The sequence below is a fragment of the Cibotium barometz genome, chromosome 25, assembly GCF_041138505.1.
Source record: "Cibotium barometz isolate CiBa-2024 chromosome 25, ASM4113850v1, whole genome shotgun sequence".
Classification (NCBI taxonomy): Eukaryota; Viridiplantae; Streptophyta; class Polypodiopsida; order Cyatheales; family Cibotiaceae; genus Cibotium; species Cibotium barometz.
This window is the reverse complement of record NC_141070.1, coordinates 36875721-36947809: the sequence shown is the minus strand read 5'-3', so window position 1 is coordinate 36947809 and position 72089 is coordinate 36875721.

The following is a 72089-nucleotide window of genomic DNA, read 5'->3' as shown; positions in this document are numbered from 1 at the left end:
CAATACTAGTCAACTCTTCATCTTATGTGAGAATTTACTCATTTTTGGGGGATTTTCTTTTATTCTCTGTATTTTCCTTATTCCAACACTTAATTTAATCCTATTGGCCATGTAGAGCACTCTTTGGACCTTAATCATAAATTATTTGAAATTATGTACCCGTAGGCCAAGATGTCCAATACACATATTCAATTAATTTCTAATGTACATTGAAAAACTCTTTTTAAGATTCTATTTGAGGGGATCTCTTCCTATTGACTGGGAGAAAATACCTATCCAAAAATATTTCAAAACTGTATAACCTCTCTCTAGACCAAAACAGGTTAAAACAATGTTTTCTTGCATTCTGAATTAGGGGATGATTTCAGAGACTGAAGGGGAGGTTCTTACACCTTTACATCTCAAAAGTTGGATGGAGGAATCTTAAATCCTACCCCACTTAAAAAATACAGCTTCTGAAAATGTTTTTGAACTTCTATTTCACGAGAATTTATTTTAATAAGATGAGATATTTTTCCATCCAAAAATATCTAAAATCTGAATAACCTCTCTCTAGAATATTTTCTCTCTCTAGGCCAAAACAGGTAGAAACAAGATCTTTTATATTTTTGAAAAGGGATTTGATTACAGGGGAAGATAGGGGACATCTTGAGAGGCTCAGGAGGAATCTTACAGTCAAACAAGATCTTTTTTCCATTATGAAAAGGGAAATGATTACAAGAGACTGAAGGGAAGGCTCTTACATCTTTACATCATAAAAAGTTGGAGGGAGGAATCTTACATCCTACCCCACAAAAAAAATGCAAGATGTCCTCATCTCGCAAAACTGGAGGTAATCTCGGTAAATATCATCTTCTATTCAAATCCAATCTTCAATTGCTACTCCCAAGTTTCCTCCTTCTCCTGAGAAAGGTTTGTGGAGAGCCTTGTGCACATCGTCATCAAGCTCTTCCTCATCGAGTCAGGGGTTAACATTTCTACCAAATGATGACCTCGATCCATGATCTTGTCAATATGAAAATTCTTTATCAAGTCCCTTTTTCCAACTTAACCAAGACGCTCAGGTGAAAAGACCACTTTATTTATAATTCGAATCCAATAGGAGTTAAACTTTAGATCCAACTCATTCTAGGGCTCCTTAAAGTTTGGTCAATCCTCTCAGAATCCTAGAATAAAGATCCCTTCTAGAGGAAGAACCATACAAAACTGATTATCAAAAAATAGATCATTCATATCCTTAACACAATAATGGTCCATTAGACCAGTAATTTCCCATTAACATCTGAACATTCCCGATTCGTCATTCCACAATTAGGTCTACTAGGCCAAAGGTCAAGCTGTGAACAATGTGTTAGCACGATTCACTAATGTTATAGCAATCTGCTGAAAGTCTTGATTGTCTACCACCAAGCTACTAACATCATTACTAGAATTCTCTCCATTCATCATTATCATAAATTATTCAGCTCATCTATTTTCAACTAGAATTCAAAAATCATCATCCTTCAATCAGAATCCAAATCAATTCATCAATTTTCAACCAAATTTTTGCTCATAACTTCAAGGTCTTAGATTCACTTGTATATATTATTAGTATAGAGCTGTAGTTATACCCACGGTATATACAGGTATTCACGGCCCTTGGTGTTATAAGGCAAATGCCATCATATCTAGGCCTCAAGCAAGTCAGAGATTCCACACAAATGCAATACTTTTATCTAAAAACCCAATTTCTAGTTTATGAATTTCCACAAGGGCCTAAGGTTATGGTCTTGTCACGTCACTCAACATCAATCAGAAATTTGGCTCTTATTTTTTAGGATTATTTATGCAGCGATACTTCTAGAGAAGGATATGAATTGTAAGATTCCTCCTTGTAGCTTTTGAGGTGTGTAGGTGTAATAACCTCCCCTTCTGATCTTATAATTATTGCCCTCTCTAAAATAAAAAAAGATCCTGTTTTACCCTATTTTGACCTAGAGAGAGAAATGTCTAGAGAGAGATAATTTAAAATTGAGATATTTTTGGATATAAAAATCCTCCTAGTGTCTAAAATGGTTTCTCCTAAAACACAAATTCAAAAGAACTTTCCAATGTGAAATTGGAATTAATTAAAAATAGGTATAAAGGACCTTAGCCTAAGGGTCCAGATTTTTAAAAAAATTTGAATTATGCTCCAGTCAAGGTTCTTATGGACCAATAAGATTAATCCAAATGTAGGGAGGAGATAAATTGAAGAATAAAAGAAAATATTTTAAAAATGAGTAAATACTCACATAAGATGAAGAGTTGACTAAGGACAAGGTTTATTAGTTAAAAAACAAGAGATATTTAGAGAAAATGATGCATTTTTGACACCTCAGTGTGGGGAATTCCCCTCATGAAGAAGGTACCTAGGAGGTACCTATTTCACATGTGTGGAGGAGTTTTAAACTCATCAATAATGAGATATTTTCATCTCTCCTCTCTCCTATTTCAACTAGATCCATGTGTGGAGGAGTTTTAAACTCATAAATAATGAGATATTTTCATCTCTCCTCTCTCCTGTTTCAACTAGATCCAAAAAGTAACCTAAACTGACCCAAAAATGATCAAAAATTGACAAAACTGATCTGGAAAATTCTAGAATCAATTTGCTTGGTTAGAGGCTTATTCTTTCCTATAAATTGAAGCCTCCCTCTTTGTAAAAGGTTAATAGTGTTTATGCTAATTAGAAATATTTTTATTATAAAAGTGTTATTTCCATTAGAATTAATTTCTATGCATAGAAAGATGCATATTGGAGAATTTTTTTTATTCTTAAAATGTTACTTTCATCAAAATTGATTTTTATGCATAAATAAATGCATAAAAGAATTTTTTAATTATAAAAGTGTTACTTTCATCAAAATTGATTTTTATGCATAAATAGATGCATAAAAGAATTTTTTTATTATAGAAGTGTTACTTTCATCAAACGTGATTTTTATATATAAATAGATGCATAAAAGAAAATTTTTATTATAAAAGTGTTACTTTCATCAAAATTGATTTTTATGCATAAATAGATGCATAAAAGAACTTTTTTATAATAAAAGTGTTACTTTCATCAAAATTGATTTTTATGCATAAAAGAATTTTATTTATTATAAAAGTGTTACTTTCATCAAAATTGTTTTTTATGCATAAATAGATGCATAAAAGAATTTTTTTATTATAAAAGTGTTACTTTCATCAAAATTAATTTTTATGCATAAAAGAAAATTTTTTATTATAAAAGTGTTACTTTCATCAAAACTGATTTTTATTCATGAATAGATGCATAAAATAATTTTTTTATTATAAAAGTGTTACTTTCATCAAAATTGATTTTATGCATAAATAGATGCATACATAATTTTTATATCAAAATAAGAGTTCTCTTGAATCCTATGCTTAAATCCCATGAACATTTGTAAAAAAATAAGTAAATACTCTATGAGAGAAAATTCTACTGTTTCATATTCTCTAGGATGGTAATGAGAAAATTCAAAAAAACTGTCAAAATTTTAGATAAATGATTAATTTATTCCTCATAGGAATTTGTGATTAGTTTTGAATTCAGTTAAGCAAATACTCAATTAATGAAATTCAGTAAAGTAGTAATTGAAATATTACCCTTTGAGAAAGATAGTTCAGGGAGAACCTTTCCAGACTCAAACCTTGAATCAGACTATGACCAAGACATAACTCCTTCGTCAGTTTCAAGAAAAGACGATGTGACCAGTTCCAAAAAATTCACTCAAATCACCCACCGAATCTGAAATTCAGTTAAGACCCTTTGATTCTAATTTGAGGATCAAGGTTACAGAATTCAAAAAATTCTCTTGGAATTCAGACTTGTGATCTAGAAGTATTGGGATACGGATTTAAGATATACTCATTATATTCAAAAGAAAATCAAAACTGAAAACTTGCATAGAAACCTTGTTTTCTTAAAGGACTGTCTTACGCCAGAATGCTAGAGGGAGCATTTGGTATATGTGTTTTTCTAAGGAAAGTTCGGTTGCAATAGCTAGCGGGGAGTGTTCAAAGGATGGCTCACGCGGCAAAAACCTACCCAGGTCTTGATGAGCCTTGGTATGGTGAAAAATGGTGTGCTTCCGGTACGATGGGCAAGAGCCGACAAAAAGTCCTCCCTGAGTGAAGTGCCAGGACACCTAAGGAGGATCCTGGAGGGTTCTGACCTAGCAATGCATGGGCTCGTGGTGCTTAAGACACCCATGCGTATGTCGTGGAAGATATATATATGTATGATGACCAGAAAATTATTATAATCTATTTCTGGATCTCGTTTGCTGACCTGCTGGTCTCTCAACGGAGAGTCTAGAGTGATATTATTTTGTGAGAAGTAAGGATTGAATGGAAATTTTGAGTTATGACATCTGTAACCAATAATTGTTTGTCAATGGATTGTTTTATAAGTTAAAGTTTAAAGAGGAGTGTGTGCGTATCTGTATTCTAAAGCAAAAGTTAAGAAAGGCATTCAATTATGGGTGGGTAAGTACTTGTCTGGTTCTACCAATTCCAGTTGGTTGGGCGGTGGCTAACCCATGGGCCGATGTAGAATCTGTAGAGTTTTAATAATAAAATTGATTAATAGGAATACGTTTAGAACTCGAGTAGTTAAATAAAAGGTTGAAGACTTCTCTAATTAATAGATCAACAATTGTGCCTGATTCAATTAGGAAAAAAGGGTTGATCCCTTCAAGTTAAGTCTGTAATAGTTTCCCTTCTATCTGGTATCATTGTTGTCAATTGGTGGAACCAGTTGTCTTGTAGTAGTAGAAGGTAATTCATCCCTTCAAGTTAAGTCTGTAACGGTTTCCCTTCTATCTGGTATCATTGTTGTCAATTGGTGGAACCAGTTGTCTTGTACTAGTAGAAGGTAATTCATCCATGTTGTCATCCTCTTCTAGCTCTAGAATGAGAGTTGTCGATGCATCATGATCATACTCATCTTGAATCTCTTCTTCTTCTAGATTATCTCTAGTGTCTGTTTTTAGTTCAAGATGTATTTGCTCAATGAGTATACCTTCATCCGATCCTAATCCCATGTGAGCCTCACCTACTTCCTCAACTAGTATGTCTTCTTCTTATTGTTCAATAGGTGCTAGTGGTGTTTGCTCAACCATCACATGATCTGGGGGGAGTTCCTCAGCATCTGGCAAACAGTCAACTGCTATTTTCACCTCTTCAAATATTTGTTTTCCACATGGATTCATTTGGATCACAAACAACCATTTATGATCTATTGAGTCTTTGACAAAGATGACTTGCTCATAGTGCTCTAGTAGAGCAAAAATGTGTCCCTTTCAAGGTCAGTCCATTAATGTTTATGTTTAAGCTTAGGTTTATGCATAAACTAATTTTTACGTTAAAAGTAATTTTAACCATTTTCAATTCATAGAAAATGTAAGATTCCTCCCTCGAGCTTTTGAGGTGTGCAGGTGTAAGAACCTCCCCTTATGATCTTATAATTATTCCCCTCTCTGAAATAAAAGAAAGATCCTGTTTTACCCTGTTTTAGCCTAGAGAGAGAAAATATCTAGAGGGAGGTAATTCAAAATTTAGATATTTTTGGATATAAAAATCCTCCTAGTGTCTAAATTGGTTCTTCTTGGAACAGAAATTCAAAAAGAACTTTCCAATGTGAAATTAGAATTAATAAAAAATAGGTATAAAGGACCTTAGCCTAAGGGTTCAGCATACCACCCCCCTTCTCTTCATTAAGAATTTTCCTTTCTTTATCCTAAAATGAGTAATAAATAAATTGATTTAAACTCTTCTTATTGTTTACTCTTTAGAAAGTGAAAATTGAGTAGATTAGAGTGCTAATTTAAAAGTGATATTAGAATGTAAAAATTGAGAAATAGTCAGCCATATAAAGGAGGTTATGGCAAAATTTTCTTAAATTTTGTGGAAATAAAGTTTATCTTTATGTTATTCTAAAAGAGTAATCCCCACCGTTTGTGCATTCTAAAAGAAATATTTTTATTTATTCCATGTACATATTCACCTATGAATATGCATGGATATCATTGATATTAATTATTGAAATTAATTTCTATGCATAGAAAGATGCACAATGGAAATTTTTATTATAAAAGTGTTATTTTCATTAAAATTGAATTTATGCATAGAAAGATGCATAAAGGATTTATTTTTATTTCAAAAGTGTTATTCTCATTAAAATTGAATTTATGCATAGAAAGATGCATAAAAGATTTATTTTTATTTCAAAAGTGTTATTTATACAAAAAGAGGAATTCCCATAATATTTGAGATCCAAGTAATTAAATGGTAAAAGATAAATTTTTGGCATATTTCAAATTAAATGTAGTTTATTTCAAAAAGTGTTATTCTCATTAAAATTGAATTTATGCATAGAAAGATGCATAAAAGATTTATTTTTATTTCAAAAGTGTTATTATGCATAAATAAATGCGTAAAGAATCATTATATCAAAAATTAGAATTCTCTTAAATTCTATGTTTAAATTCTATGAATAGATGTGATGAGATGTGATGTGAATCAGATAGATGTGAATGAATGGATAGATGGATGTGATGTGAATAGAGGTGATGAGAATGTGAGGTGAATAGATGTGATGAGATAAGATGTGAATCAGATAGATGGGAATGAATGGATGGATGGATGTGATGTGAATAGAAGTGATGAGAAAATGAGGTGAATAGATGTGATGCGATAAGATGTGAATTAGATAAATGTGAATGGATGGATGGATGAATGTGATGTGAATAGAGGTGATGAGAATGTGAGGTGAATAGATGTGATGAGATAAGATGTGAATCAGATAGATGGGAATGAATGGATGGATGGATGTGATGTGAATAGAGGTGATGAGAGTATGAGGTGAATATATGTGATGAGATAAGATGTGAATCAGATAAATGGGAACAAATGGATGGATGGATGTGATGTGAATAGAAGTGATGAGAATATGAGGTGAATAGATGTGATGATATAAGATGTGAATCAGATAGATGTGAATGAATGGGTGGATGGATGTGATGTGAATAGTGGTGATGAGAATGTGAGGTGCATAGATGTGATGAGATAAGATGTGAATCAGATAGATGGGAATGAATGGATGGATGGATGTGATGTGAATAGAGGTGATGGGATGTGAGGTGAATAGATGTGATGGGATGTGATGTGAATCAGATAAATGTGAATGAATGGATGAGATGTAATGTCATGTGAATCAGAATGTAAATGAATTATATGGGATGTGAGTGAATGTATGTGATGATAATGGATGTGAATGTGTATGTGAAGAATGGATGTGAATGTGTATGTGAAGAATGGATGTGAATGAGTATGGGAAAGAATGGATAAGGATGTGTATGTGAAGAATGGATGTGAATGTGTATGTGAAGAATGGATGTGAATGAGTATGTGAAAGAATGGATGTGGATATATGTGAAAGAATGTGATGTGATGTAAAGAGATGAGATGTGACATTAATATATGTGCATGTGAAGTGATAGATATGAATGTATGGATAGATACAAGTAGTCGTACATGTGAACGATTGAATGGATGTGGATGAATGAGATGAGATGTGTATGGATAGATGCGAGTAGTCGTACATGTGAACGATTGGATGGATGTGAATGAATGAGATGAGATGTGTATAGATAGATGCGAGTAGTCGTACATGTGAACGATTGGATAGATGTGAATGAATGAGATGAGATGTGTATAGATAGATGCGAGTAGTTGTACATGTGAACGATTGGATGGATGTGAATGAATGAGATGAGATGTGTATGAATGAGTTATGATGTGGATAGAAGTGATGTGATATAATGGTGATGAGAATGAATGTAATGGATATGAATGAATGTGAATGTGATGGGATGGGATGTGAATCGGGATAAATATGAATGAATGAGATATGAGGTAAAATGAATGAGATGTGAGGTAAAATGAATGAGATGTGATGTGAGTGAATGTGATGTGGTCTTAATAGATGAGATGTGGATATGGGTAGATGCGAGTGAATGAGATTTGATGAGGTTAAATAGAGGAAAGATGTGATCAGATGAAAATGATGTGACTCAATAAGAATAGGAATGCTTATGAAATGGTTGTGGAATTAAATAATGTGGATTGATGATGAAACAATGTGGAAAGACAAGAATTCGTTATAGAAACTATATTTATGACCTGTTTTTAAATGACTGTTTTATGTCAAGAATGCTGGAGAAGCATTTTGACCATCTTGTGAATGAGGTCGTGGAGACCTAATCTGATAAAGTTGCAACAGCTGACGGAGAGTCAATGGAGGACGTCTCGTGTAGCAAGGTCGGCTGAGGTCTTGACCATCTTGTGAATTAGGTCGTGGAGACCTAATCTGATAAAGTTGCAACAGCTGACGGAGAGTCAATGGAGGACGTCTCGTGTAGCAAGGTCGGCTGAGGTCTTGACCATCCCTGGTTTGATTAAAATGGCGAGCTTCCGGTACGGTGGATGAGGAACCAAGGAAGCGGCCTATGAGTGAAGTGCTAGGTCACCTGCAAAGGCTCCTCAAGGGTACTGATCATACGGTGCTCGGGCTCTGTGTTGCCAATGATACCCACATGTATGTTGGGGAAGATATTGGAAGCAGGAGTAAGAGTTGCTTTCTGAATTCGAGCATGGATCTGGTTTATTGACCTTGCTGGTCCTCAACGGATGAGTCCATGGCTCTTTTATAGGGATCCGTTGGTTGATCTTGCTGATCTCCAACGGATGAGTCCATGGCTCTTTTATAGGGATCCGTTGGTTGATCTTGCTGATCTTCAATGGAGATTCCATTTTGATATGTGAATATATTGCCAGTTACTATGAGCTAGGAACTATCGAAAAGGCCCCTAAGTGGACAGTTGGTGAGCATTCTCGTTACCAATGATGCCATAGGTACACCGATGAATGAATGAATGATTGGAAATAAGGATTCAATAGGAGATTTTGAGAATTATGATCAGTGACACAATGGTTTCATTAAATGATTATTTTTAAAGATCGCTGATTCTGTGAAAAAGATAATTTCATATTGGGTGTATAAGTGGTGTGACTAGTTTTAAGTTTGCATGAATATCTGGCTAGGGGGCTTGGGAACTCTTTTCCCTAATACCCACGATAAAACCTAACCAAACTCTTAATTGGATCCCATCACTACAGTGGTTGGTTTGGGCGGTTGGCTAACCCATGGGACTGGATGATGATGGGGTTAGGCTGTTGGACTGATGGATCCCTAAATTGAGACTCAATTCTATTATGGTGGTACGATAGATGAAGTAAATCCCGGACAAAAATTATTCTATGGAAAAGAATCAACGGCTGTGCCTGTCAATGAGGAAAAAAGCGTCGGTCTCAATGATCCAAGTGCAATCTTTTCCCTAATCTGACTATCCAAATGCGGATTCCGTGGAACCTGCATAAACTGACTCACCAACCCAATAGCATAGCTCAAATCTGGTCTAGTGATCGTCATATAGATCAAGCTTCCTACTATGCGCCTTTACATAGTAGGATCCTCCAAAATCTCTCCTGAATCTGCACTCAACTTGCCATTCTGATCCAATGGCATGGAAATAGGCTTACAACCTGTCATACCATACTTGGACAACATGTCCGAGCCATACTGTCTCTGCAGTAATCCAATAGCATGTGGTGACCTAATCACCTCAATGCCCAAGAAATATCTGAGCTCCCCCAGATCCTTCATCTCAAACTTCTGTCTAAGCAGGATCTTTACATCAAAGATCTCTGCATCATGGTCCCCCGTAATGATCAAGTCATCTACATAGATGACAACAAGCACAACCCCTCTATCACCATGTCTCGCATATAGCGAGAAATCTGCATTGGCTACATGAAAGCCAATAGTGACAAGATATTCAGAAATCTTGTCAGACCATGCTCTTGGTGCTTTTTTAAAGCCATACAGGGCTTTCTTCAACCTGCAAACATGCTCGGGGTGACCCACATCCTCATAACTAGGTGGCTGCAACATATACACCTCTTCTTGCAAATCCCCATGCAAGAATGCATTCTTCACATCCATCTGATGTAAAGACCATTGCTTTGACGCAGCCCCACTGCTATCACAACTCTCACTGTTGCCATCTTGGCAACTGGGCTGAAAGTTTCCTCATAATCAATGCCATATGTCTGCGCATATCCTTTGGCTACTAACCTAGTCTTATACCTGTTTATGCTTCCATCACTGTTATGTTTTACTTTGTACACGCACTTGCATCCAATGGCTTTCTTGCCTTTAGGCAATTGCACTAAATCCCAAGTCTCATTTCCATATAGTGCATCCATCTCCTCATCCATAGCTTTCTCCCAACACACATTTCCAACAGCCTCATCAATGCATGTGGGCTCTACAACCTGCACAACCTTTGCCATATATGCATAATGATGTGCCACATAACCATCATAGGTAAACCTCTGCATAGGGTTTTTTACCCTCCCAGATCTTCATAGCTTTTTATTTATGGCTTCCATAGCCTTATTTACACCAGGTGTTCTCCCAAGCTCCTCACATCAAGGCTCATCTCTGAGCCACTAGACTCTCCATCAACATGAGAATGCCTGCAGAAATGTCAGGCATACCAAGGGGCTCAACCACTTTCTCTTTTCCTTTACGTGATGTACTAATCACATTTGCAGGACTGGTATTATGACGCAGCCTACCACTCCATGGTCTATCAACAGACCTAGTAGATGAGGACTCTCCTGGTCCACTCAAAGACTGTGATTGCTGACCTGCATTCTGTGCAATCACACTTCCACTCACATCAGTCCCAACAGGTTCTTTTTCAGCAACATACCAGCAGCTGCTCATCTCATCAAAGACAACATCCCTGCTTATGGTCAACTCACGTGTAGCAGGGTTATAACACCTGTATCCCTTTTGCTCAAGGGAATATCCAATAAACACACATTTTTTAGCTTTTGGATCCAGCTTAGTTCTCAGCTCATCTGGCACATACACATATGCAATGCATCCAAAGACTTTCAGATGAGACAAATCAGGTTTTCTACCAGTAAACCTCTCCTCTGGAGTTACATCATGTATGGCTGTAGTTGGAGTCCTGTTCATGATGTATACTGCTGTAGAAACAGCCTCAGCCCAATAGCTATGCGGCATATTCTTCTCTTCCATCAATGCTCGCGAAATCTCAACAATGTGCCTGTTTTTTCGCTCAGCAACTCCATTTTGCTGCGGAGTGTATCTGCATGTAAACTGTCTCCGAATACCATTCTTCTTCAAAAATTCAGAGAACTCATTGGAGAAGTACTCTCCCCCTCCATCTGACCTTAGGCACTTTACATATTTCCCTATTTGCTTTTCAACCAAAACTCTGAAACTCTGAAAGTGAGTGAACACCTCACTCTTCTCCTTCATGAAATATACCCACACTTTCATTGTGATCATCAATGAATGTCACATAATACTTGCAGCCTCCCATAGACATGGTCTTCGTAGGACCCCATACATCTGAATGCACAACATCTAGTGCATTTCTGCTCACATATCTGTTACGTGGAAATACATGCTTTGTTTGCTTTCCAAATTGGCATGCTTCACATATTCTTTGCATACCTTCCACTTTAAACTTTGGCAGCCCTGTCACAGTTCCTTTAGTCTGCATAGACTTCATTCTCTGCACATTCACATGTCCAATTTTTTTATGCCAAATGTCTGTGTCTACAGCAATTCCTGAACCATTTGCAAACATCGCAGCACTCATTTCAGGCATGTCTACATTCAACGTAAACATTCTGCCCACTCTGTTGCCTCTTGCAACCAACCTACACTTGTCTTTAAAGTCTTCAACATAACAACTATCAGGGTTAAACCGAACCTGCAAACCCTACTCAATCATCTGGCCAACTGAAACCAGATTCTTTGTTATGTTTGGAACGTGAAGTACATCAGCAAGGTACTTCACTTTGCCATCCTGCATAGACAATGGCACATCTCCAACATGGGCAATTGGATGAGTAGTGTCATCCCCTGTTTCCACAAAATGTGGTCTTTCAAGGTTTTTCATCTCCTTGAACCACTCCCCATGACTTGTCATGTGGTTCGAAGCACCTGAATCCACATACCATACATCATCTTTTTGTGCTGCTTCAACATTTTCAGACATGGCATTCACGACATGCTGCATAACAAACAACCTTTCATTATCCTCATTGTTTCTGCTTAAGGATGCATAGTTGTTCTGCTCCACTTTCCCATTTTGCATGTGAGCCTGCTTCTTATAACATTCTGCCTACACATGTCCAGGCTTACCACAATAAAAGCATTCACGTGCATCATTATACTGCCTTTGCCAATTTCCACGGCCTCTTTGACTCCCCCTGCCTCTGAATTTGCCTCTTCCACCTGTGTGTTGTTGATGTTGTTGTTGTGTATTCTGGGACTGTTGTTGTTGCTACTGCTGGCCATAATTTTGATTACCTGTTCGGCCACCTCCTTGACCGTGTCCACGGCCTCCTCTACCTCGTCCTCTTCCTGAACTTGTGTAGAAGGCTTGTTGCTCTGAACTTTTTTTGTTTTGTGAAGACTGTTGGTCTTCACCCAAGCTCTTCTCTTCTATAATTAGCATAGACACCAAATCTGTAAAGAAAAAAAACCATTTAACGTCCACTCAACATCAAAACCATCAACAAAGCTTGTTCATTCTCCCGACACAAAGGTTGCCACCATCAAGAAGGGGGGATGTTAACCTAATTCTAGGGTTAACAAGAGCTATTGCCATTATCTTACATCAAGGAGTCACAATAGATACACCAAAGGGTCATACATTCAAGATATGAAGCAATAGTATCCAAAGCTACAACTTGGATGGGTGCCTATAATGGTGTGATAGAGTATTTATGGTGATTCTTGCTCCAAGAGCATGTGGTAGCAAGTCAGGATGAAGTACTAAGTGATGTACTTCATGGATATATTATGAGAGTAGTCATTGTAATAGCATTAGGCCTCTTATGAGCCTAAAAGTGCCCAGTCGACCACAGTTTAAGTGAGTGTGAACACTTATGGCCATGTATATAAATGAATTTCTCTCATAATACAACATACTCTTCCATTGTGCAACTAAGTCTTACTCTTGATAATCCTCTTGCGAATCTCTCTCCCTACTGCATGCTAGTGAGTGTTTGTGAGTGAAGTGAGGTGAGAGGAGGGACGAGTACCCATATTGCAAAGCGGCGGTGTGACAACGCTCGCAGGAGACACGGTGGAATTACTTCTCAAGGAGTTGTAGAGCTTGGATACCTCAAGGGTTACGAGCTCGGCCATCGGGAAGATCCTCATGATAGTTGCAGTTCACTAGGTAATCTCTTTTTAGATGTGTTTCAAAGAGGGTTAGGGTGAGCCTTAACATTGTGTATGCGTGAGAGAGAGAGAGAGAGAGAGAGAGAGAGAGAGAGAGAGAGAGAGAGTGACTGAGAGAGAAAATGTGTGTGATTGAAGGATTTAAGGTGGATCACAAAAGAGGAATAATCACAATGATAAATAAATAAGGGACTCTACAATATGAAGTGATAGGGAGCTGTGTGGCAGGTACCTAATGGTAAGATTCAACCATCAATTCTACCCAATGGTTGGGATCAGCACTAATTAATCATTGACTAGTAAAACTCTATCACTATTTTAGATGCAAAAATTAGAGTAATTTGGAGAATTCAATTGAAGACACTCTACTTGTTTAAATGCAAAATGCTTCTAGAAAAATGTATAGCAGTATGTCTAGTTATGATTCAAGCCAAGAAGCATGAGATTTGATGAGATAATCATGGATTAATAGCACTTTCACTAAATTACCTTTCTATGAAGCACAGAGGCTACGATTTCTATGTTGGAGGCTTATATGACACGTGTTTGTCATTTTTAGCATCGCACACATGATGCTGTGAGTAGTGACATGTGTAATAACATCTATAGAGCAATGGAAACAGGCATTGCTAAGGGGTTTTTTTTTGTAGTGTTTCCTTGACGTATACCACCACATCAGACTCAAACATTTTATAAAACTTACCTTGCACCCTCCCAAAGGGGTCCAAACAGATGAAATTCCTCGTTTTAGCAGGAATGGAACAAAACACCACATCAAACTAGAAAACCTTTCTAAGCTTATCTTACACACCCAAGAAGGGATTCAAAGAGATGTGATAAATTCAAAAAAGAAAAGAAAATAAAAATAAACACTTATAAGAACCATAACCTAAGCACTTCGCATTCAATGGTAATCATTCATAATGTAAAATGTGATGCTATAGTACTTCAAAATAATTAGGTTGTTGGTTTGATGATGAGGACTTTGTCAGTGTAAGGCTCGTGGGATTTTTCAAGAAACTAATAAAGGTAGATTTACATGAAAGAGGAGAGGGTGGCTAGGTAGGTGCGCACACACGGCTATTGGAGGGCAGGAGCATTACTATTCTGAATGGCATCAATGAGATAGACTCAAAAAGCATCATTGCCCTCCGTTTTTTGGGCAACACGATCGATGGCATCTTGGAAGGTGGCATTATACATGATGGAGGGTTGGTTGAAGTAATCACCGTTCTCAATATGGCAAGAGATGATGTCATTTCATAAGAAGATATAGTCCATGGCAGTGTTGTGGAACTTCTATGAGGGAGTTGGCATAGGTGTCCTCGTTCCAGTTTGATGCTGATTGCATACTCCACGAATGTGAATGTAGGGAGACTAAGGAGGCTTGGCAGAAGATGTCCATGTAGGCCTCCACGTTCGGCAACCAATGTGCAATACAGACATTAGGAGAAGGTTGAGGTCTATAGGGGCCCTTTAAGATGCCATGTGATTAAAAGGTTATTAAAGGAAAAGGGCCAATCATGTAATGCCATGTATACAAAAATTTTGGGTGGTTAAAGGTGGTCAAAAGATTCTCTAGAAGATGCCTTTTTGTACTTTTCATTCCCAAAAAGTGGGGGGGAAAGTGGGGGGGAAAGTCTTTGAAATTTTGGACATCCATAACTTCTACATATGAGCTCAAAATTTGTCAGAGATTAGAGATCCAGAATCTACTCGCTGAGCTCTTTCCATAGATATGCCACATGATATGGTTTTGCCCACTGAATTTTAAATTCAATTTTGGCGAGAAACTTTGAACTTCAAACTTCTAGCCATTTGAAGAATAAGAAGGTATCTAAAGTCAAAGAAACTTAACATTTTAACAAAAAGTCATTAAAATCATAATATGGCAGCTTAAAGGGCCCCTATAGACCTCAACCTTCCCCTAATGAGGCCATGTGTACCTTGATGGCATCAAAGTCACAAGATTATGCATAGGACTATGCATAGATTCTATGCATAAGACTCTTTGAAAAGTCTCATAGATAAGATTATGCAACATAGTCTTATGAAAAAGCCCAAATACACAACACTCACTAACTATAAAACAACCAAGTGAAGAGTACTCACCTTTTGCATGTTGTAGGGAACTCGGTACCTTACCCACCATATCATGGAAGAGGTAATCACACAAATGCAATCTAGCACTTGAGAAGACCCACCTCCCAATGTCACCGGCAATAATTTTCTATGTAGAGCTTGGTAGTCTTTGTTGTTTTGCAAGACAGTGCTCCATCACGCAAAGATAATAGCTCACTCTCAAACTCTCACTAGCAAGACATGGAAAGACCAAGAGGTCAAGAGGGCATAACTCTCTCACACACTTATTCTCACATAAGCACTACCAACAATAAGAGAACAAGAGAATAAGGTAGAGAGCTAGAGCACAAGGAGTAAGTGCACACTCTCAATCAACACAAGGAGTAAAAGACAACTCTTAATCAGCACTAAAGGGAATGTCCCTTTCTCATTAGTTAAAGTCACTTATATACATTCCACTATTAGCCATGGGCGCTCACATTTACTAAAGTTTGGTACCCAATACTTTAAAAGTGAACTAATGAGAAGTAACTAGAGATCTTTCATAAAGTTCATAGGATGATGGAATTTATACAATACATACCATACCTACAAAGTATAACATGAAGTGAAAATGCAAGATTAGGGCCTGCTACATGCATCAAAAGTCTTACATTGGGTGGACATTTCATGGTTTGGGTTCTTAATGTCTGTGGCCACCCCTTCTTGAGTGCAATGTCCAAGCCTTGTCTTATCACTTTCATAAGCTAGATGTGTCTTCTTATCTCATTTGTTGATGATGACTTCTCAAGTATCCACCAGTGTGTACAAGGTCTTTCAAGACAAGATTTTTTTGATGGTGCCCATTAACCTTGGGCTAACATTTCCCCCTCTCAGTTTTAGGTCCGTCCTAATACCTAGTCATGGTTTGTGGTCTTGCAGATATTGTGATGAGGGCATTGATTTATGGATAGGCAACATTGTAAATGGTTTGTCGAAGACAAGATTGGCTGTTGACTGATGAGGCTACTACTATAGATTCTTGAGTGGTCTATGAGACTAGTGTCGAATGGCTTGTTGTTGCTGATGATGATGAGCATGCAGTCACGTTGTGAAAATGCAAGTTCTAGGGAGAAAAGCATAAAGCATGTGTAATGCATGTTCTTGAAAAGTGCAAGTGCCTACCATTTTGTATGCATCACAAGATTTAATAAATAATGATGTGCAAAAAAGATATATAAATAGGGAATGGTCCTTGATGACAAACCACTCACTACAAGCCGACAAAGTGAAACTTTTTGTGCATGAGTGTAATAATATAGTGTGTGTGTGGTGTATTTAGAAAACATAAAATACTTCATGTATACATGGATCACTTGAATTTTAGAACAACTAGATGAAAAGATTGTTAGAGGTAAAGTCGAATGTCATAGTCGAGGGTACTGATTTTGTGCACATGCATGTGCATGTGCCTGGGTAGAAAGTAAAAATAGTGCCAAATGCATGTTCTCAAAAGATTCAAGAGCCTATTCGCTTATATGCTTGATGAAATATTCAAAACAATATGCAATGCAAGAGAAAAATGAGCAGGGATATGCCAGAGTCGAGATTCTAGCAACAACTGCACCATGCATTTGTGATTGTGTTATGTGTGGGATGTGAAAGTGCAAAAGGCGGCATGTGTGATGTAGACGGTGGCAATAAAGTTAATAAAATAGATCCTCCTTTATCCATACAGAGAATTTCTAGGGTTTTAGATTTACATGCTTTTCCCTCCAACATAAGCGACATGACTTGAACTCTTATGTGCACCTTGTCCACCATGTGCGATAAGAAAAAATTAGAACAGACTGAAAGATACAACAAAGAATACAATGAATAAGCTCTAAAGAAGATCCTGGACCTTTCAGGATCTCCACCACGTTTTGGGTGTAGAGTGACTCAAGTGATTTGTGAATGTATGACCCCCCCTTCCTATTCTTGATTTTGGCCATCGTTTGTTAATTGTAGGGGGTAGGGAGTAACCTATTCATTAAGCTTATTTTGGAGTAGTCATCATATTCAATCTCTCTTTAGAAAGGTGAGTTTGAGGTGGAGGGTAATTCTGCAATGAAGCTTTTAATGACCATCTCCTTGTCAAGTGATAGTTGACGGAGAATCTTTTCTTTGCCCTTGTCTAGATGAGTGGGATTTGCTTTTATTTTCCATTGTTGTTGCATCTGTTTTGAGAAAAATGATGGAAATGGTTGTGTTGGAAGATGTGTGTCATATTGAGTTACCTTGGCTATTTCTTGGATTTTGTGATGACTTGATTGTTCCCAATCTATTGTGATCTAGAAGAGTTGGATAGCTCATGCTACTAGAGTTCTCAGATCCTTTCATGCCAGACATGTTATCATCAAAGTTGAGAGCATCGATGCAACACTCATTAAAGGTTGTCCACCTTTGTAGATAAAGGTAATTGTGCAAGTTTTGATCTTTCAAGCCTTTAAGAAACAACAAAATCAATCTCGATTAACTTGATTTCTCATCAATCTAGCACCGGGAATGATAATATCAAATATGTCGAATGTATTCCCATACTGACTCATTCCCTTATTGCTTGACATTGTTCATCTAGTGTACATGATTCCATTTGGGTCCAATATTTGAGAGATCTACCCCAAAATAATTCTTTAAGGAAATGTGCATGGCCTTATTGGGAGGTTCTAGAGTTTGGAACCATCATTCCACTGCTCCGTTTAGATTCAATCCAAAGTAAGATGAAGAGTGGAGTAAGGGAAATACAAAAAATTTGAATTCTTGACACCTCAAGAGTGGGGATTCCCCCTCATGAAGGAGGCCCCTATTTCACATGTGTGGTGGAGTTTTAAATTCTCAAATATTGAGATATTTCATCTCTCCTCTCTCCTAATTCAAGTCTAGTTCCAAAAAGTAAGCTAAACTGACCCAAAAATGGTAAAAATTGACCAAACTGTTTTGGAAAATTCTAGAATCAGTTTGCTTGGTTAGAAGCTCACTTTTTCCTATAAATAGAAGTCTCCCCCTTTGTTGAAGCTTAATAGTGTTTTCTGCACTGTTACTCTACTCCTCCCTAGAGCCAAAAACTGTGAATTTCTTAATAATTCATTAGTTTTTGACCTTTCCCTCTTCTAAAGAACTAGTGGCCACTCTTGTTACAAAAAAGAGAAGATCCCTCAAACCATCAAGCTAAAGGAAAGCTCCCATAATTTCATGTAAGTTAGAAATCCTACTTTTTCTTATTCTTTTAATGGTTTTCTAATTTTTTGTTATCTTTAAAATGATAATGAGATGCTATGCCTTGCTGGAAAGGCTTTCCCCCTCTCTCATTCTTAAATTCAGCCCTTCTTTATCCTAGTTAAGTAATCAAATTGTTTGAATTAAACTTTTCATATTGTTTCTCTTTTAAAAGTGAAATTTGATTAGTTTAGAATGCTTTAAACAAATTGGGGATAATTTTTAAGTAAATTAAGAATAGGAAAATTTAAAAATGGTCAGCCATACAAAGAAGGTTATGGTAAAATTTTCTTAAATTTTGTGAAATAAGTATTACCTTTTATTACTCAAAAAGAGTAATCCCCATCGTTTGTGTATTCTAAAAGTGTTATTTTCATTCTATGCATAGGAAAATGCATAGTAGAAATAATTTTATTATAAAAGTGTTATTTCTATTAGATTTAAATTCTATGCATAGAAAGATGCATATTGAATTTTTTTATAAAAGAGTGATTTTCATTAATATTGATTTTTATGCATAAAAGAAATTTTTATTATAAAAGTGTTACTTTCATCAATATTGTTTTTTTGCATAAAAGAATTTTTTTAATTATAAAAGTGTTAATTTTATCAAAATGGAATTTTATGCATAAAATGATGCATAAAATAAATTTTTATTATAAAAGTGTTACTTTCATCAATATGAATTTTTATGCATAAAAGAATTTTTTTAATTATAAAAGTGTTACTTTCATCAATATTGATTATTATGCATAAAATGATGCATAAAAGAATTTTTTTGATTATAAAAGTGTTACTTTCATCAAAATGGGTTTTTATGTATAAAATGATGCATAAAAGAATTTTTTTTATTATAAAAATGTTACTTTCATCAAAATGGATTTTTATGCATAAAATAAAATTTTTTATTATAAAAGTGTTACTTTCATCAAAATGGATTTTTATGCATAAAATGATGCATAAAAGTTTTTTTTTCAATTATAAAAGTGTTACTTTCACCAATATTGATTTTTATGCATAAAATGATGCATAAAAGAATTTTTTTATATATAAAAGTGTTACTTTCATCAAAATTGATTTTTATGCATAAAATGATGCATAAAAGAATTTTTTTTATAAAAGTGTTAGTTTCATCAAAATTGATTTTTTTTGCATAACTAGATGCATAAAAGGATTTTCTTTTATATAAAAGTGTTATTTCCATAGAAGTTGGATTTTATGCATAAATAGATGCATACAAAAAAAAATTTATATCAAAGTAAGAGTTCTCTTTAATCCTACATTTAAATCTCATGAATATTGGTAAATGAATAAGTAAATACTCTGTGAGAGAAAATTCTACCATTTCATATTCTCTAAGATGGTAATGAGAAAATTCAGAAAAACTATCGAAGTCGGAATTTTAGATAAATGATTAATTTATTTCTCATAGGAATTCGTGATTAGTTTTGAATTCAGTTAAGCAAAATAATCAATGAATGAAATTCAATAAAGTAGTAATTGAAATATTACCCTTCGAGAAAGATAGTTCAGGGACAGTCTTTCCAGACTCGAATCTTGAATCAGACTATGACCAAGACTTATTCTCCTTCGTCAGTTTTTCAAGAAAAGACGATGTGACCAGTTCAGTAATCTACACTCAAATCACCCATCGAATTTGAAACTAAGTTGAGGCCTTTGATTTTGATCTGAGGATCAAGATTACAGAATTCGAGCAATTCTGCTTGGGAATCCAGACCTGTGATCTAGAAGTATTGGGATACGGATTTAAGATATACTCATTGTATTCAAAAGAAACTCAAAACTAAAAACTTGCATAGAAACCATGTTTTCTTAAAGGACTATCTTACGCCAGAATGCTGGAGGGAGCCTTTGGTATATGTGTTTTGTTAAGGGAAGTTCGGTTGCAATAGCTGGCGGAGAGTGTTCAAAGGACGGCTCATGCGGCAAAAACTTGCCCAAGTCTGACCAGCCTGGGTATGGTGAAAAATGGTGTGCTTCCGGTACGATGGACGAGGGCCGACGAAGGGGTCCCTGAATGAAGCCCCTGAGTGAAGTACTAGGACACCTAAGGAGGATCCTGGAGGGTTGTGACCAGGTGATGCACGGGCTCGCGATTCTTAGGACACCCATGTGTATGTCGTGGAAGATATATATATATGTATGATGACAAGAAAATTGTTGTAATCTGTTACTGGATCTCGTTGCTGACCTGCTGGTCTCAACAGAGAGTCCAGAGTGATACTATTTTGTGAGAAAGAAGGATTGAATGGAAATTTTGAGTTATGACATCTGTAACCAATAATTGTTTGTCAATGGATTGTTTTATAAGTTAAAGTTTAAAGACGAGTGTGTGCGTATCTGTGTTCTAAAGCAAAAGTTAAGAAAGGCATTCAATTATGGGTGGGTGAGTATTTGTCTGGTTCTACCAATTCCAGTGGTGGTTGGGTGGTGGCTATCCCATGGGCCGGATGGGGTTAGGCTGGAATCTGTAGAGTTTTAATAATAAAATTGATTAATAGGAATACGCTTAGACCTCGAGTAGTTAAATAAAAGCCTGAAGACTTCTCTAATGAATAGATCAACGGCTGTGCTTGAATCAACTAGGAAAAAGGTGTTAAGTCATTCAAGTTAAGTCTGTAATAGTTTCCCTTCTATCTGGTTTAATCATATGAAAATTAATTCAATATCTTGACCTCGTTAGAAAAATTTATTAAGAAAATAAAAATGGTGGAATCGTCCCCATTTTTCGGGCATGGAAAATTTTCCCGGTTTCGGTTTTCAGCATGACCACCAGTTTAGTCTCGTGCCTGGACATTCGAGGGCAAGGCCCCGAGTGAGAAACCATGCCCACAGTGCAAGAGGAAGCTACTTCCGCTGCTACCATCATCCGGGAATCCAATGTGTAGAGGGGGCAGTGGTTCTGAGATAAGGCTAGGGCTTGTTCAGCATGTTCAACTCTTTGATCATTCACCCAGGAACTTCACAATTTCATGCCGAGTTTTTAGGCTTCTTAGCCACTTTAGCCCTAGAAGTAGAATTACAGCACCTCTTTCTGTAATGAATCGTGTGTACCATGGTATGTCTCCTTCGCAGTTTCACTTCTTTATGCGTACGCGATTGAGGCAGTGATTTTGGAGCCGTGATGCTCTATGTATATATCGAAAACTTTTGTTAATAATAAACGATGTTTTGCAAAAGAATTTCAAATTTTTTTCATGATTGTGAATATGGTTAAAAAATTATCAGAGTAAATCTTGTTTCATGATGTATGATGAAATAATTATCTGTTTAAAGAATAAATCGCAAAAATTAAATAATCATAAATCTGTTGTCAAAGTTAAGTTGACGAAAATCTCATTTTGTCAGAGTCATGAGGCGCACAGCCCGTGCATCCTCTAACCGATGACGAAGAGCTAGATCCAGATGTTTGAAAAGCCCTGCACAGATCCCAATCAGATCCCTTCAAGGGTGAAGGGGAGCAGTTAGGTGAAGTAGTGGAAAAGTGGATTGAGGCTATGTAAGAATACTTTGATGTAACTGGCTACAATGAGAGAAGCAAGATGGCTCTCGCCAGGTTAAAGATTGTGGAAACGGCCAGGGTCGCTTGGAGGAATCACTACAAGACTAACCGTCTCAACCGGAATACCCAGACCTGGACCGATCTTAAAGCTTACCTCAGATAGAGGTTTTGTCCTCCGGGATTCCTTGAAACTAAAATGAATGAGTTCTTGGAACTAAAGCAAGATAGCCGCGGACAATTGAGGAGTACCATCAAGCTTTTGCCCTTCTACTCAAATATTCCCCGCAATCGGATGAAGAGCACAGCCGATGGCCACATTCATCCGAGGAATGAACGAGCCATTGGATACCTTAGTGAAGAATGCCAAACTTGTCTCAATTGCCGAAGCAGTAAGAATGGCAAAGGACTTTGCCAAAGCCTTTGTTGTTAAGGTCCCGCCAAAGCCTGCACCCTCTAATTTTAAAAGATTCCAAACCCCGGGAAGTACTTCAAACTTTCCTCCCCCAAAGAGGCAGCAAGGCCCAATTCAGAATTAGGATATTGGGAGATTCAGAAGTGAAGGAAGACCCTTCCCACCACAGAACACTTTCTCAGGAGCCCCACCTCTTTCAAGGATTTAGAGAGATGAGCTCAGAAGTGAGAACCAGTGTTTTGGATGCCAGGGTTTTGGTAACCAACTGAAAGACTACCGACTCCTGCCATGTCAAGGGGACAAGGAAGTCAAGGATCGAGAGTGCAGAGACCAGCCCCTTCCTATCAGTCATCTTGTCAAAATCAGGGCAATCCGAGGAGAACTCCATATCTCAGCCATCTGCCTCTGTCCAGAGTAGCCTCAAAACTCCTTCCTAGAATTGGGGCAACCAAAGAGAAAGAGTTCCGCCTCTCAGACTGCAGTAGCCAGAGTAGTCACAATAGCAGAAGTAGTGGAAGAAGAAAGAGGACAGATTTATGCAGCAATTGAAAATCAAGGGCCAAACCATCAATTCTCCATCATCCATACTCCAGCTGAGTATCAGGGTAAGCATTTTAAGCTTTTGATTGATTCAGGCAGTACTCATTCTTTCATTTCCCCTGGATGCTTACGTAAGCTAGTCTTAGATCAGAAATCAGGGAAACCTATGCAAGTTGAATTGGCAAGTGGGAAGATTCTTTTCACTCACCTTGAGACAGATCGTATTCAGTTCAATCTAGATGGGAATTTAACTGACTGTCAGTTCAAAGTTATACCTTTGGGATTTTTCGATGGGATCCTTGGAATGGATTGGCTCCACAAAAATCAAGCTGATATTCATTGTCATAATGGAACCATTTCCTTCCGTGACCTTCACGGAAACAAAGTTCAAGGAACCGAAATTTCAGGATCCCCAAGTTTACAGTTAGTAAAAGCTTCTAAGTTACTAAAAGGACTTAGAAAGAAGCAGCTCATTTATGTTGTCAAAATGAATCCTGTTGACTCAAAGTTAAAAGCTAAAGAACCTGAATGGTTAAGGGATTATGTGATGATTTATTCCCAGCAGAATTAACAGAGATGCCTCCAATTCGGGAAGTAGATCATATGATAGAATTGACCCCCAGAGCTCAGCCACTAGCCCTACGCACGTACAAAATGCCAGTTCTTGAAGCCATCAAACTCAAGGAACAGCTTAGACAGCTGTTTAGAACAAGGGTTTGTAAGACCCAGTGTTTCACCTTGGGGTGCGCCAGTTCTCTTTTAGAAAAAGAAAGATGGAACACTAAGACTCTATGTGGACTACAGAGGTCTAAATCAGCTGACAGTTAAGAATAAGTATCCTATCTCGAGAATTGATGAGCTTCTGGACAGGCTAAGTGAAGCCTAGATCTTCACAAAGATAGATCTCAAATCAGGGTATTATCAAATCAGGATTAATGAGCAACATATCCCGAAGACAGCCATCAATACTCGGTATGGGCATTATGAATTCACTATCATGCCGTTTGGATTGACAAATGCCCCCCAGCCACATTCAATCGCTTAATGCAAGACATTCTCAGAGAAATATTGGATGATTTTGTTCTTGTTTTTGATGATATTCTGATTTACTCAAAGAATGCAGTTGACCATGAAGCTCATGTTAGAAAAGTTCTTGAGATTCTAAGGAAGCACCGCAAAAAAGAGCAAATGCACTTTCTCTGCCAAGACCATGTTGAATACTTGGGCTTTCTAGTATCCAAAGATGGAATTTCTCCAGATTCTGCAAAAGTCCAAGCAGTCATAGATTGGCCTGAACCAAAGACAGGGAAAGAAGTCAGAGGATTCTTGGGATTGACTGGTTGGTATAGAATTTTTATACCAAAGTATGCTCTCATAGCTTCCCCCTAACTAATCTTCTCAAGAAGAATACCCCGTTTCAATGCTCTGCCAGGTGCTAGAGTGCTTTTAATAAGCTAAAGACAGCCTTGGTAACCAATCCCATTCTGAAGCTGCCAGATTTCTCTCTACCCTTTGAGATAGTAACTGATGTGCCAGTGGTTTTGCATAGTGGGAGGTGCACTCATGCAGGAAGGTCATGCAGTGGCCTATGAATCCCAAAAACTCAGAATGCATGAGAGGAATTATGGTGTCCACAAACTGGAACTACTTTCAATTGTATATGCCCTGAAGTTGTGGAGACATTACCTACTACTGGGTCGAAGATTAACTTTCATGATAGATCATCAGAGCTTAAAGTGGATCTTCACTTAGAAGGATCTCAACATGCACCAAAGAAAGTGGATGTAGACCCTGCATGAATTTGATTTTGAAATCAAGTACCGCCCAGGCAAAGAAAATGTGGTAGCAAATGCCCTCAGTAGAAAAGCCTCCTTGCTTGCAATTACTGTAGTGTCAAATCCTTTGATTATTGAAGCAAGAGAGAAGATCATGCAAGATAGATTATTTGGCCCTATTGCTACCCTACTTATGCAAGAAAGAAAAACTCCACAGGAGTTGAACCGAGTTCAAGGGTACAACTTGGATGATGGAATTATGTATTATAATTGCAGGCTATGCATTCCCAATGATGAGGGAACTAAGGGTCAAATTCTGAATGAAGCCCATGACAACCTTATTGCAGGACATCCAGGTTTCATCAAAACCTACATGTTTGTGAAGAAAAGCTTCTTTTGGCGGCCTGGTTTAAAAAGGATGTGCTTAATCATGTACGTCAATGTCAAACCTGTCAGAAAGTCAAGGCCGAGAGAGTAAAAATTGCCTGGGAAGTTACATCCATTAGACATCCCCTAGATGAAGTGGGAATGCATCAGTATGGATTTTATTACTGGGTTACCTTTAGTGCAATCAGGTTACAACTCCATCTTTGTGGTAGTTGATAGACTAACCAAAGTTGCCCATCTGATTCCAATAAAAGAAACGTACATTGCAGTGGATGTGGCCACAATGTTTCTCAAGGAAATCTTCAAATTGCATGGCCTACCCCTTGAAGAATAGTAAGTGATCGAGATCCCAAATTCATGTCAAGATTCTCGACTGCATTTTTTGAAGCACTAGGAACTTTCTTGGATCTCAGCACAGCTTACCACCCTGAGATCGATGGTCAAACAGAAAGGGTAAACCAAGTAATCGAAGATATACTTGGTCATGCTGCCGAGAATCCAAGAAGTGGCTAAGTTATCTGCACCTAGTCGAGTTCGCCTACAATGCTTCTTATCACTGAAGTATTGGGATGAGCCCTTTCAAAGCTCTATATGGACAAGATTGCTTAACTCCATTAACTTGGTCCGACCCATTGATTAGGGTCGAGATGTCCAGAGAGATGCTTGACGACATGGAGTAGTAGATGCAGTCAATTCGCAAAGATATAAAAGCTGCCCAGGATAGACAGAAGCAGTATGTAGATAAGATGAGGACAGACAGAAAATTCAAAGAAGCAGATATGGTCTTCATTTGAGTACGCCCCAAAAAAAGTTCTCTATCTCTTGGGCAGTACAAGAAGTTATCCCCCAAATATTGTGGACCATATTTGATTGCAAAGAAAGTAGGTGACTTAGCCTATGAGCTTCTTCTGCCTTCTCATCTCAAAGTACATAATGTATTTCATGTCAGCCTTCTTAACAAGTATATACCAAGCCCGAATCATGTGTTTGATGATGAAATCTTAACTTCTTCAACCCAAGGGCAGATGGAACTCCAACCTGAAGAAATCCTTGATGTTCGAGAAAAGGTTCTCAGGAATAGAATTCTGAGAGAATTATTGGTCAAATGGAAGTTCTATCCTTTTGAAGATGCCACTTGGGAGAAAGAAGCCGGAACTGTTGCGAGATTACCCCCAGTTTGTGAGATGAGGACATCTCGCGTTTTTCAAGTGGGAGAGAATAAAAGATTCCTCCCCAGTCTCAGAAGATGTCCCATATCTTCCCTTGTAATCAAATCCCTCTTCACTAATATAAAAGATCTTGTTTCTACCTGTTTTGGCTTAGAGAGAGAAAATGTTCTAGAGAGATGTTATTCAGATTTTAGATATTTTTGGATGGAAAAATATCTCATCTTATTAGAATAAATTCCCCCAAAACAGAAGTTCAAAAAGATTTTCAGAAGGTGCATTTGAAATCAATTATAATCTGTTCAAAAGGCCTTATCCAGATTTTCTGAGAATTTTAAATTAAGGCTCTGAGGGGTCAATCAGATTCATCCAAATGTATGGAGGAGATAAACAGAAGAAATAAAGAAACTCCTCCCAAAAATGAGCAAATACTCACATAAGATGAAGAGTGGACTAAGGACCAAAGGAAATACCAAAAAAAATGAATTTTTGACACCTCAAGAGTGGGCATTCCCCCTCGTGAAGTAGGCGCCTATTTCACATGTGTGGTGGAGTTTTAAATTCTCAAATATTGAGATATTTCATCTCTCCTGTCTCCTAATTCAAGTCTAGTTCCAAAAAGTAAGCTAAAGTGACCCAAAAATGGTCAAAAATTGACCAAACTGATCTAAAAAATTCTAGAATCGGTTTGCTTGGTTAGAAGCTCACTTTTTCCTATAAATAGAAGCCTCCCCCTTTGTTGAAGCTTAATAATTTCTTAATAATTCATTAGTTTTTAACCTTTTCCTCTTCTAAAGAACTGGTGGGCCGCTCTTGTTGCAAACAAGAGTAGATCCCTCAAACCATCAAGCCAAAGGAAAGCTTCCAGAATTTCATGTAAGTTAGAAATCCTAATTTTTCGTATTCTTTTAATGGTTTTCTAATTTTTTGTTATCTTTAAAATGATAATCAGATGCTATGCCTTGCTGAAAAGGCTTTCCCCCTCTCTCATTCTTAAATTCAGCCCTTCTTTATCCTAGTTAAGTAATCAAATTGTTTGAATTAAAATTTTCGTATTGTTTCTCTTTTAAAAGTGGAATTTGATTAGTTTAGAATGCTTTAAACAAATTGGGGATAATTTTTAAGTAAATTAAGAATAGGAAAAATTAAAAAATGGTCAGCCATACAAAGGAGGTTATGGTGAATGTTTCTTAAATTTTGTGAAATAAGTATTACCTTTTATTATTCAAAAAAAGTAATCCTCATCGTTTGTGTATTCTAAAAGTGTTATTTTCATTCTATGCATAGAAAAATGCATAGTAGAAATATTTTTATTATAAAAGTGTTATTTCTATTAGATTTAAATTCTATGCAAAGAAAGATACATATTGATTATTGTTTTATTATTATAAAAGAGTGATTTTCATTAATATTGATTTTTATGCATAAAATGATGCATAAAAGTATTTTTTATTATAAAAGTGTTACTTTCATCAATATTGATTTTTATGCATATAATGACGCATAAAAGAATTTTTTTAGTATAAAAGTGTTACTTTCATCTAAATGTATTTTTATGCATAAAATGATGCATAAAAGAATTTTTTATTATAAAAGTGTTACTTTCATCAATATTGATTTTTATGCATAAAATGATGCATAAAATAATTTTTTTTATTATGAAAGTGTTACTTTCATCAATATTGATTTTTATGCATAAAAGATTTTTTTTAATTATAAAAGTGTTACTCTCATCAAAATGGATTTTTATGCATAAAAGAAAATTTTTTAATTTTATAAAAGTGTTACTTTCGTCAAAATGGATTTTTATGCATAAAATGATGCATAAAAGAATTCTTTTTATTATAAAAGTGTTACTTTCGTCAAAATGGATTTTTATGCATAAAATGATGCATAAAAGAATTTTTTTTATTATAAAAGTGTTACTTTCACCAATATTGATTTTTATGCATAAAATGATGCATAAAAGAATTTTTTTATTATAAAAGTGTTACTTTCATCAATACTAATTTATATGCATAAAATGATGCATAAAAGATATTTTTTTATAAAAGTGTTAGTTTCATCAAAATTGATTTTTTTTGCATAAATAGATGCATAAAAGGATTTTCTTTTATATAAAAGTGTTATTTCCATAGAAGTTGGATTTTATGCCTAAATAGGTTCATACATAATTAGTTTAATCTCAAAGTAAGAGTTCTCTTTAATCCTATGTTTAAATCCCATGAATATTGGTAAATGAATAAGTAAATACTCTGTGAGAGAAAATTCTACCATTTTATATTCTCTAGGATGGTAATGAGAAAATTCAAAAAACCTATCGAAGTCGAAATTTTAGATAAATGATTAATTTATTCCTCATAGGAATTCGTGATTAGTTTTGAATTCAGTTAAGCAAAATACTTAATGAATGAAATTCCTCATAGGAATTTGTGATTAGTTTTGAATTCAGTTAAGCAAAATACTTAATGAATAAAATTCAGTAAAGTAGTAATTGAAATATTACCCTTGAAGTTCGAGAAATATAGTTCAGGGACAATCTTTCCAGGCTTGAATCCTAAATCAGACTATGACCAAGACTTAATCTCCTTCGTCAGTTTCAAGAAAAGATGATGTGACCAGTTCAGTAATCTACACTCAAATCACCCACCGAATCTGAAACTAAGTTGAGACCTTTGATTTTGATCTGAGGATCAAGATTACAGAATTTGAGCAATTCTGCTTGGGAATCCAAACCTATGATCTAGAAGTATTGGGATACGGATTTAAGATATACTCATTGTATTCAAAAGAAACTCAAAACTGAAAACTTGCATAGAAACCTTGTTTCTTGAAGGACTGTCTTACGCCAGTATGTATTTTTCTAAGGGAAGTTCAGTTGCAACAGCTGGGCGGGGAGTGTTCAAAGGACGTCTCATGTGGCAATCACATGAGTTAGACCTTGAGGCTCAAAACTTGTATCAAAGCATGGGTGATCCATGGAATCCTCAATATTCTCTACATGTAAAAGCACTACGTCCATCTCAACAAAGAAGATGTATGCCTTTTCTATGTAAAGGGGAGAAAGGAGATGCGATTTCTTGAATTTAGCCTATGTTGAAAAGTAGATCTTGTCTATCATGGTCAACTGAGCTGGTGGTGCCAACTCCTAGCTCCATTGCATTCCCTTCTACGCTATCACCAAGGAGGGTGATCCACTTTCTACAAGTACTCTCACCTCTCTTAACTCACCACTCTTTCTCTCACAAAGAGGGCAAGGAGCAAACTCTTGAAACCCTTGAGGTTTCCAAGCTCAACACTTCCATGGGTAGCTTATGATTCACCTTCTTTGCGAGAGCATTGTCACACTGTCATGTTCTACTACGGGCACTAATTCACCATCTCACCTTAAATCACTCACACACACTTACTAGCATGCATTAGAGAGATGATTAGAGAGAGGATTAGCAAGAGGGAAAGCTCAATTACACAATGGGAGAGTGTTCTTGCATTATGAGAGAAATTGCCTTATATGCATGGCCATAAGTGTTTACACACGCTTGTACTATGGCTGAGCTTCTATACATGGCCATGTATATAAGTGCCCAAAACTTCTATTTGCTTGTACATTGCTTCATCTCATAATACATTGATGTATTACAACACTAGGGAGAACATTCTAGCTCACTACCACATGCCCCTAGAGTTGTAAACACCATTAGTTACCCTTATGTAAGTGATGGTGTGGGTACCTTATGCTCTTGGAGTGGAAAATACCATTAATTTCTTTTATGTAAGTGAGCTAGGATGGTGTGGGTGCTTGTGCCCAAGTTTGAGAATTGGACACCATGCTTCATGCTTGTTTGTAGATGAGTTTAGTGTGTCCATCCTTGATATTTGATGTAGATTACTCATGCTTTGGCATATAATTGGGTGTGGCAAACCTTGTTAACCCTAAAATGGGTTAACAAGGAAAATGAGGAGGAGGAGGTGAATCCCACAAGACTTTTCTTGGACTTCCTCTAAACAAGGAGATAACTACTAGACTTGATTTATTGGATATAGGATCGGGAAGAAACTTAATGCCAGGTCTCAGTAGTAGGGAAACCTACCCTTGATCCCATAAAAGCTTTGGTACAAACTATCTGAGACCTTTATAATGAATGTAAAGGGGTATGACAGTTAGAAGTTGAGGATCGGGGACCCCATCAGAGAAAGGACCACATGGACTTGTGCTAGGGAAGTTGCTCTATGTCCACATCACTCCGTGCATGGATTTGGGCATCACAATCAATTCTCCCAGCGCGTCAAAGTTGGATCCTGACGAAGATAGTGCAAATTGCCATAACAGAGTTTTGGATCTAAAATGAGTCCGAATCGCATCTGAACACAACAAGAAAGATCCGGGTTGCTTGCCACACATTTGTCCATGCATGAGTTGAATTTCATGCCTCTTCGGCGCCGTTTGGGCCACTGTTGGAAATTTCCGTCATTTGCCACGCTCGTGCATCTTTTTCAAGAACCCGAATTCGGACAGTTAGAAGTTGAGGATCCGGGACCCCATCAGAGAACGGACCCCGTAAACTTGTGCTAGGGAAGTTGCTCTATGTCCACATCACTCCGTGCATGGATTTGGGCATCGCAATCACTTCTCCAAGCGCGTCAAAGTTGGGTCCCGACGGCGAAGATAGTGCAAAATTGCCATAACAGAGTTTCGGATCCAAAATGAGTCGGAATCGCATCTGAACACAACAAAAAAGATCCGGGTTGCTTGCCACACATTTTTCCATGCATGATTCGATTTTCATGCCTCTTCGGCACCGTTTGGGCCACCGTTGGAAATTTCTGCCATTTGGCACGCTCGTGCATCTTTTTCGAGAACCCGGTTTCGGACAGTTAGAAGTTGAGGATCCAGGACCATATCAGAGAACAGACCACACGGACTTGTGCTAGGGAAGTTGCTCTATGTCCCTATCACTCTGTGCATGGATTTGGGCATCACAATCACTTCTCGTAGTGCATCAAAGTTGGGTCCCGGCGAAGATAGTGCAAAATCGCCTTAACAGAGTTTCGGATCCGAAATGAGTCCGAATCGCATCTGAACACAACAAGAAAGATCCAGGTTGCTTGCCACACATTTTTCCATGCATGATTCGAATTTCATGCCTCTTCAGCACCGTTTGGGCCACGGTTGGAAATTTTTGCCATTTGACACGCTCATGCATCTTTTTCGAGAACTCGGATTCGACCAGTTAGAAGTTGAGGATCCGGGACCACATCAGAGAACGGACCACATGAACTCGTGCTAGGGAAGTTGCGATGTTGTCTAGGTTGGATATAGCTCTACCATGTGGTAGAGCTAGATCAAACGCAATTCTAGCTCCTTGGTTCTTGTCACGTGAAGTATGTCTCTTCTTGGAGTAATTGATTTTGTTGATCCGCATGGTACATAGCTAGATCCATGCATTCTAGCTTCACCACATGATAGAGCTAGACCTCAAATTAATTCTAGCTCCACCACATGGTAGAGCTAGACCTCAAAGCATTTTTGCTCTACAATGTGGTCTAGGTAGAATACAGCTCTACCGCGTGGTAGAGAGCTAGATCAAATGTAATTCTAGCTCCTTGGTTCTCGTCATGGTCTCTTCTTGGAGTAATTGGTTTTGTTGATTTGCATGGTACACAGCTAGATCAATGCATTCTAGCTCTACCACATGGTAGAGCTAGACCTCAAATGCAATTCTAGTTCCACCACATGGTACAGCTAGACCTTAAAGCATTCTAGTTCTACGATGTGGTCTAGGTTGGATACAGCTCTACCACATGGTAGAGCTAGATCAAATGCAATTTTAGCTTCTTGGTTCTTGTCATGTGAAGTAGATCTCTTCGTGGAGTAATTGATTTTGTTGATCTGCATGGTACATAGCTAGATCGATGCATTCTAGCTCCACCACATGGTAGAGCTAGATCGAATGCAATTGTAGCTCCTTGGTTATCATCATGTGAAGTAGGTCTCTTCTTAGAGTAATTGGTTTTGTTGATCTGCATGGTACACAACTAGATTGATGAATTCTAGCTCCACCACATGGTAGAGCTAGACCTGAAATGCAATTCTAGCTCCACCACATGGTAGAGCTAGACCTCAAAGCATTCTAGCTCTACGATGTGGTCTAGGTAGAATACAGCTCTACCACATGGTATAGTTAGATCAAATGCAATTCTAATAATTGGTTTTGTTGATCTGCATGGTACACAGCTAGATCGATGCATTCTAGCTCTTAGACCACATGGTAGAGCTAGACTTCAAATGCAATTCTAGCTCCACCACATAATAGAGTTAGACCTCAAAGCATTCTAGCTCTACGATATGGTCTAGGTTAGATACAGCTCTGCCACGTGGTAGAGCTAGATCAAATGCAATTCTAGCTCCTTGGTTCTTGTCATGTGAAGTAGGTCTCTTCTTGGAGTAATTGCTTTTGTTCATCTGCATGGTACACAGCTAGATCGATGCATTCTAGCTTCACCACATGATAGAGCTAGACCTCAAATTAATTCTTGCTCCACCACATGGTAGAGCTAGACCTCAAAGCATTCTTGCTCTACAATGTGGTCTAGGTTAAATACAGCTCTATCGCGTGGTAGAGCTAGATCAAATGTAATTCTAGCTCCTTGGTTCTCGTCATGGTCTCTTCTTGGAGTAATTGGTTTTGTTGATTTATTAGGGGACTTTGAGCCTTTAGGGGCTCTAGGTAGATAGTGTCCCCTCCTATTCCATTTTCCTCTCCTTCATGTATTATTGTTAGGGTCAACTGGTTCATGATGGGAGTTACTCTGGGAATGGGTGGTTTCTAGTAACACTAGAGGTGGTAAAGGTAGCTCCAAAACTCTAAGCACTCCTCTTTGAGGCATGCAGTTCCCTTGATGAGATGCATTTGCAAGCATGGGCCTTGTTGTGGAACAAGCAAAGCCTAGTAAATGTGTAGGTGGAGTTGGTATGTGGCTAGCAATTTTTCTACCTTTGAGGTTGATTGTTGTAAAAATGGGAGGTATCATGATTTTTCCTACTCTATGCACATAGAATCCCTCCTATTCTGGGTGTATTTTGTGCTTGTGTGGTTTAGCATGGCATATTGACAACACTAGACCAAATCACATACAGGGTATAGTTGTGGTTGTCCTATGTTGTCATTTTTGACCTAACTTTCCATTGTGCAATCATGTGTTATATAAGTGTAGCTAGGTCTTCAATGGCTAGTGTGCGACCTTTATCCCTTTCCCTTTATCAATGATCTTTGAAGGCATATTGTGCCAAAATATACTTCTGATGGTGATGGGGTTATCAAAATCTATGACACACCTACAACATGGCTCAAAGTTTTATGTTTTTTTTTACTACAAGGTATTATGCAAGGTTGAATCAAGGATCCCTTCTAGGAAACTTCAAGTTAGCTATTCATCAAAGAGTTTATCATTATCAGAGCATTAAGAGTGGAGGTATCCCACTTTGTTAATGTAGTACTAGTTCTTTCTCTTATTTCTTAACATGGTAGAGCTAATTGATTGGGTTAAGTTTCATCGCATTCCATGGTAGGAATACCCAATCATGAATGCAGTCTTCACAATGTCAAAGTCAGCCTTATCTTCTAGCTTCAGTGAATCAAAAACATTGATCCAAACCTTTCCTTCCAATGTAAGACTGAAGGCACTCACCCTTACTAGGTCATCTTTTTTGACCACATGTATTGCTTGCACATTTGATCAAACACTTCAAAGTGTGCAATTGAGATCTCTAGTCCCATTGAACTTTGGCATAAATTTTGTGATTTACATTGGTTTGATCATATTTTACTAGCTTGGGTGAGGTGCCACACTTAACGTACCTCTGGTGGTGGAGCTACTCTGCAAGACTTGTTGCTACCCCCTCCCTATTTTGGCTTCTATCCTCAAGATATTTTCAGTGCTTAGATCAACAGGAAGGTAGTGCATAGGTGGAGGTAGTGGTGTCTATGTGCAGGATAGTATGGGTACCAATAGACATGGCATATGTTGGGTATTACCCATACCCTTGAGGCAAGATAGGGTACTAAAAATAATAGACATGTAAGGCTGGGCTGTATTGTGGTGTGTGTGCTCCTCCTAGTGTCGGGTCTATTCTAAACCTTCCTGCCCCTTACTGTAAGGTTCCCATTATAGGATACCTAGCAACTTATGACTCTTCAGTCCAAGTAGCTTAGCTTATTTCTACAGCCTCATTGGCCATATTAAATCTAAATCCCCATGTAGTGCATGTATTGGGGTCGAATGTTGCATGTAGTAGGCATCTCGGCTATTCTAAACACTTCATGGTTCATGTTTTGAGAGCTACTTTAGCTAGCCAAGACAAAAGTAATAAACAAAACCATTATCTATGTGGCCATGCCAATTATGATTCTAGAAAGTATTACTCCTTCCTCAACAAGATTGGTGCTTCTCATTCTTGAACTAGACTAGTTAGGGTCTATACCGGGAATGGATGCCTCCATGTTTGGTCTTTCTAGTCTGTGGTCTCTCACTTGCCTGGTGGTTTGATGATTCTTTGACTCCCACTCACCAAGTTAAACCTATTATGATATTGTCTCTAATCATGTCCACAAAACTCCTTTGATTGGTTGTAGGGGAGTCAGGCACTTCAATCTCTTGGTCCATATGAAGATCTAAAGAGATAGGGTTCCAGTATATAAACCTCACTCAATCGAGTGTCTTTGCTATCACTTGAATACTTTGTCACTATGGTCTCTTGGCTTGCATGAGGTCCCAAGAACTATGAATCATGCAAAGATTCATCTTGAGAAGGTGCTCTTGTCTCTCTTGTTGGCTCATCGTCCAATGCAAAGCTTGTGACATTTTGGTGTGGGGACTACTGCATTGAGTAGCAGATCCCAAAATTGGAATTTGAGGATTGTTCCACCCATAGCTTTAAGGCTCTAAGTAGCTCTCCTTGGCTTGAAAGAGCTCTAGGTTTACATATGGCTCTATTTGGCAGGGACCCTTGGCTCTCTTCCACTATCTTCTTACCCTTCCCTTTAGTAGGGGTAGTGGCCTTCCCTGTCATTGTGTTTAATACCTTTCTAAGTTGTAAAGCGATTTACTAATTTAGCTTTATGGAGCTTCCATGACTTGTTAAGTGCTTGTTTTAGGCATACACATCCACTTAGTTATTATAAGGCATCAACACCTTGCATGCATGTGCATCCATATAAAAGTTAATGTTTGAGTGTTTTCATTCCTCTTGGGCAAGTACTGTCTCTACAAACTGATGGCCAAATCTTCTCTATCAATGTTCTGTTTTTTGAATTGCTGGGTGACTATGCACTTAAATTGTTGGCAATCCTACCTTGGTCACAGAGTGATTTCACTTTGCCGGCAAAGGCACTTGTCTTCTGTGCTGCTTGGCGATCCTAGAATTAGATTGATCCAACTATGCCATCAATCCTACAATCAAACCAATTCAACACCTGATGAAGACACAAGAATGAGATGGATGGCTAAATTTTCTTCTATATTCTTCTCTTTTCTAAAACCATACAACTAAAAAATAAGAGTATATACTATAAGGAAAAGTAATCTCCTACAATAACATGTAATGGTTGGTCCAGAGAGTGTGACCTTGACTACATGAGCTGGCCATAACTATGCCATAACTTCAGTACTCCAAAGTGGTTGTCCCACAATTTGTCATCCACTAGAGGCATATCAACCATAATATCACCAACCATGTCAGTGGCATAAGTGTGGAAGTTATCACCCAGGCAGGTTATCAATGTCCACAACACTAGTTGATTTCAATATCTTAACACCCCCTTGAGCTCGACTCCACACATTGTACTCCAACAAGCTCCTAAACCTGTGGAGATTCTCTATGCCTAATGCCTTTGTGAAGTTGTCAGCCACCTGATCCTTTGTGACGATATATACCAAATCTACATCACCTACTAGAGCTGTTAAAACCCTAAGATCTCTCTAGATAATTGTTATGCATAAACATGCATAAATAAGGCATAAACTCATCCACCCGAGCCCAAGGGATGCACACATGAATTATAATGAAATACATCATACCTTTACCTTGATGTCCATACCATCAAGAGGAATAACTCCAATCCAATAGCATGTAGTAAAAGTATGAAATGGTAGGTGAGTAGTTATGATCCTCTACACAAGAGAGCATAACATAACCTAGCCTCAAGCTAACATCAAGAGACCATAACCGAAGCCTCAAGATAACATAGCCTTGACCTCCCATGGCTTCAAGCCCCCAAGCCTCCCTTGAGTGTGTCCCATGCCCCTATTATATAGGAGGGCCCTCAAGTGACTCTTGACTCTCCATTTCCCATGTGTGACCCTTGGATACCTGACCCTAACCTTAACCCTGAAGGTTAGTCCTAACCCATGCTCAACTAGAGCTTGTTCCCATGCCCCCGTGCTCACATGGATTTTCATTGTATTATTAATGTAGTATTCACCATAAGGCTACAAGTTGGGGAGTGTGGAAGGCATGTGGAGGAGTGTGTGTAGGTGCATAATTGGGAAAGATTCTTCTAGAATGCCTACATGGAAGAGGAGAATTCTGCCATGTGTAAGTGGGATCTCCACCTACATGCCACTTAGGCTTGGCTATTATCTCATCACACTTTCAAAGTCAAAAAGTCTTCAATTTTATAATCAATAGAAGACTTAGCCTAAGAGTACAATTGACGGTGACATCTACCCTTATGTCACTGAAGGGTTGAAGATTTTTATGTTGTAATTTGTAACAATGGAAAAGAGGGTGATTCTCCACCTATAAAAGGAGCCCTCCTCTCCCTTTCAAATCAAGGAATGAGCCTCCTCAATTGAGCATTTTGTGTCATTGCCATTCTCTTATCTTCAAACCCTTATTCAAACACTCTTTACATGTGAATGTCTCATTTAGCATTAGCTCCTCATGCTCAGCCCAATTTTGGACCTCTTTGATGATTCATGATAAGTGGGATAAGGAGTTATTATCTTGGCGGGCCTGTGACTTCTCAAGGTAGCCCTTGCCTTATTGCCGCCCTCCTTTGGAGGTACCAATGGTTTTAGCGGTAATGAGCATGTGGAAAGACTTTGGGGACCATAGGTAAATCTTTAAGATTGTCTGCTGAGCAATGTTAACCCTTACCCTCTATCTTGAATCATGAAGGAGATGAGAGGCAAGAGGCTATGTGAAAATTGAGGTTTCATGCAAAGAGAGGGAAGTGCAATTTTTGTGGTCCAATACCCAAATTTCAAATTACTCATCACTCAGGTATTGGTTTTTAAAATTGATCATATGGCTAGGAAGCTCTTTCCACTCATATAACTAATTTCTTAATCCTTTACTTCATTGATGATCAGAATTTCTCCCAAAGTTGCTAACTTTTAGGCAAATTTTGGTAGTTTTATAGTCTTGTAGTAAAATGCTCATAACTTTTCGCTCGGTTGCCCGTTTTCAAAAGTTTTTATATAGACGCGAAGCTCTCTTCAAGATCTATGACTATGTAATCCTTTCTTTCTCTTGTGTATGCATGCTTGTAGTGTGTGTGTGTGTGTATGTTCTCCATTGATGCGAGCTCTTGCCCACTTCATTGGCAATGAGTTATTCATGGATAGACTCTCTCTATGAGCTTGTGGGTTTGTGAATGTTACATTCTATGCTTGCTTAAGCTTGTGGGTTAGTAGATGCATGCTTATGGGTTTGCTGGCATTAGGGAAAGCTAAGATTTAATCAATGTTTGAATGGGATTAAGATATTGCCATGCATTGCTTGTTCTCTTGATTAGTAAGGGATTGAGAGATTGATTGAGGTGTTTGAATGGTTGAATCGTCAACTGGTGGTTCGTGTATGTGAGCTCTACCTCAAGGGATAAGCCTTCATGCACTAATCGGGTCAAGTCCTCGGATTGACATTGTGTCTCTTAATACATTTGTTGATCGGTAGTACTCTATGAGCACTATATTGCACGGTAGAGAGAACTGCTCTACAATATGTCCCGTCCAAATCGCCCAATTTGAACGGATGAACCTTACCAACATTCCCCGTATGTTTCTATTCACATAATCCTAAGTCGGAAGATTTTCTTCCAACAAAGAATTGCCCTCTTGTTTGCAGCTGCCAAACTGGCAGAAATTCTTGCTTCTCCGGAGCCTTTCATCTTTCCTTCCATGAATTATGATCTCACCTTTGATGTGTTTATCTTTATCTTAATCTAGGGAGAGAAAGGGAGGTGAGGAGGCTATGAGGTTTCATACAAGTGTGTTTTGATTCTAAGAAATGACCGAAGTCAAAACCCCAACTTTGTGTCACATCTTTTGGTGGAGACGGCAGGCACGTTTTACTTAGAATTATTCTATTTTAACCTCAAGGTCCCGCATGATTAAAGAAAAGGTATTTTGAAATAAGTAAATTTTCCTTGTTGCTACTCATCTTTTGGTGCAAGACGTTCAATATTCTAGTGTTCCAAGGATCAAAAGGAGAAGACCCGGGGAGTTATCTCTCCGAGAGTTTAACCGAGCATGCTGCTTGACGGGTTGGTTTATGAAGGAGAGGGCAGAAATACTTCCAAATTTCTTGGAGGGTGTAGCCTTAACTTGGCATGAGGCTTTGCCAAAGGAGTCCAAGAATGATTGGGAAAGGTTGACCAAAGCAATGAAGGAGAGATTTGGGACAGTGGAGTCACCAAATGCTTTACTATTGCAATTGGATCAAATTTTCTAAAAGGAAGGAGAGTCAGCTTCTGCCTTTTCAGTAAGGTATGAAGCCTTGTTCAACAAGCTGCCTTTTCAGTGAGGTATGAAGCCTTGTTCAACAAGCTGCTTTACATGTTGTTGCTTCTTCTTCTTCACCTTCTATGGGAGATTCAAAGAGTTCTTTAGCAATGGAGCACCTTAAGATGAGCAAGTTTATCAGGGCTTTGGATCCTCACTTGCATGGAAAAGTTCTTAGCAAAGATCCCACTAATTTTAAAGAGGCTCTTCGTATTGCTTTGAGGAAGGAGGCCACTCTTCATATTGAGTCCACATTCCAATCTTCTCCGAGTGTGCCGACCCCACCATGAGTAGAGATAGCCTCAACATCTCAGGTACAAGCTCCATCCTTGGATCATAACATTGCACAACTTATAGCAGGATTTGCTGATTTGAAGTTACACTTAGTCAACGCAAGGCCACCTAGGGTTCCAGGAGTTGAGGATAAACCTAGGGATAGAAGTAGTGTCACATGCTATGAATGTCAAGAGAAGGGGCACTATCGCACTGTGTCCAAAATTGAGGAAAAGAGAGGATAAAAGTTTGGCTTTTTTTAAAGAGGAAACATGCTCAGAAGAAGAAGAGGAAACATTGATGCCATTAATGGCAAAAAGGGGGTCGTAAAACTAGAAGCCAGGAAGAAGAAGAACAAGAAGATAAATCTGAAGAAGAGGAGAAAAATAAGAAGAAGAAGAAGTCATCTAAATTGGACAATCTAACTTTCCTCTCGGACAAGGATCTCTTAGTTATGACCTCTTAATAGATCTTAGGAAGAAAGTGGCATAAATCACATTTGGGTAGCTTTTGGCACTCTCTCCCAAGCTCAGAAAGGAATGGGGTAAGTTGGCTAGCATAAGGGAATCTAAGAAAAAGAAGAAGAGGGATAATGGGACTCCTATGGCTCAAAAGGTGGATATTGATGTAGGAGATGATGTGCCTGTGTGATTGATGTCATCATTGAGGGGCAAACAATTTCTAATGCATACATTGATAGAGGTGCGTCAATCAATGTCATAAGTGAAAAAACAATGAAAGATGCTGATTTAAAGTTGTCTTCTACTTACTCTCCCTATCGCATCAAACTTGCTGATAATACTAGGGTGAAAACCTTAGGAACTGTCAGGAATTTGGGAGTGGATGTATGTGGTATTTCTGTGCCTATAACTTTTTAGGTCATTCCTACAAGGCCTGATGCTAGGGCTTACCCATTGATATTGGGTAGGCCATGGCTTCACCAACAAGTGAAGGCAATTCAAAAGTGGGAGACAGGTGATCTTATTCTACAAGGTGAGAATAAGAAGGTCCACTACAACATCAAGAGTCGTCGTAAGAAAGTGGTAAGAGGTGAACCTTCAACTTCCAAAAGTTCAGAGTCAGAGTCATCCGATGAAGAGGAGACAAGTGGTAGCTCCGAGGATTCCAACTCAAAAGGGGAGGTGGAGGGAGTTTCATTTGCTCTTTCCCTGGGGGAAGGGATCAAGGGGATGCTGAAGACAATGGAGCCTTGGAAGGGGAAGCTTCTTCAACCATGTGCAAGAAAGGAGATGTGGACCTCACTAGTCTTCACCAAAAGAATGAACTTCTTCTTGATGAGTCCATAGCAGGTACTGAAAGGGAGAATTACTTAAAAATGTTGGATGGATTTCCTAACCTTTTTGCAAACAGATACTCACAAGTACACTAAGTTACCCTAGTAGAGCACAAGATTGATCTTAAGCCCCAAAGTAAGCTAGTGGTACACCGGCTAAGGCGTTTGGGAGTAGTGCAAGCGGAGGTGCTTAAGAAGGAGATAACTAATTTGCTTGAGGCTGGATTTATTTTTCCAATAGAGAATTCAGAGTGGATTTCCCCAGTTGTAGTCACTCCACTCCCAAAAAGAGTGGAAAATGGCGTGTGTGTGTGTGGACTTTCGCCCTCTGAATGCATGCACAAAGAGAGAGAATTATCCTCTACCCTTTCAAGATGAGATTTTGGATCAAGTTGCAGGTCATGAGTTGTATTCAGTGTGTGATGGATACTCTCGATACTTTCAAATCTGGATTTGTGAAGAAGATCGAAGGAAAACCTCATTTATTACCCCTTGGGGAGTGTATGCCTATAGGGTGATGCCATTTGGCTTTTGACCAATGCACCACCAACTTTTCAATGCTTCATGAGTCAGGTATTTGCACTTTACTTTGGAAAGTTTATAAGGGTCTTTCTGGATGATTTTTGCATTTATTCAAGTCGCATGGATCACTTGGAAAAGTTGAGGTTGGCCTTGCAAAGTGTTGATGATGCAAAAGGGTGTCTTAATCCTGAAAAATGCCGCTTTTGGCACGAAGGAAGGTGGCTCTCTTGGGACATGTTATCTCAAAAGAAGGCTTAGAGATGGATCCTGAGAAGGTGCAGGCAATTGTGGCCCTCCCACCACCTACCAATGTAAGGGAGGTAAGGAGGATTTTGGGTAAAACAAAGTATTACCAACGCTTTGTTGACATGTTCTCTGAGAAGATGTATCCTATAAATCTGTTGACAAAGAAGAATGTTTCTTTCCACCGATCAAATTCAATCTTTTTGTTTGCTCAAGGAATGCATGAGTCAAAGTCCAATTGTGCAGCCTCCTAGGTAGGGGGAGGACTTTTATGTGAACCCAAGTGTCTCATCACATTCAGTGGGTGCTATACTCTTGCAAAAGGGAGAGCAAGGGCGTATATAACCAGTGTATTATGCAAGCCAACAACTCACTGATGCCGAGGAGAGGTATGGTGAAATGGAGAAAGGTGGTTTGTCTCTTGTTTTTGCAGTAAAGAAGTTCGGGTCATACTTGTTACCTCACCCTTTTTTCTTCCTCACATCTCAACCTTCTTTACAATTCTTGGTCCACAAACCCAATCCTGCAGGAGGGAAGTTTGCAAAGTAGATTTGTGAGCTTCAAGAATTCTCTTTCACTTTTATTACAGAAAACACCACTAGGGCCTCTCTTACAGATTTGCTTACAAGGAAGAAAGAGGAAGAAGGAACAAGAACAAAGGAACAAAGGAAGAGGAAGGAAGAGGAAGAGGAAGAAGAAGGAAGAAGAAGGAAGAGGAAGGAAGAGGAAGAAGGAACAGGAACAAAGGAAGAAGTATATGAAGATTTGGAGACACCACCAACTGCTTTCACTATGCATTTCGATGGAGCCTTTAGCCCTTCCAGGCAATGTGGGGCTGGGAAGATAGTTTTATTTGATCCAAGAGGAAAAGAGGTATGGGCCAAGGGTAGGGAATTTCCAAAGGCTATATCAGATATTTTACCCTCGATCACCATGGCCAGCAGATCCCCAAGACAAGCATGGAGGATCTGCTGGGGGGGAAAGATGTGACATGAAAAATTGATATCTTTCATTTTCAATTTTATGCGTATTTTGATGGTTTCTCAATGGTAATAAGGTGGAAGCTTGTCCAAGAAGATTGCGGCATCCACAATGGAATAACGACGTGATGATACGGTGGCTTGGCGGCTACCCTGATAATAGCATTCTATCTTCAAATATAATGGTTTTACTTGATTTAGGGTGCACACATTGTAAATGCCACAAGTACGCTTGATAAATACTTTGGTATGGTAGATCGGCTAGTGATGTGGAAAATAAAAGTGGGCCTTCATGCTTACATGGATTTTAATTGTATTATTAATGTAGTATTCACCATAAAGCTACAAGTTGGGGAGTGTGGAAGGCATGTGGAGGAGTGTGTGTAGGTGCATAATTGGGAAAGATTCTTCTAGAATGCCTACATGGAAGAGGAGAATTCTGCCATGTGTAAGTGGGATCTCCACCTACATGCCACTTAGACTTGGCTATTATCTCATGACACTTTCAAAGTCAAAAAGTCTTCAATTTTATAATCAATAGAAGACTTAGCCTAAGAGTACAATTGACGGTGACATCTACCCTTATGTCACTGAAGGGTTGAAGATTTTTATGTTGTAATTTGTAACAATGGAAAAGAGGGTGATTCTCCACCTATAAAAGGAGCCCTCCTCTCCCTTTCAAATCAAGGAATGAGCCTCCTCAATTGAGCATTTTGTGTCATTGCCATTCTCTTATCTTCAAACCCTTATTCAAACACTCTCTTTACATGTGAATGTCTCATTTAGCATTAGCTCCTCATGCTCAGCCCAATTTTGGACCTCTTTGATGATTCATGAAGTGGGATAAGGAGTTATTATCTTGGCGGGCCTGTGACTTCTCAAGGTAGCCCTTGCCTTATTGCCGCCCTCCTTTGGAGGTACCAATGGTTTTAGCGGTAATGAGCATGTGGAAAGACTTTGGGGACCATAGATAAATCTTTAAGATTGTCTGCTGAGCAATGTTAACCCTTACCCTCTAGCTTGAATCATGAAGGAGATGAGAGGCAAGAGGCTATGTGAAAATTGAGGTTTCATGCAAAGAGAGGGAAGTGCAGTTTTTGTGGTCCAATACCCAAATTTCAACCGATAATTACTCATCACTTGGGTATTGGTTTCTAAAATTGATCATATGGCTAGGAAGCTCTTTATATTCTCTTTCCACTCATATAACTAATTTCTTAATCCTTTACTTCATTGATGATCAGAATTTCTCCCAAAGTTGCTAACTTTTAGTGAATTTTGGCAGTTTTATAGTCTTGTAGTAAAATGCTCATAACTTCTCGCTCGATTGCCCGTTTTCGAAAGTTTTTGTATAGGTGTGAAGCTCTCTTCAAGCTCTACGCACCTATGTAATCCTCTTTTGCACACTCTTTATGGATTTAAAACTGCAATTCTCTATGTATCTCTATTTTTATAAACTTTTAACCATTATTTCTTCTTAATAATGATTAATTCCTCCTAATCTCTTATCAAAAGGCAAATCCCATGTGTCTTATCCTCTTGTAGGAGATTTCTATATTTTTTTGCTTTAATATGTTTCGTCCAAAACTCCCAATTCGAATGGATGAACCTTACCAACATTCCCCATATGTTTCCGTTCACATAATCCTGAGTCGGAAGATTTTCTTCCAACAAAGAATTGCCTTCTTGTTTGGAGCTTGCAGACTGGCAGAAATTCTTGCTTCTCTGGAGCCTTTCATCTTTCCTTCCATGAATTATGATCTCACCTTTGATGTGTTTATCTTTATCTTAATAACCTAGGGAGAGAAAGGGAGGTGAGGAGGCTGTGAGGTTTCATACAAGTGTGTTTTGATTCTAAGAAGTGACCGAAGTCAAAACCCCAACTTTGTGTCACAATACTTTCCCTCTCTCAAAACATTGCACTCTTGCAAATGAAAAGAAGGAGAACTTTGCTGAACAATCTCAACCAATTCCCAAGTTGAAACCTCTATTTCTCTATCTTTTCACCTAATTTTAACCTCAGGGATTAGTCAACTACAAAGTTTTCTTTCCTTGAATTCAAGTACCTTATAAGGTTCTTGTGGAACATAGGATAAATCTTCGACTTCAACAAGTTCTTGAGGGGTAATTGTGTCATCCTCACCTCCCAGTTTCCCTTTCAATCTAGCGATATGAAAGACTGGATGAACTCTAGCAATTGAAGGTAGTTTTAGTTCATACGCAACCGTGCCAATCTGATGTATAAATTGAAATGGACCATAGAATCTAGGAGATAAATTGAAGGTAGTTTTAGTTCATATGCAACCGTGCCAATTTGATGTATAAATTGAAATGGACCACAGAATCTAGGAGATAAATTCAAGAATTTTCCTTTTGACAAAGTCTGAAAATCTTTAGGAACTTTTAAATAAAACAATGATCCTGGTTCAAAAGACCAAATTGAGCGTCCTCTATCAGCATAGAACCGTGCCCTATCCTGAGCACTCCTGATAGAATCCCGAGCTTCGATCAGCATTTCTTGTATATCACGCAAGAAATCCCTCGATGCATCAAACTCGATCTCCTTAAGATCGACATCAATAGGTGCCCTGGGTTGATACCTATACATAAGCATGAACGGACTAAAACCAATAGCCATATATTTAAAACTGTTATAGGCAAATTCCATCATTGGAAGATATTTTTTCCAATTTGATGCTTTTTCAGAGACATATGCACAAAGCATATCATCTACAATATGATTCATATGCCCTGTTTTCCCATCAGACTGCCGCCATTGATCATAAGAATTCATACTTAAAGCAATTTCCTTGGAATAGTAAACCATTCGGAATAAAGAAGAAAAACATGGCATTATAATAGCAGAAACCAGGGATTCATCGGTGCCCCGACGTACCCACATCTGCACATGGAATAATCGACGTCCTGAGTTACCCATATCAACATAGAGAGTCATGAGCGTCTTGATGAGTCACATATGTTCATCCGTAAACCATCAGGTGATTGTATAAATCACCTAAAGTACAAAACTAGAGAAAGAAATGCCAACAAAGGAAAAATCTAAATTTCCTTAATCCAAACACAATAAGATAAAGATCCTTATAAAACCATGGATAAAAGCATAGAAGCTCCTCAAATCCATGAAAACCATAGTTGATCATAAAAAATCAATGCATACCATCTAATGGACATTAATCATGCCAAAAGAAGCATTGAAATTGGTGGCCAACTCATCAAACCGGAGTATATGAACGTGGTGTCGTTCAAGCAAAACTCCAAAGTAAGCAAGTGAAACACATGTGTGTAGCACTCATTAAAAAACCCCTAGACACAAGTGATCTAGGCAAAACCTGATGAGTCCAAATAAAACGTAGAAAACATCCAATAAAATCCACCAAAGCAAACCGATCAACTAACCCATGATAGAATTTATCTTAGGCTTAAGAAATTAAGCATAAACCACACTTAAACAAGTGCAAAATAAATTATCATGGACAAGTGTCAATAGTGAGACACACTTTGAATGCAAATTATAGCCATCAAAAAGTATGGAACATGTCTAAAAGAATGGCTAAACAATGGTAAAAAAATCATGAAAACATCGTTTAAAATTAATCCAAACAAAAATAATGAGGTACAATCGTATTAATAATATGCGAATAACTCGCATCTATCTAATGTCAGCATGAGAAAACGAACTTCAACAGTAAAAAACCCTCGAAAATATTAAATTCTTGAGAAAAAGAATTATCATGAATTTTCTCTAATCTTCCCTACTTTTAAAGGGCCTCAAAATACTATAATTTTGAATTCAACCAAACCTAACTTATGGCATTCCAAACCTATATTTTTCCAGAAATTTTTTAGCAATTTATTTTCCAAAATACCATCGATATTTTAAAAAATACCAATTTCTAGGATTTCTAAAAAATAATTTCTAGAGTATTCCTAAATTTTCATGAGAATCCCATCGTTCATGAAATTTCTAATTTTTCTCGACAATTCTCAAATCCAATGAAAATTTACAATTTTAATGGATTTTTTTAATTTTTTGGGTCAAAAAATATATTTTTAAAAGAATTTGAATGGTCACGGGCACCCGAATGGACACACCACATGCCAAACACCAACCCCACATTTTCTCAAGATTTATTTTTCACTAATTTTCAATAATTTTTTGAAATTTTTAATTAACCACCCCGAACGCATTTAGAATACGAACGGTCAAAAAATTTCGGAATCCCAACGGTTTTCCCAGAATATAGAAAGCCAAAGTCTCCAAACAATGAAAAGACAAAAAAAATCAAAATGTGAAAGGTCAAAAGTTTCCAAAATCCAAAAGGTCAAAAGGTTTTCCGGAATTCGAAAAGCCAAAAGGTTTCGGGAAAGCGGAAAGCCAAAATTTTCTCTATTTTTAAGGCTTTTTCCAAGCTTTTTTTTGAAAAAACTTCAAAAGCTTTTTTAAAATTTAAAAAAAAACTCATTAAAAAAAAGCTTAATAAGCTTTCTTCAAAGCTTATGGAAAGTCTTTTTTTGGGGGGGGAACATTTTTCCGTCGGGGCAGGCTACTGCGCACCCCCTCCCATGGGAGAGAGAGAGAGAGGAGGTCTCCCTCTCCACTCTCCTCTCTCCTTCTTCTCCAAATAATCTCCACTCTCTCCACCCCATCTCTTATCTCTCTGTTAATCAGAGAGGTTAATTTTTAATTAATCTTATTAATCATAATTAACTCCTAATTATGATTAACATTAATAAAAAATGTTCTTTTTTAAGAGGTGTTTATACACGCTGCGAGAGAAAAATAGAAGAAAATTCAGAATTGAGAGATGAAGAGTGTCCCACGCTCACGGGAGATCATTCAATGCATCAACATGCTACCCGCTACTGCATTTGAGTAGAAAATCGACAGAAATTTGATCGCATACCCGCGGAAAAACTCGTAAAAATGTATAAAAAATACATTTTTAACCATAAAAATGCTCTAAAAAATTCTAAAAAATTAGGGAAAAAAATTCCTTTGTGAACTCTCGGAATTCCTTTGTGAATAAGATGCCCGCTACTGCATTTCAGTAGAAAATTGGCAGATTCCTTTTCTTCTATGATCAGCATAGACACTAAGTCTTAAAAGTTAGGAGAGTTCTCCCTAACTGTAATGGAGGCCTTGAATGGCTTGTAATTTTTGCCAAGCCCATTTAGACAAATGCTCATTACATCCTCATCTTCCACCAATACATTGGTAGACCAAAGGGATTCAACAATGCCCTTGATCTTTATAACATACTCATTTATAGACATTCTTTTGTGTGTATCTCTTATTTTAGCTGTAGTTTCCTTACCTTTGTGTTGGTTTGAAGCATTTGCACCAAGTTTTGCCATGCAATTGCTGGAGTGTTGACATCCTATATATGTCCTATCATTGTGTCTGTGACACTAATTGAAAGCCAATACATGGTGTTCCTTGCACCTTGGTGTGTTGGAGACAGCATATGTTCTCTTGCTATTTATCATTATTTATGGCCTCCAATGTCAAAGGAAAAATTTGTAGCCATAGTGTGTGAACACTCCTTATGAGTGTAGTAGCATATTTGTGTGTGTTTGGGTGTGAACATTCTTTTTAGATTGGATTTGATATTGTGCAAGTGTGTGTGTAAATGTGTACCTTTTTTAATATAACTAAAAAGCACTCATTGAGTTCATGCAAATCCTGTCTCTCCTCATCGAGTTCTTTCTCTTTTTCTTACTCACGAACGGAGTTTCATCCTCCATAGCCTGCACTTACAGAAAACCCTAGCATAGGTTTCCTATATGGTTCCAGTCCTTGAATGCCATTGTATAATCCAAAAATCCTTTATCCATCAGAAAATTGGTCATTCTAAACTTTTAAGCATGGAAATTGTTCTTGCAGATCTTTTCATTGATAATCTAATTGAGTCCGTCAAACATGTTTATCGATAGAAACCAAAAACCTAAAAACAGATAATTTCTGTATGCAACCTATAACACAGCAGTATCTTCTATGTGACTAGCCGCAAATGGTACTTCAGCTCAACTTGTATGTTACGAGATCTGACCAAAGTACATGTATATACACTCAAGATCATCAATACATGTGCAAACACTGTCTGCACTCCCAAAATTGTAATAACTAGGCTTTGAGAAGAAATAATTCTCAACCGAAACTTTTCAAAACTACCGAAAACACATTGAAGTGATTGAATGGAGACTGAATGTGCTTGAAATGCAATTCTAGACATAAAACTTCAGTAAAAAGTCCAAAGTATTGTGCACCACATAAGCACCTCCACGACTACAAAGACAGTTGCTTTGCAATTAGAGAGGTTAACTTTCGTAATGCTCTTACTCATGTATCGCTTCTTTTGCCTTTGTATCTTCCTGTGCTTACCACTGAGGTCCTTAGCTTGAACAAGGCTCTAATACCATAAAGAGAATTAAAGGGAGAGGGAAATCTTGAGTTCCTTCTAAGCAAACACACACACACACAACAGAGAGCAAGACACAAGAGAGAGATGGATGGCTTAATTTTCTTCTATCTTCTTCTCTTCTCTATAACCATATAACTAAAAAGATAAGAGTATATACTATAAGGAAAATTACTCTCCTACAATAACATACCATGTTTGGTTGATAGTGTGAACTCGTCTATATGAGCTGGCGCTATAACTACTATGCCATAACCCATTTTATGTGATTATATTCCTAGGTACTATGGACTAGGAACTATTGAACAGGCCCCTGAGTGAGTAGGTGGTGAGCGTTCTTGTTTTGCCAATGATGCCATAGGTATGCTGAGGAAGGAACGAATGAATACTTCATTATATTCGTGGGGGTACTATGGGCTAGGAACTATTGAAAAGGACCTTGAGTGAGTAGGTGTGGTGAGCATAGGTACGCGGAGGAAGAAATGATTGAAAATTGGACTTGGAATGAAATACAGAGGATTACGATGGGAAACACTATGGTTTTATTGCAATGTTGCTTTGGAGATAGTTGAGTCTAAGAAAAGTCAATTTCATATTGGGTGTGTAAGTGGTGTCTCTATTTAAGTTTTGCATGAGAGCTGGCTAGGGGGCCTGGGAACTCTTTTCCCCGGTACCCAGGACAAAACATAACCAAATATTTATAATGGATCCTATCAATACAGTGGTTGGGCGGTTGGTTAACCCATGGGATTGGATGGGGTTAGGCTGAACTGATGGATTTCTATAATAAATTCAATTCTATTTAAGTTACGATAGTTGAAGTAAGTCACAGGATAATCCTCGTTCTATGGAAAAGAATCAACGGCTGTGTCTCTTTGATGCGGAAAAAAGCGTTGGTCTCTATGAACCAAGTACAAGTTCCTCCTTTGATTCGGCCATGTGACCTGTGGGTCCGGTCAGAATACAAAGGTTAGTTAAGGACCTTGACTATGTTAGAATATTTTTCCTGGAGGAATTGCCTATGCTTTTTGGGCGAGGGAAGTTTTTTTCTGGGTTCGGTTTTGGAAGAACTGAGGGATTAGTCTCTTGTCCAGACATTCATGGGTGAGGCCCCGAGTGGGAAGCTTTGCCTTGTGCAAGAGGTTGCTAGCACCCCAGATTTCGATGCGCAAAGGGGGCATGGATCTCACAGCTGGTATCAAGAGCAAATTGGTTGAAGTTGATCAACCAAGAAGCAAGGAATGTCAAAAATTTAAGAGTTACCAGTGAAAGATTGTAATTGTGTTTTAAAACTTGTACGAATTGATATTTAGAATGGAAATTCATAAACTAGAAATTGGGTTTTTATATGGAAGTACCACAATTATGTGGAATCCCCGACTTGCTTAAGGCCTAGATATGATGACATTTGCCTTATAACACCAAGGACCGTGACCACCCATATATACCGTGGGTATAACTGTAGTACTTTACTGACAAATATACAAGTGAATCTAAGACCTTGAAGTTATAAGCAAAAATGCTATCCTAGATGATGATTTCGGATGCTCATTGATATGATTTTAGAATTCTAGTTGAAATTGATAAGTTGATTTGGATTCTGATTGAAGGATGATTATTTTTTGAATCTTCGTTGAAGTAGATAAGTTGAAATTCTAGTGATGATGTTATTAACTTGGAAGACGATCAAGACTTTCAGAAGATCTCTATAAGATTAGTGGATTGTGCGGCTGACAGAATTGTTCGCAGTTTAACCTCGGCCAAGTGGACCCAGACAAAATGACAAATTGAGAACCTGTATAATTAAAATTCCCATGGGGAAATGTTTAGATGTTAATTGGAAATTACTAGTCTGATGGACCATTATTGTGTAAGGATATGAATGAACTATTTTTTGATAATGAGTTCTGTATGTTAGAAGGGATCTTTATCCCCAGGATTCTGTGAGGGTTGACCAAATTTTAAGGAACCCCAAAATCAGTTAAATCTAAAGTTTAATTCCTTTTTGGATGCGAATTATAAATAAAGTGGTCTTTCCACCTGAGATTCCTTAAACGTCTTGTTAAGCTGGAAAAACGGACTTGACAAAGAAAAGAAAGAGTCCCACCCCAGATAGCTGTACAGCATGAACCGCCACAATTAGCTGATGTAGTGGTAGGAAGAAAGAGGACAGATAAATTTATATCACCATAGATAATCAAGTCTAAAATCTTCGATTCCCTGACAGGAATTTGATTTTTGGAATTAAGTACCACCCTGGGAGTAAGAGGATGATTTTATTGAGATTATCCTCTAGCTGCTTCTGCTGATATGCGAGATGAGGAGATGATAGCCTCCAATTATGGGATAACAAAATAGGCTTGGATACAAAATAAACATGGGATAACATCATTCTTATTTGAGAAAAGCTGCATCTTCTTAGCCTATTTGATGTCAAAATTGGAGGCTATCAAAAGATCCAAGTAGGCTCATAAACTGACACCTACTCCCTCACACATTTCTTTAGAGACCTCTAAATGATCCATATCATCCTTTGTACTATCATAATTGTTCATGAGTCTTTGAACTTGTCGGGACTTAGATTGAAAATATTCGTGAGGTTCTGTAGGTGTAACAAGTGTCATTCCTATCCTTAACCAATACTTTCAAAAGTTTTGTCCTTATGAATGGTATCTTGATGTGATGGAACCTTAGCTAAGTTTCTCAAGAATTTCAGAGGCTCATTATTTTATTGAGACATTTTAGGCAGAAATGGTCATATGTTGTGTTAATGTGGTGTGAATAGTTGGAATTTCCACACCCGAGTAATCTTCTACTAAATATGGGTGTCTTGAGGAAATAGGATCAAGATTTTCCAATAGAGTTCTCTCAGAAGGATCTACGATTGGCAGCCTGCTTGTCGACGGTGAAGGGGATCCTATTTGTAAATAGCAAGCGTCTATTGCATGGTCAAAAGGGGTTTCTCCTAGAATATTAGGGTAGTAGATGTTCCCAAAGGTGTCTCTATACACTCTACACCCTTCCTTGTTTGTGAATCTCTGAACCTTAGGGTTCAAAGGTGCAACTATATTTTTTGGTTTACCCCTTTCGGTTGCATTGTCTCACAAATTTAATGGTGGACATCCACATATTCCACTTCATGTGTTATTGGATTGATCATATGTTTAAGGATGCCAATACACCATCCATCAATGGACATTGAGGTTATGTGAGATTCATCGGATCTAGTAGGAGGGGGGATATCTATGTTAAATGTCACCTTTTTCCCACTTGTGAGTGGGTTTGTTCCTCTAAACGTAGGGGGTTAAGTCTAGACAACTATCTTGAGGGGTGCACTACTAAGAAATCTTATGTATCACATGTATTTAAGGGATTTTCAAAAAACACCTTACGTGTTAAATTTTAATGAATAAAATGAACCGTTTTTATTTATGGACTGTTTTCAAAATTGATTTCAAAAACCCATTTTGTAAATATATTTCTATAAATTTACCTTAGAATTTTGAATTCAAAAACTCCTTATTTGAACTCACGTCCTATACTTACATATTTTGTTGGCTATGTAGAAATCATTGATAGGCCAATTTGTATAGCCATTGGGGGTTCTATGAAATCCTTTCTTACTGATCAAAAACTATCAAGGTCAAATCAAGGGTTTTTGAGGAGATGTGGGGTTAGGAACTGCTCAATTCATGTCCCAATATATAACATGGGCACAAATGAGGCAATCTCACTCTCACTATATTTGTATAAAGGATTAGCAGTGATTGACACCACTACTTTCCGTAATCGCAAGTGCATATGGTCGATCTCATCACAAAGACATGTTTTGGTAATCACGAGAGTTTTCCTAGGCTCAATCTCAAATTTTTACGAAGAAAGTTTCAGGGGATGGAAGTGTAGCTTCATGTTGGACACTACAAAGATTCCTTATATAGAGGTTTGAGTTTTCTCACCCGTTTTTCCTTCTACAATGTCTCTTTTTTCTACATGTGTTCTTTTTTTTGTTGAATTTTTGGTGTTTTCTATGTGAATACTTTCATGAAGTGCAGTTAGTCTAATTGCTTGTGCAAGTGTGTTTTCTTTAGGGTAGTGGATTATGCCACAAAGTTATCAATTATACAACATAGCATACAACATCAAATTATCACTTTACCAAATTCAACATTACGGTTTTAACTATTCAAAGTATCCATGTTTACAACACAAAGTTGTGAATGCCAAGCCCTATCCAAACTTCATGTATAGGTAGATGCAATGTACAGAAGATGGTGTATGATGAATCCAAGGTGGAAAAAACAATGTGGTGACCGAATGGATAAGAACACGTGCGAGAATGAAAAAAGAAACATGATCAAATGAAAGGACCAAGCTGCTCTACGTTCTGGAAGAAAAAAGATGGTGACGGGTTGAAGACCGGGAGGGAGTTTTTTGAAGATTAAGCTAAGTCAATTAAGACATCTCAAGATGAGTTGGTTGTCAGTTTGTATGTTAAGTTGAATCTTGCTAGGATCTATGGAGCATGCATGTGTCAAAGGACACTATGGAGAAGAAATCTGATTCAGCTGAATCAACGAGGCTTGATTCAATTAGTTTAGTCAGCTGTATCAAATTTGAGTCAGCAAGGTGTCACCAAAGAGCAACTGGCTTGTTTAGAGAGGATCTGGGAGTTAAAACTTGAGGCTATTTTATGCTGGAGGAAGGTTGAAGAGTTGGAGGGATTTTATTTGTTGATAGGGAAAAGGAGGAAAATTGCAGAGTCAGATTTTAGTTAGCAAGAGGAGGTCATCTGTCCAGTGTATTTAGGTCAGCTATGTCAATATAGAAAATCCACAGAGCATCATGAAGGTGTTAAGTAAGGTGCAGAGGTTTAGAGTTTGAGGCCTCAAATCAATTTACAATCTAGATTGTTGCAATTAATATGGATCTCTAAAGCTTAAGTGGCTACTATAACGATGAGTGTAATTGTTAAACTCCTCTGAATATACTAATATATTGTGTACTTGGCAAACTCCATGAAGTTTCATGCATGTGAGACTCACGCTTGTGAAGGTTCATGCCCGACTTAATGCCCGTGAGGCTCATGCTACTGATGTTCATGCATGTGAGGCTCACTCTTGTGAAGGTTCACATTCAAGAGTGAGCCTCATGCTCGTGAGGCTCAAGCTTGTGAAGTAAAGAAATAAATAATGACTAATCTTTGCTAATTGGTTATTTTTAAGGGTTTTTCCAAAAACAATCATTCGGAATCTTTAAAATTCACCCACATTTTGGTCGTTTTGAAGGTTTTTAGAAAATATTCGTCCAATTTTAGACATTTTAGGACATTTTGTAAAAATATTCTCCCTTTTAAATTTATAAAGGAACCCACCTACACCTACATATTCATGGAGGCATCTTATGTGTTACGTTGTTGTGAAGGTTCATTCCCTTTTGAGACTCATGCCTGTGATTTTCATGCGCCCATGAGACTCATACTTGTGAAGGTTCACACCCGTGAGGTTCATGCCTGTGAGGCTCGAACCCCAACAGCCACACTCAGGAGGCTGAGAGGTGAAGGAACAACCCCAATTATCATCAGCACCACCTAACAAGAAGAAATATGAGGGGATCAACCCAACGATTCATTGTGTATGTGGAAGCATGAGGAATACACCTCGAGGGGAACACTAAGGAGGCTAGGAGATATGAAGCTCACAAACAACTGGAAGTCAAAACTACAAGCTCAAGGACAAATAACTCCCACCTCACAGGCAACACAAAGGAGAAAGGGAGGCATTAAGGTCATGTCCATGAGGTGGCCCATGTGATGCTAGGCAAGACCCAACAATGCCACCATGAGATGTCAAGTTAGTGTGAAGTGAGTTCTCGAGTTTTTGTGAAGCGAATGTTGTCCATTAGTAAGAAATTAAATGCAAAAGCTTGCACAACACTACAAAACATTTCCTCACACTATGATAGTAAAACAAAGTGCCAACCATAAGAAATTAAAGAAAGTTTATGTACTGCAATCAACTCCCAAGAAGTTGCAGCACGTATTTAATTGTTTGACATTACAATGGTAAGATGGGTGGATTGTGTGGGTGGGAAATACTTGCTAAGGGTTGGAGAAACATTAATCCACATTTTTGTGCATCACATCTACTGCATTTAAGTATGATGTTTAATATTAACTTACTAGATATTAGATTTTAAATCAAAGTATGACATCAATTTTGGATTGAAAAAAATGGATGGCCATGGCTATTGGCTTGCTAGCCAATTTGGGGGAAAAGAAGAGGTCTCTATGAGACCCCCTTTTTTCCAATTTTTTTTGAAAAATTCTTGAAGGGCTAGATGGTTAATAAGTAAAACCTCCATATTCTCATGTTTGTGTCAATGGGTAGCATGACCATTTTGGGGAAAAAAAGGGGGCTTACAAAATGGCCATGGCCATGGCTATAATTCCATTTTTTATCCCAAAAAAAAACACAGGGGCAAGGGGTTGGGAAGGGGGTGCCTCTCCTTGAGCCCCGTTTTTCCCAAGATCAAAACAAAAATCCTTAAATGAATAGGTACTCAATAAATGAAAGCCCCATTTGGGTATGAATGTATCTGTGGGTACCATAGGCTTCATACCCACCATAGACATAGCCATGGCCATTCTAGAAAACAAAAAAAAGTGTCTCCCCCCCCCTTTTTTTTTTCTAAAATGGCCATGATTATGGCTACGGTGGCTATTTTGGGAGAAAATAAGGGGGGCTCATAGATCCCCCTTCTAGTCTATGTTATGATGGCCATCAAAAGGGGGCTCATAGAGTCCTTGTCTACAAAGACTAGAAGGGGGCTCATAATCCCCTTTTTTCCTCCAAAATTTAAAAAAAAAAGACCTTAAATGGCTAGATGTCCAAAACTTTAACTTGTATTTTGTCATGTATGTGTATGTGTGTAGCATAACCTTCATCACCACCACCATAGCCATAGTCATGGTGGATAACTAGAATGGGGGCTCTCTGAGCCCCCATTTTAGCTAGCATAAACTCAGATGGCAGCTTGGTAAGCCCCCTAAGTTAAGAAGAAAAAACCCTTGAATGGCTAGATTCCCAACAAGTAAATGACCCATTCTATCATGTATACATTTGTAGGTAGCACACCCTTCATACCCAACATATCCATAGCCATGGCCACTTAGGGGAAAAAAAGGGAGGAACTCACAAATCTCCCTTCTAGAGTATGCACCAACGCTACAAATTAGGCTCGCAGTTTCTTATATTAGCCATAACTTCCTCAATATCGGTCGGGATATGGTCATATTTAGAGTCAAAACTAATCATGAGAACAAAACCAACAGATCCATTTGTCATATCAAAACTTTAAGATCCTATTCAAGATTTAAGAGGCTCATGATTTGAACCATAGGCTTTTAGAATATTTATCAAAGATTTAAGAAGGCCATGATATATATACTACATTTTCATACGTATGTTGGGGCTTAAACAACATAAGATATACAAAGGCCCAACCCATGTGCATATAAATAACCAACCCATATCCATATCAAGACCTTGCCCAACCATGAGTATGTGTTAGATTTTTAAAAAAAGAGAGACTGTTGAGAAAGAATAATATTTGGCATGCAAGAACAAATACTACATTTTCCAAAAATGCATGGGACATGGTATATGATGTGCATATAGAGACACAACCCATGTGCATGTGAAGATTTGACCCACACACACGTGTCCAAATTCTCAAAAAAACAAGACTGCTACTAGAAAAGCATAATACTTGACATGCAAGAATATATATTACATTTTTACACATGTGTTGGGTCTTAAACAGCCTTAGATGATATTTTAACTGCCCTTAACCATCTTAGAATAAAGTGTTTATAGACTTTGTGTTGAGTGAAAGTAAAGATTTTGCGTGGCTTATGCAAGGTGTTTCCGAAAATCAAGTGAGGAAAGTTTAGCAGGACACAAAAATTAAGTAGGTTTTTCAACATTACATTACTCTAATGCAAATCTTTGATGAGCATTATGGTATTTATTATTCTATCAAATCTAATGAAACACTAACAATTGCACTCTCTTAAAGAAGTTTTTCTTGGTCAAAAGTTGGTAGGTCAATCATCAATTCCTCGTTGATGTCCTTCTACCCCGCTTGCTCATACCAAACTACATGCTCACATGCCTCATCCACATCACCAATATTATCTCTTAGCTCATCATCACCAACGATGATGACCACCACCCCGATGCCCTCGCCTCCTGCTATGCCGCTAGTGTGTAGCACATAGACCTTGTCATAGAGATCTTGCACAATGGTGACACTCAAAAACACCGCCCCCATTAGTTTGATTACTCCCCTTCTGTATCCAAGGTCATGAGCAAGAGTAGAGCATGGTTGGAGGCACTCGCTGAGGTGTGCAAGGACACATCGAGTGGACTCCGCACCCATTTCACTGCCACTATGGCGGAATGACAAGAGTGGCCTCAATTGAAGAACTACCTGCTCTCTCTTAACAAGATGGTGGAGTATAAGTATCGGTCCCACACCACCACAACAATCACCAATACAACTACTACCACCATTGCGACTAGCACTACAACATAAAGCAAGCATAGATGCGCAAGTTATGGGGGCGTCTATACTCGCATCTATAAATACATCTATAAGCACATCTAGTTCCTTTGAAATTAGATTCTCTTATATAGACGCTTAAGTTACATTTGCATCTATAAACGCATATATAAGCGCGTCTAGTTCCTTTGAAATTAGACACGAGTATAGACGTGAGTATAGACATGCTTATAGACGCAGTCTGCAACAATTTCCTATGCAGTTGCAATTATGGACCTTGCAATTTCCTATGTAGTTACAATTATGGACCTTGCAATTTCCTATGTAGTTACAATTATGGACCTTGCAAAGAAAAACAGAATCTTCAATCCTCAAAAATATCATTTGCTGAACTATATACACAAGATTTTGATAATATGCATGTTTTTCTGGTGCATTTATATACAAATGAATCTCTAGAAAGCATAAATTTGCAAGGAAAAATATGCTAAGGAAAGAGAAAAGAAATAGGTATAAATTGAGTAATATGGTGAAAGGGATAGATACATGCAAAGGCTTTAGTATATCAAGTAATGCCATGAAAAACAATCCAAAGAACAATGATTCAATCCCCCATCTTTTCATCAAAGTGAAGCTTTTAAAAAAAATCTTGAACCTCCATGAAAGCAGTCCATGAAAGCAGTCCAAAGGTGAATGATTAAGTAATGCCACAAAAAGCAACATATCACAATAAATCTATACATGTAATCTCAAAAAGGCATGAATTTATACATGTAATCTCAATCAATCAATCACCAATAACAAACAACCAAAAGGAAGACCATAGCCATAATAAAAGTGCAATGAAAGAACTAAAGCTCAACCTCATCTTCAATGAGGTCAATGCTTGCTAAAGTATCTATCTCAATGTCCATGGCTATATCCAAATCTACAAAGAGATCCATCCCACTACTAGAATCATCACTATGAGAGGCAATATCATCATCTCCAATAGCATGATCATCATCTCCAATGGCGGCACGATCATCATCAATGTTTTCCAAGCTATCTCCCTTCATAGTTGAGTTGACATGGTCCTCCATATGCTCAATGTGGGTGAATGTACTATAAATGGCTCTTGAATGTGGTGAGATTGGGATTATATGCCACGATCTCTTATTGTCAATTATTGGTTGATACACAACCTATTCAAGCATAAAGGTACATCATACAAAAAAATTACATCTCTACTATCTGTAAATGCATATATTATAATTACCAATAATTAAATATACCTGTTCACAATGTTGTGGTAGCACTAGAGTCCCATCCTTTCCTTGCCAAAACTTTGTAGAGTCAATGGTCACAAAGCCACTTGCATGATGCTTGATTGTTGCATTAGGACCTCTGGGGCCTCGCCCACGAATATCTGAATAAGAGACTAATCCCTCGGTTCTTCCAAAACCGAACCCGGAAAAACTTCCCTCGCCCAAAAATGTTTTGTCTGGGGTACCAGGGAAAAGAGTTCCCAGGGCCCCTAGCCGGATCTTCATACAAATTTCAAGCTAGTCACACCAATTACACACCCAATATGAAATTGCCTTTTTCACTGATTCAACTATCTTTAAAACAATCTTTTAATGAAACCATAGTATCACTGATCATAATCCTCCAAAATATCCGGTTGAATCCTAATTTCCAATCATTCCTTCATCGGTGTATCTATGGCATCATTGGCAACCAGAACGCTCACCAGGGGCCTTTTCACTAGTTCCTAGCTCATAGTACCTAGAAATATTTTCACTTATAAAAATCCAGATGGACTTTCTGTTAAAGATCAGCAAGATCAACCAACATATCCATATAAAAGAGCCATGGACTCATCCATTGAGAACCACCAAGGTCAATCAACCAGATCCATGCCCGAATTCAGAAAACAGCTCTTACTCCTTATTCCAATATCTTCCTCGATGCACGTGTGGGTATCTTTGGTGACCTAGAGCCCAAGCACTGTATGGTCAGCACCCTCTAGGATCCTTCGCATGTCACCTAGCACTTCACTCATAGGCCACTTCCTTGGTCCCTCATCCATCGTACCGGAAGCTCACCATTTAAATCAAACCGAGGCTGGTCAAGACGTCGGGGGACGTTGCTACGCAAGACGTCCTCCGTTGACTCTCTGTCAGTAGCTGTTGCAACTTTATCACTTAGGTCTCCACGACCTCATTCACAAGACAGTCAAAATGCTTCCCCAGCATTCTTGACATAAGACAATCATTTAAAAAACAGGTCATAAATATAGTTTCTATAACAAACTCGCATCTTTCCACATTGTTCCACATCAATCCACATTATTTAATCCACATCCATTTCATATGTATTCTCATCCAATCACATCATTTTCCATGTCATCACTTCTTTCCTCATTTATCCTCATCAGATCTCATCCACTCGCATCTACCCATATCCACATCTCATCACATCACATTCATTCACATCGCATCCATTCATATCTACTTCAATCCACATCACATCCATTTCACCTCACATCTCATTCATTCACATCTATCCCGATTCACATCCCATCACATCTCATCACATCTCATCCGTTCACATCTACCCCGATTCACATTCCATCACATCTCATCCATTCACATCACATATCATCCATTCACATCTATCCCAATTTACATCACATCCATTTCACATCACATCTCATTCATTCACTTCCCGATTCACAATACATCACATCTCATCCATTCACATCCCATATCATACATCACATCTCATCTCATTCACATCCCGATTCACATGATATCACATCTCATTCACATCCTGATCATTACATCACATCTCATTCACTCACATCTATCCATTTTACATCACATCACCTCCATCCATTCACATCCATCACATCACATTCATTCATATCCATCACATTCATTCTCATCACATACATTCTATCCAGATTACATCACATCACATTCATTCACATCTATCACATTCATTCTCATCACATACATTCTATCCACATTACATCACATACACATTATGTCTCCTTCATACACATCTACATCCATTCTTTCACATACATCCACATCACATACACATCATGTCTCATTCATACACATCTACATCCATTCTTTCACATACATCCACATCCATTCTTTCACATACACATCCACATCCATTCTTCACATACACATCCACATCCATTCTTTCACATACACATCCACATCCATTCTTCACATACACATTCACATCCATTCTTTCACATACACATCCACATCCATTCTTTCACATACACATCCACATCCATTCTTCGCATACACATTCACATCCATTTTTTCACATACACATCCACATCCATTCTTCACATACACATCCACATCCATTCTTCACATACACATTCACATCCATTCTTAACATACACATCCATATCCATTATTCACATACACATTCACATCCATTCTTCACATAAACATCCACATCCATGTTCATCACATACACATCCACATCCATTCTTTCACATACACATCCACATCCATTCTTCACATACATATTCATATCCATTTTTTCACATACACATCCACATCCATTCTTAACATACACATCCATATCCATTCTTCACATACACATTCACATTCATTCTTCACATACACATCCACATCCATTCATCATATACACATCCACATCCATTCATCATATACACATTCACATCCATTCTTCACATACTCAATCACATCCATTTTCACACGTACACATTCACATCCATTTTCATTTCTATGCAAGTTTTGAGTTTGATTTTCTTTTGAATACAAGGAGTATTTCTTGAATCAGTTTTCCCACAACTCCCACCAAATCTGAAACTAAGTTTGGGAGTTTTGAGTGTATTTTTCTATACTGCTCAAACTCCTTCTTTCCTCAAAACTGACAAAAGAGTTTGGTCTTGGTCATAGTCTGATTCAAGGTTCGAGTTGGATAAGATTTTTCCTGATCTATCTTTCTGGAAAAGGTTTGATAATTCAGTTACTATTTTACCGAATTTCCTTCTTTGAATATACACTTAATTTATTTCTAAAGTAGTTATGAATTCCAACGATGAATAAATTAATCATTTATCTGATTAATTTGATCTTGATAGATTTCTTGAATTTTCTTTTTACAAACCATGTGAATATAAAACGAAAGAATTTTCTCTCTTAGAGTATTTAACTATTCATTTATCAATTACTCATAGAATTTAAACATAAAATTTAAGAGAAATTCTAATTTTGATATAAAAATTCTTTATGCATCTATTTATGCATAAAAATTAAATTTAATGGGAATAACACTTTTATATAAAAGAAATTCCTTTTATGCATCTATTTATAGAATAAAATCAATTTAATAGGAATAATACTTTTAAAATAAAAAAATTTCTTTATGCATCTTTCTATCCATAAAAATTAAATTTAATGAGAATAACACTTTTATAATAAAAAAATTTCCTTTATGCATCTTTCTATGCATTTAAATCAAATTTAATGAGAATAACACTTTTATAATAAAAAAATTCCTTTATGCATCTTTCTATGCATAAAAATCAAATTTAATGAGAATAACACTTTTATAATAAAAAAATTCATTTATGCATCTTTTTATGCATAAAAATCAATTTTAATGAGAATAAATTTTTTATAATAAAAAATTTTCCTTTATGCATCTTTCTATGCATAAAAATCAAATTTAATAATTAATATCAGTGATATCCATGCATATTCATAGGTGAATACATACATGGAGTAATTAGAATATTTCTTTTAGATGCAAAAATGGTGGGAATTACTCTTTTGGAATAACATAAAAACAAACTTTCTTTTCCATAAAATTTTGAAAAATTTTGCCATAACCTCCTTTGTATGGCTGACCATTTCTCATTTTTATCATTCTATTTTTAACTTAAATTAACCCAAATTAGATTCATAGAACTCTAATCTACACAATTTTCTAAATTCAAGAGAGTAAAGAATAAGAAGAGTTTAATTAGTCCCTTAGTTAATCTTTCTAGGATTAAGAAAGGCTGGAATGTAAAGAGCCTTTTCATCAAGGCATAGCATTTGAATTTAATTCAATCAACTGTAAAACATAAAAATCAAGAAAACCATAGATTTAAAAATTGTAAATAAATAAGAAAATTAGCTTACATGGGCTCTCCTTTGGCTTGAGGGATTGAGGGTTCTACTCTTGTTTGAAGTAAGAGTGGCCACCAATTCACTTTGGAGAGGGTTAGACCTAAAACAATTGAGTTATTAAGAAATTCAATGTAGATGGCTCACGATAGGAGTAGAGTAACAGTGCATAAACACCATTAGGTTCTTACAAAGGGGGGAGGCTTCTAATTATAGGAAAAAGTGAGCCTCTAACCAAGCAAACTGATTCTAGAATTTTCCAAATCAGTTTGGTCAATTTTTGACCATTTTTGGGTCAGCTCAGCTTACTTTTTGGATCTTGTTTTGAAATAGGAGAGAGGAGAGATGAAATATCTCATTTTATTGATTTAAAATTGGGGGTAATGATGAGAAAAAGGCACCTACTTCATGAGGGGAGATCCCCACACTGAGGTGTCAAAATTAAGTTTTTTAATTGTTTTCTTTGGTCCTTAGTCCACTCTTCATCTTATGTGAGCATTTACTCATTTTTGGGGGTTTTTCTTTTATTCTTTAACTTATCTCCTCCCTACATTTGGATTAATTGTATTGGTCCATGGGAACCTTAATCCAAAAATTTTTAAAGAATCTAGAGCCTTAGGCTAAGGTCTTTGTGCACATTATATTTTATTTCTAATGCACCTTAGGAATTTCCTTTTGAACTTCTGTTTCAGGGGGAATTTATTTTAATAAGAAGGGATATTTTTCCATCCAAAGATATCTAAAAACTGAATTATCTCTCTCTAGAATATTTTCTCTCTCTAGGCCAAAACAGATAAAAAGAAGATCTGTTATTATTGTGAAAAGGGGATTGATTACAGGGAAAGAAACTGGACATCTTGAGGGGCTAGGGAGGAATCTTACACATCGATCATGCACAGTGCCACTTATGGTAATTTGATCAATTAAATGAACCATAAGATCTAGTTGGCTTGTGGGAATCGACCGTGGGAATGTCTCCTCCACCAAACAAACCACCTCCACCGCCATGACCCTTGCATAGTCAAGTGTACATGGATTGATTTCCTTTGAGCCTCACAAGCTCCCCCATCTTATAAATCGTCTCTCACACTTCGTGGGATGCACAATTAGAAATGCTTGTAGGAAGAATAAACTATAGACATTTATACACCATGATTAGATACATCATGATTGAACAAGGGAAATATGTACAACTTCAATGTTTCACTTACTTGAAGCATCTTGTGCCAATCGTAGAACTTCAAGCCATATAATTGCTCAACACCTCTCTTCTTTGTCTTTGTCAAGGCACCTTTTAAACACCTCATGCACCTCGTTGGAGTACGGAATGTAGTAATGGCATCTTTCACCAACTTCTCCTCCTTCTTTGTCAATATCCAAGGTGCTCGTGGTAGAATTGTCTTCCCATTTGGTCCCTCTCATGGCCAAGCTCTTTGCATCCTCTCTATGCCTTGTAGATCCTCTCTTACTACAAGCAAGGAGTCCCATGATGTTAGAGGCGACATTCTTGAAGATGTGCATTGGAAGATGGTTGATTTTGAGGCTCGTCCAATATGGTAGGCGAAAGAAGATAGATTACCTTATGAAATAAAAATAAATATTAAGAGGACTATCTTTTCAAATCAAAGCTTGTATTGGAATTCTATGTCAAAGATATATTACCTATTCATGCCAGGGGGAGGAGGACTTTCCACTTTATTCCATAATGCCTTCCAATCTCCCATGCTTAGTGGATGTGGAGGGACTTCCATCCAAGAATGAACAAATTTGGGATGATGATGAGGGAGAAATCGATGATGATTCTCATATATCACTTTCTTCAACCTCTCTCGCCTGGATGCCACCAATGATGGACCACAAATAGGACATGCATGGTATCTAGATATGGAGAGACCTAAACAACATACACTACAAGAGGCAGGGCCATTATCCACGCTTTTTTTGATGTTTTAGAACGGGGGATTTTTTTTTGTGAGCTTTTTTTGCCGATCTTTTTGGAGCAATGAACAATTAGTGCGAGCTTTGCAAAGGACCATGAACTTACTACTATGAGCTTTGTAAAGGACCAAGAACTTACATATAAATAACAAGCTTTGAAAGATCAACAATATAAATTTTAGTCTATTAAAGATCTAGTCCATAAAAATATTAATTACAAAGTCTTTTGATCCACATCATACTTATTGATATAATTACATATATTCATATACCTATCTAAATTCATGCACCTCATACATATACACATACAAAATATACATATACATAAATACATGCAAGAGCTACCTACATACTAACATATATACATACATACATACATACATACTTTCTTACTTACTTAAATATAAAAAACAATCCTTTAAAAATAAAAAATGTATATATCGATCTTTAAAGTTCCAAACCATGAAAATCTCGATTACAAAGTCTTTTGATCCACGTCATACTTATTGATATAATTATATATATTCATATACCTATCTAAATTCATGCACCTCGTACATATACATATACATACATACATACAAGAGCTACCTACGCAGCACTAACATATATACATACATTACATACATACTTTCTTACTTACTTAAATATATAACACAATCTTTTAAAGATCAAAATTGTATATATCGATCTTTAAACTTCCAAACCATGACAATCTCGATTACAAAGTCTTTTAATCCACAAATTATAGCATTCTTCTACGTGTCATCCCGACCTAATGAGAAATCTCCCAGACATGCTTTGGCTACCTCCATATCATTCTCTATCCCCATATAGTGCCTTTTTAACTCTTGGCATGCACGTCCCAAGCCTCCACATCCTGCAAAAACTTCCAAGACACCATCTCCTTCACTTGAGAAGGTCTCCACTAGCCACCTTAAAATCATAAACATGCATCTAAGTATTTTGAAAAAGTAGCTATGAAAATGAACAGAATGAAAATTGTCTCACCTAAAGAACATAGGAGATCTTTCTGCACCACCTCGAATGTAGCACTCCAAGACCATCGTGCGTTGGAATGGATGCTTCTTATTCTTCTCAAAAATGAAATTTCATTGAGCGTTGAATAACTTCTTTGAAACATTTTGCCTAGCCTCACGATCAATAATAGGGACGTGGCAATTTACTCGATAGAACATACTAAGCGCCAATGTATCCACCTACCATAATGAGAAAACATTATGTTTGGATATCCATACCACATAACATGTATACATAAAGGGAAATTTTTGAGAGATTATGACTTACCCGTTCTCCATTCTCATACAAATAACTTGATTCCACATGAACAGACATTGTTCGATGCATAACCAATCCAACTTTCTTTCCCATGGAATATATTTTAGGAAGTTGATCCATTAGACTCAAACACACAAACCAACCCTCATCAGCCACCACAAACAAATCAACAAAACTGAGTGTGGCACGTATCAATGATGAAGAAACTTGATTCCATGAGGGACACCCATCTGTATCTACATCAACAACCTATAAACCTGTAGGAAAGTCAGCCCATACGAGGCGAGCCACTGTATCTGAGGGAGCACCTCTATGAGATAGAGCCTTGGGAATCTTCATTAAGAATTCTTCCACACTACATAAAAGATTTATGATGTTTGGTTTTGGTAAGTATAACTTGGAAAACTAATTATATGGTGAAATTATTCTTTTTACCTATCTGAGCCCTCCGAAAGAGTGTGGACATGTACCAGCAATATGTGTGAAGAACATCTCTCACCTGCAAGTAAACAAGACAAAAAATGAGATGCATTTCGAAAGCACACACTTCTCAAAATAAATTTGCAATGGAAAGTACTCTTACTAGTCATGTCCATGATGTCACGTTTTCCTGACACCTCCCCCTCTTGAAGATGCTCTGGAGGGTCTCTCTCTTGATCTTCATTTGTGGGGTCTCCCTCTTGAACATCATGCATAATGTCAAGACGTCTCTTTGTTTGCCTCTCACGTTGCACTTGAGACGATGTAGATGTATGCTCTTGGTGTGATTGTGGCACTCGTGACAGTGGTGTGGATGGTTTTGGGGCCACGCGCAAAGATCCAACTACTGGAGACTGGGTCAAGTTTGTTGGTTGCGGGGAAGGTATTCTTGAGTCTTCTTGAGTTGGGGGCTCTCTTTCAAGCTCAGATTGGCAATTCTTAAATTCTTCAAGAAATAGATCAAGATAATTTAGTAAAAAAGTAGAAATCTCCAGACCTTTTTGTATATGTATATGTATGTAGATGTATATGTATCTATGTATATGTATATGTACATGTATATGTATGTGTATATGCATATGTATATGTATATGTATGTAGGTATGTATATATGTACATGTATGTGTACATGTACATGCATATGTATATGTATATGTATATGTATATGTATATGTACATGTATATGTATGTAGGTATGTATATATGTATATGTATGTATATATGTATATGTATGTGTATATGTATATGTATGTGTATATGTATGTGTATATGCATATGTGTATGTATATGTACATGTATATGTATGTGTATATGCATATGTGTATGTATACGTATGTATGTATGTATGTACAAATTTGCAAAAAAATTGGACAGCATCTCCTTTGCATTTTCTAAAAAATCCCAAAATAAACTTCAAAACTTAATAATGTTTCTTTAAAATCTAACATGCCGAATCTTAAATGTAACATGAACTTTGTATGTATGTAGGAATTTAGTATATAATTTAGTGTATGTATGTAGGATATATTTATGTATGCATATATATATGTACATATATGTTTACATATATGTATATATATGTTTACATATGTATTTGTATATGTATATATCTGTATGTATATGTATCTAATATGTATATACATATGAATAGTTTATATATATTTATATGTATGTATAGGTATGTATTTGTATAGGTAGGAAGGTTTACATATACATATACATATACATTTATATGCATATAATTCAGTAGAAAGCAAAAAAGTACCTTTTTCTAGGAGCTCCTCACTTGGAGGCACATGATTTAGAGGATAGTCCAACCACCAAGGACATCTCTTATATTCCCAATCAGAAACCCCTCTCTCAACCCATTCCTTGGGGTACATTGTTTCCGAGGAATTTGGATCTACCCATTCTTTGATTGCTTCTGTCTCTTCGTCCATTAGACCTTGGCCAATGAGTAGCTGCACCCACCTACATATCCAAAATAAAACAAATAGCACTAAAATATTTTTTTAATGCACTAAAATATTTTTTTAATGCGTATATGTATTTTCTGCAAAAATAGAATGGCATTAGAAGATATATACCTGTAGACAACCCTCTTTGCGGCATTCTCCACCTCAGGTTGCTTTTGGCCTTCCTTCACTTTTCCAATCTTTGCCCACACCTCATGGAAGGCCCATGGTATGTGTTTTGATCGCTCCTCTTGCACCCATTGCATAAATGGTGTGATGTTGATAACATCATCATATACCAATAAACCCTCCAAAATAGAGTCCGCCTCCCCTATTAGCTCTTCCCAATACAACTCTTTCTTCATATGCAGCAACGTCTTTTTGTTATCCCCAAACATCTCCGAAATTACCTTGTCCTTTGCCCTCCCGATCATAAGCATTTGAAGCAATTTCGTCTTCCTATTTTAGCATCATACCAAATCCATAAGAGATTAGATGTTAAGGTTAGTTTATGTTAAGGAAGGTTTATTGACATGTGACATACATTTGAGTTGAAATCCGAGATATGGCGACTGTGTAGAGCTGTTCTTTGGTCAGAGTAACCAATCCCTTCTTGGACCAATCATAGTTATATACGAGTTGAAAGAATGCATCACCATTGGATGGGTTTGCAATTATGAGCATCTTGTACGCTCTATCTCGAAATGTTTGCTCTACACCACGTCTGGCTTTCTCACATTTTGTCTCATATTCATGCAACCCCATGGCACGTCTATCAATGCATGATATGGCTTGCTTCATCGCATTTTCAAACGATGTCTACGTATAATGAAAAGGACTCATTATCACTCACACGATTTAAAAAAAATGATAATCCGTTTATTAATAAAAGATGGGAAATGCAAACACTACCTTCCACACAAGCTGTGCCAAGATTGTAGCTGGAGCATTGTACCATTGCTCTCCACTTCGTCGCTCCAAACTAAGCTCCATTAAAGCCCACCTCCTTACATCTTCACCAAGGTAGTCCAATATGGATGATTTGTCCGCCATTCCAAATCGCTGAAACATGAAGATCTCATGTGACAATGTGGGTGTAACACTAGTGCGCACCAATCTGTGTTGTAAAGAGTCACATTGAGCCAAGAACTTCACAACCACTTACTCATTTTGAGATCGCAAAGCCAATAGCAATTCTCCTTCTTGCTTCTTGTCCACAACCAAAAATTGACATTTGACCCGAACATGGCATGAGGGGCTATGAGACCAAGCTAGAGAAAACAAAATAAAGATATTACAATATATTACTTTTAATGTTGCATAAAATCACTTTATGGCATTCAAAAGAACATACCTTCGCACATCGATACATCCATGCCTTCACACGATGATTGCCATCCCAAACAAGAACTACTTACCACTGAGATCCTCCCACTCAGTTCCTCTGATTTCATCCTCAAATCTGTCATGTTGTACCACCCAGTTTGGTCCCCATTCTTGCAAGTCTATTTGTGTTTCGTTCTCCAAAACAAGCCCTTCTTCCTCATGACCAAGAGAATTATGCGCTTCTGTTTCCTCTCCAACAGGAGATACATGTGAGGACACAGGTGTTCGTGATTGAGCTTCCTCGCTAAGAGTCAAACAAGCACGCCCAGATCTAAGTGAGTATCCCCTGTTGTCTATAAGACACACACACCAAGCCCAAGTAAGCATATCTAAAACATTAAAACACAATCTCAGTAGAATCTTGGCTATTCACATCATATACCTTTCTTAGTCTTTGCCTGTTGTTTTCCTGCTTTTCTTGGAGCCATCTCCCTTTCTTTTGCCATGAATATGAGTAGCAAAAAGTTTGAGCTGAATGACAGATAGAGATGATCAACCTCACACATAAACCCTACTTCATGTCTATAGGAAAACATCAACCTCACACACAAACCTTACTACATGTTTAAGAAAACATTCAGGATGGTGAAAGCTCTAGAGGCTAGCACACAACTTCACCCTTTGTCAACTAATGGGCCCCACTGTGCTGGATCCACCATGCCCAAACCAGCCCCAATGGAGAAAAGTGAAAAGATTTAATGGTTCCCCCGACTCTGCTGGGGGCAAGGCATGCTCTACACAGGGCCATCTTTAGTGCAAACCACTGATTGCAAGGCCATCTTCTCCAACGTAGCCATCTTCTCCACCGCCGCAGCCACCTCCTGCTATGGATATAAACTTGTGTATGCCAGCTGCTCCATTGACTGGAGAGCTTACGAATAATTGCACCCAATTCACCTCCAAGATGCAAGGGCCAATGTGAGGTGGAACGTCTCTGATGGTGTGCCCCTCAACCTCACCTTCCGAGTGGTGGACAGGGATCTGAGCGCTTGCCATCTTCTCCACCACCGAAGCTTCTAGCGCTACCACCGCCTTTCAAATGGCCTTCATTGCCACGCCTTCACTGCCGTAACTCCAGCCTATCCACTCCCCTGACAGAGCCGGGGGATGGTCTGCGCTAGCGCAGACCATCCCCCGGCTCTGCTGGGGGAGTGGATAGACTGGACCTAGGGCACAAGGCATGCTCCGAGTCCATCTTCTTCTCCATCGGCTTTGAGTCCACCGCCTCAATCGGCTCCGGCTCCACAGGCTCCACCTCCAGTGGCTCCGCCACCACAAGTCCGCCTCCACTGGCTCCGCCTGTTAAAGTGTCAAAAAGAAATGATCTGAGCACCGAAGCCACAAACGCCGCCACCACAAGTCTACCTGCCAACACCATGCCTCCATTGCCATGCCTCCATATTGCAGTTACTCCAGCCTATCGAGGCATCTTCTCCAGAGGGCCATCTTCTCCACCGGCTTCGCCTCCACCTCGTCCACCTCGTCCACCTCCTCCATCGGCTCCGGCTCCGGCTCCTGCACCACTTCCATTGGCTCCAGCTCCAGCTCCTCCACCTCCACCTCCTGCACCTCCTCCACCGGCTTTGGCTCCTCCGGCTCCACTGGCTCTGCCTCCTCGAGCGCCGCCACCACTGGCTCCACTGGCTCCACTGGCTCCACCACCACCACTGGCTCCACCGCCTCCTCGAGCGCCGCCACCACAAGTTCGCCTTCATTGCCACGCCTCCATTGCCGTAGCTCCGGCCTATCGTCGGGGGAGTGGATAGGCCGGAGCTACGGCAATGGAGGCGTCTTCTCTAGCGGGGCCATCTTCTCCACTGGCTCCGCCTCCACCTCGTCCACCTCGTCCACCTCGTCCACCTCGTCCACCTTGTCCACCTCCTCCACCCCGCCTCCACCTCCTGCACCACCTCCACCTCCTCAAACGGCTCCTCCTCCACCTCCTCCACCTCCTTGTGGCAACGCCTTCGCCTCGTCCACCTCGTCCACCTCTTCCATCGGCTCCGCCTCCACCTTCTCCACCTCCGCCACCTCCTCAAACAGCTCCTCCAACACCTCTTCCACCTCCTCCACCGGCTCTTCCTCCAACGAAGCTGCCGCCACAACGAAGCCGCCGCCGCCGGCTCTCACAAAAAAGAAGAGTAGAGAGAAAAGAAATGAAAAAGAACTTACCTCTTTTCCTGCATGCGTTCGCCTGCTTGCTGAGTTGAGAGTATCCTTCATGTACCCTAAATACCTCTTTTCCTTCATGTACCCTTAAATATGTACCATATATGTGTGTGTGGCCTAAAATATACATAGCCTAAAGATAGATACTTATATACACACACGTATATATGTCTAAAAATGTATTAAGCTATATGTATTTTATTGCACACACATACATTTTATAGTTTAGGCTATGTAAATATGTACATATATATATTGATGTTAATAAATGTGTGTGGTGTGTGTGTGTGTAGCCTAATAGATATATAGTCTAATATATCTATATATCCTAAAATAAGTAAAAGACTATTCTCTTTGTACATACACACACACACACTAAAATACATATATCCCTGTCGGGAGATTCTTAGCCTAAAATATATACAATATAATAATATAAATATAGACGTGTGTGTGTGTGTATTTACAAAGGGACAAGCCTTTTATAAAAATAATACTTAGAACCAATAAATGTATATATTTGTGTATTTTTTTATATATTTGTAGATACATATATATTTGTATATTTTTTATAAAAAAAATTTATCGTGACCATTATCAA